Source organism: Benincasa hispida, chromosome 6 (genome assembly GCF_009727055.1).
Source record: "Benincasa hispida cultivar B227 chromosome 6, ASM972705v1, whole genome shotgun sequence".
NCBI classification, from domain to species: domain Eukaryota; kingdom Viridiplantae; phylum Streptophyta; class Magnoliopsida; order Cucurbitales; family Cucurbitaceae; genus Benincasa; species Benincasa hispida.
The window spans coordinates 33,339,108-33,390,210 of record NC_052354.1 but is presented as its reverse complement, the minus strand read 5'-3'; the positions used below and the strand labels follow the sequence as shown (position 1 = coordinate 33,390,210).

At 36.3% G+C, this 51,103-nt stretch overlaps 3 protein-coding genes, 1 long non-coding RNA gene and 1 other non-coding gene across 19 annotated transcripts; 3 read left to right on the top strand and 2 right to left on the bottom strand.

Annotated features, from left to right (window-relative positions):
* Nucleotides 1-6,920: 6,920 nt before the first annotated feature.
* LOC120080088 lies at nucleotides 6,921-12,502 on the top strand. Of its 5 annotated transcripts, none has more exons than XR_005482417.1 (4): nucleotides 6,921-7,400; nucleotides 7,503-7,612; nucleotides 7,702-7,871; nucleotides 12,107-12,502. It is a non-coding gene; the product is annotated as an uncharacterized LOC120080088 (long non-coding RNA). The 5 variants fall into 5 exon arrangements; XR_005482419.1 differs by lacking the exon at nucleotides 12,107-12,502 and adding an exon at nucleotides 11,186-11,212; XR_005482418.1 differs by lacking the exon at nucleotides 12,107-12,502 and adding an exon at nucleotides 8,450-8,509.
* A 10,403-nt stretch (nucleotides 12,503-22,905) lies between these two features.
* LOC120079704 (pentatricopeptide repeat-containing protein At4g30700-like) lies at nucleotides 22,906-32,755 on the top strand. 10 transcript variants are annotated; one of them, XM_039034024.1, is made up of 9 exons: nucleotides 22,906-26,665; nucleotides 27,082-27,743; nucleotides 28,793-29,019; nucleotides 29,203-29,259; nucleotides 29,346-29,397; nucleotides 29,507-29,732; nucleotides 30,610-30,852; nucleotides 30,972-31,183; nucleotides 32,094-32,755. In XM_039034024.1, exon 1 carries the CDS (start codon nucleotides 24,200-24,202, stop codon nucleotides 26,576-26,578), a length of 2,379 nt encoding a protein of 792 aa, XP_038889952.1. In that variant the 5' UTR covers nucleotides 22,906-24,199; the 3' UTR covers nucleotides 26,579-26,665; nucleotides 27,082-27,743; nucleotides 28,793-29,019; nucleotides 29,203-29,259; nucleotides 29,346-29,397; nucleotides 29,507-29,732; nucleotides 30,610-30,852; nucleotides 30,972-31,183; nucleotides 32,094-32,755. The 10 variants fall into 10 exon arrangements, 9 of the variants coding, with proteins under 9 accessions (XP_038889952.1, XP_038889955.1, XP_038889957.1 ...); XM_039034026.1 differs by having other exon boundaries at nucleotides 22,907-26,665; nucleotides 27,631-27,743; XM_039034030.1 differs by having other exon boundaries at nucleotides 22,908-24,006; nucleotides 24,212-27,743.
* LOC120079703 (cellulose synthase A catalytic subunit 7 [UDP-forming]) lies at nucleotides 27,638-32,452 on the bottom strand. Of its 2 annotated transcripts, none has more exons than XM_039034021.1 (13): nucleotides 32,312-32,452; nucleotides 32,023-32,218; nucleotides 31,744-31,931; nucleotides 31,557-31,656; nucleotides 31,347-31,467; nucleotides 30,984-31,250; nucleotides 30,527-30,872; nucleotides 30,157-30,420; nucleotides 29,857-30,069; nucleotides 29,571-29,766; nucleotides 29,280-29,476; nucleotides 28,763-29,116; nucleotides 27,638-28,498 (listed from the first exon to the last, which is right to left on the bottom strand). In XM_039034021.1, exons 1-13 carry the CDS (start codon nucleotides 32,384-32,386, stop codon nucleotides 27,917-27,919), a joined length of 3,099 nt encoding a protein of 1,032 aa, XP_038889949.1. In that variant the 5' UTR covers nucleotides 32,387-32,452; the 3' UTR covers nucleotides 27,638-27,916. The 2 variants fall into 2 exon arrangements, with proteins under 2 accessions (XP_038889949.1, XP_038889950.1); XM_039034022.1 differs by having other exon boundaries at nucleotides 31,750-31,931.
* An 8,028-nt stretch (nucleotides 32,756-40,783) lies between the features above and the next one.
* LOC120080398 (heat shock 70 kDa protein) lies at nucleotides 40,784-44,034 on the bottom strand. The gene is made up of 2 exons (XM_039035051.1): nucleotides 42,667-44,034; nucleotides 40,784-41,788 (listed from the first exon to the last, which is right to left on the bottom strand). The coding sequence occupies exons 1-2, from the start codon at nucleotides 43,810-43,812 to the stop codon at nucleotides 40,982-40,984; spliced, it is 1,953 nt and encodes a 650-aa protein (XP_038890979.1). The 5' UTR covers nucleotides 43,813-44,034; the 3' UTR covers nucleotides 40,784-40,981.
* A 1,588-nt stretch (nucleotides 44,035-45,622) lies between these two features.
* Nucleotides 45,623-45,706, top strand: TRNAM-CAU. The gene is given in 2 exon segments: nucleotides 45,623-45,660; nucleotides 45,671-45,706. It is a non-coding gene; the product is annotated as a tRNA-Met (tRNA).
* Nucleotides 45,707-51,103: the final 5,397 nt, after the last annotated feature.

Genomic DNA, 51,103 nt, shown 5'->3' with positions numbered 1-51,103 from the left:
TGTTAAGCAAGTTAACAGATTCTAGATCGAACAATGGTGACTGTTAGTCACAGTAACAAGGTGTTGTTTCGATCTAATGCTTGAAAATTTATCATTTTAGTGAAGGGATACTTGATCACCCTACGGTGACTTTTTGTCCTGTCTCACTGAAACATCATTGCAAAATTAGATGTCACTTAGGGTACACTAAAATTTTTTGCTAAAATGGATTGGTTGTATGAGTGATTTAATGCAAAGTAAATTAATAGTAAATAGTTTGTTCGTTTTCAGGAATTATTTTATTATGGCTACAGCTACATTAAACTTGATCGCTGTGGATAAATTAACGGGCAAAAATTACACTAGTTGGAAAAACATAATCAACACAATACTGATCATCAATGATCTTCATTTTGTCCTCATGGAGGATTGTTCTCCCATTCCAACTCCTAATGCTTCTTGAAACGTTCAGAAAGCTTTTGAGTGTTGGACACGAGCAAACGATAAGGTCCGAACATATATCTTGGCAAGTCTTAACGAAGTCTTGGCCAAAAAGCATGAGCTCATGCTCACAACCCGTGAGATCATGGAGTCCCTGAGGGGAATGTTCGGATAACCGTTTGCACAGCTCAGGCATGACGCTCTAAAACACATCTTCAATGCCTATATTAAGAAGGGGGATTTGTTCAAGAACATGTTCTCAACATGATGGTCCACTTCAATGTGGTAGGGATGAATGGGTCTAGCATCGATGAAGTCAGTCAGGTTAGCTTCATTTTGGAATCTTTGCCTTAAAGTTTCCTTCATTTCTGTAGCAATGCTGTTTTGAACAAGATTGACTACAACTTGACCACTCTGCTCAATGAGCTACAGACCTTCCAATCCTTAATGAAAAGCAAGGAACATAAGGGTGAAGCAAATGTTGCTTCATCTTCTAAGAAGTTCTATAGAGGTTCGACCTCTGGAACTAAGTCTGTACCTTATTCCTCCGGCACCAAAAAGTAGAAGAAGAAGAAAGGTGGGAAGGGGAAAGCTAACCCGGTAGTTTCTGCTCAAAGGGGCAGAAGACCAATCATGGCTGCAAAGGGAATCTATTTCCATTGCAACCAAGATGGGCATTGGAAGAGGAACTGCCTTAAATACTTGGCAGAAAAGAAGAAGGCCAAGCAAGGTAAATATGATTTACATGTTTTGGAAACTTGGTTAATGGATAATGATGATTTTGACTGGATTATAGATTCTGGGGCCATTAACCACGTTTGTTCTTCATTTCAAGGAATTAGTTCCTAACGGCAACTAAATGCTGGTGAGATGACGATGCAAGTTGGAATTGGGCACTTCGTCTCGACTATGGTAGTGGGAGGTCTCCGGTTGACTTTACAGAACACATTTCTTATTTTAGAAAATGTATATGTAGTTCTTGATTTAAAAAGGAACCTTGTTTCTGTAAAGTGTTTGATTGAACAATCTTATACTATCAACTTTCTTTTAAATAAAGTGTTTATTTCTAAGAATGATGTTGATATTTGTTCTGCAAAACTAGAAAACAATCTTTATGTGCTAAGATCGTTAGCAACAAACGCGCTCTATAACAAAAAAAAAAAATTAGGACTACAGTAACTCAACATAAGAGGCTTAAAATTTCTCCTAAAAAAATGTCCGTCTTTGGCATCTAAGACTAGGACACATAAATCTCAATAGGATTGAGAGATTGGTGAAGAATGGACTTCTAAGTGAGTTAGAAGAAAATTTTTTACCTGTGTGTGGGTCTTGCCTTGAAGGCAAAATGACTAAACCTCTTACTGGAAAGGGTCACAGGGCCAAAGAACCTATAGAGCTAATACATTCAGACTTTGTGGTCTGATGAATGTCAAAGAAAGAGAAGGTTATGAATATTTCATCACCTTTACTAATGATTATTCAAGATATGGGTACGTTTATTTAATGCTACATAAGTCTGAATCTTTTGAAAAGTTTAAAGAATTCAAGGCTGAAGTTGAAAATGCATTAAACAGAACGATCAAAACATTTCGATCTGATCAAGGTGGAAAGTTTATAGATTTAATATTCCAGAACTATTTGATAAAATATGGAATAGTATCCCAACTCTCAGCACCTAGTACACCTCAGCATAATGGTGTATCAGAAAGAAGAAATCGAACCCTATTAGACATGGTTCGATCAATGATGAGCTACACTTCCTTACCTGATTTGTTTTGGGGTTATACAGCAGAGACTACAACATACATCCTGAACTACGTTCCATCCAAGCGTGCTGCTAGAACACCTTTCGAATTATGAAATGGTTGTAAAACTAGTTTATGCCATTTCAGAATCTGGAGTTGCCCAGCACACATGCTTGAGGCTAAACCTAAGAAATTGGAACCACGTTCAAAATTGTGCCTATTTGTAGGCTACCCCAAAGGAACGAGAGGTGGTTACTTTTTCGATCCTAAAGAAAACAAAGTGTTTTTATTGAAAAATGCTACTTTTCTCGAAGAAGACCACATAAGGGAGCATGATGATGGGAAATTAGATGTCAATTTACTCGATAATTAAAGTCCCTTGGACGCAATATGTGATGCATGTTCTTAAGGTATGCGTTGATAGTCATGCGTTGTAATGAATAGGCACCAACAAATGTATGCGATGACCATGCGTCCTGTCACAAGTTTTCTTGCCTCATGCCAAGTATAACGCGAACGCAAGTTTCTCGGGTGATCCGAGGTCGAATTCAGGAACTTGTAGCAAAATGAATACGGTAATATGCATACGGCGGTTGAATAAAAGAATGTTGGAGGGGTTGTTAAACTAACACTACTCCTACTCCTAGCTAACAGACAATGCAATGAGAATATGCATGAGAGGTAGAGACAAGACAACTCTTGACATGAAATAAATGAATGGAAAAAATAGATAAAATGCGGAGATGTTTTCATTGCAATACTTAAGAGTGATCGCAAGGGCAACCTTAGTCAATGCAGGCCACGCGATCATGCAACACACATACATAGTAAACCACCTCTCGGTACGAATGCTATGACTTCTAATGCTAGAACGCATGCGATATATGCGATAAGTCTACAGGCCAAGCCTCTATCCCTATTTATGCGTTGACAAAATGACATTCACACAAATATGCGACCACATAATATCATTCCTATTCTTAGGGTGCATGCGATGCAGGTTAACAAACGAAGCTTATCTCTAAGTTCCTCGTTCTTGTCTATGCGTTCCAATCCGCTCTCTCAAGTCGTAGATTTGTGTCTTTAGACTACTCTCCCAAGTATGCCTAAATGATGAATGATGCGCTCATAGGACAAGGTAACCACATGAACTTAGTTGACGCAAGATTATTCCTATCTCTAGTGAACAATGCATGCATTGCTTAATGCGACCAACCACTTACCCTCCCAGGCAGTTGATTGTTACTGACTTTACTCATAGACAAGCATTGTGTTAGCCTATAGACAACTGTCGCTGCAGCTTCACACTAAGCAAATAAGGTTACTCACACACTCACACAACGCACACCTCTCGGTGGGTTGCTATATGCTTCATATCCCTAATCCACATGACTAAGTATGCGATACCCAAGCAATCTCACTAAGTTTTGCAATGAAAGTAAAGTTACTAAGCAAAGAAGATGGAGATGAAGTCGAAGGAAACACATAAATGCATTGAACACAAAATGTATTAATTCCTTAATCACAAAATGTATATAATACAATATAAGAAAAGGAAGGAAAATGAAATGACCCCGGAAGCAAAGACTTACTTCCAGCAGATGTGCGTTAAGGCTGTCGGTGGTGCCATGGATGGGTGATGGAGCTGACTCTCCCGAGATCTAGCTCTGATCGAAGGTTCCAATCGTCACTTGGAATGAATGAAGGAGATGAAGAACTCTCAAGCTTCTTCTCACGCATTTGTCTGGATCACAGGGAAAACCCTGGTCTGCAGGGGTAATCCCCGGACAGTTTGGAATTTTGCTCATCGGATTCTTTATATAGAGCTTGAATCGTCGACAACATTAATGGATTGCTCTAATTCTGACATTCGGCACGTTTAATCCTTTCAGAATCTCTGCTGCCAATGGTGTGGTAGATGAGATGTTAACATCATCCTTTGATTTGTGTTGATGCGTTCATTCCACCCACTTTGCGTTGATCCCATTATTATGCGTTATCGTGTAACCGCAATCATGTAGTGACCGCATTCGCTTAATACTGCAACTTCTACACGATGACCGCAATCGCTTAACGATCGCAACTCCTATGCAATGGACGCATACGATTGATTACCGCAACATCCATGTGTTGATTGAGCATGCTCGCCTTTGCGATGGATAGTTTCTTCGCATGCAGTCGTCTATGCAGTGATCTGGTTTCCGCATTTGCGTCCACTTTCTGTGTTAGCTACAAAAATAGACAATTGAATGCATAATAATGCAAAATAACGAGTTAGCTGAGATTCTCAATGTTGAACGCCACAAACTCAATTTCTCGTGAATTCCTAACATAATTGCCACATATTTCGCTTAATAGCCCTCATAATTCTAAGTAAAAGATCTAAGATGACATGCATTTCTGCATGTCATTAGAGCACAAGCCTCGAAGTAAGATTGTGGTGAATGAAATTTCCAAAGTAAATACTAAATCTTTAACAAGAGTTGTTGAAGAACCTAGCACCTTAATAAGAGTTGTTGAAGTAGGATCATCTAGTAGGTCAAATCTATCTCAAGTGTTGAGGGGTTGTGAACCTACCTGTTTGCTATATGGGTTTAACAAAAATCCTGGCTATAGTAGCTTATGGTGAAGTTGAGGATCCATTGTCTTACAAGAAAGCGATGGAGGATATTGAAAAAGATGAATGGATCAAAACAATGGATCTCAAAAGGGAGACTATGTATTTCAATTTCATATGGGATCTTGTAGATCAACTTGATAGGGTTAAACCTATAGGTTGTAAATGGATATACAAGAGGAAATGGGGTGTTGACGGGAAGGTGCAAACCTTCAAGGCTAAATTAGTGGTAAAGGGTTATACCCAGATTGAGGGAGTTCACTATGAGGAGACTTTCTCACCTGTTGCCATGCTTAAATCTATTAGAATACTCCTATCCATTGCCTCATATTATGACCATGAGATTTGACAAATGGACATCAAGACTACTTTTCTAAATGATAATCTTGAAGAGACCATTTGCATGGAGCAGCCCGAGGGATTCATAACCCAAGGTCAAGAGTAAAAGGTTTGCAAGCTTAATTGGTCAATTTATGGATTGAAGCAAGCTTCTCGATCATGGAACATAAGGTTTAATACTACGATGAAATCTTATGATTTTGATCAAAATGTTGATAAGCCTTGTGTATATATGAAGATCCTCAACAATTCAGTAATTTTTCTAGTATTATATGTAGATGATATCCTATTCATTGGGAATGATGTAGGTTTATTGACTGAAATTAAGAACAGGCTAGCGACCTAATTCCAAATGAAAGATTTGGGAGAGACTCAGTTTGTTCTAGGTATTCAGATCTTTAGAGATCGAAAGAATAACTAACTTTGTCTCAAGCGTCGTATATTGACAAAATGCTTGTCAAGTATTCAATGCATAACTCCAAGAGGGGTTTATTGCCTTTTAGGCACAAAGTTACATTGTCTAAGGAAAGTGTCTTAAGACATCTCAAGAGGTTGAGAAAATAAGACAGATCCCCTATGCATTGACTGTGGGCAGCCTGATGTATGCGATGTTATGTACTATACCTGATATATGCTATGCAGTAGGGATAGTCAGTAGATATTAATCTAATCCAGGATTTGATCACTGGACCACTGTTAAAAACATCCTCAAGCATCTACAGAGAACGAGGGACTACATGCCAGTGTATGGTTCAAAGGAGTTTATCCTTACGGGATACACAAACTTTGATTTTTAGATTAATAAGGATTCTAGGAAATCCACATCAGGATTAGTGTTCACTCTCAATGGAAGGCCAATAGTCTGGAGAAGCACCAAGCAGGGGTGCATCGTTGACTCTACCATGGAGGTTGAGTATGTAGCGGCTTGTGAAGCTGCTAAGGAAGCTGTTTGACTCAGGAAATTTTTAACTAATCTGGAAGTCGTTCTAGACATGTCAAAGGCCATCACACTTTATTGTGATAATAGTGGTGCTGTGGCTAATTCCCAAGAGCCTAGAAGTTACAAACACATGAAGCATATAGAGCGAAAGTATCATCTCATACGAGAAATTGTGCATCGAAGGGACATGATCGTCACGGAAATAGCTTCGGAGCACAATGTTGTTGATTCGTTTATAAAGGCCCTCATGGCTACGATGTTTGAGGGTCACCTACAGAGTATGGGTCTATGGGATAGGCCCCGTCTAGACTAAGGCAAGTGGGATATTTATATGGGTGGTTATGCCCTAGTTTATTATTTGTGTACTTTGTTTTTTTTTACTATATTGTATACCCCACTAGCTTTAGGTCAAGTGTGAGATTGTTGGGGTTGATGCCCTAAATCTCGTAGGGTTTAAATAATTTGTAAATATTTTGTACAAACTCATTGTTTTTAATAAAATATATGATATTTTTTTCCAATATTTTAGTTGTATTAACCACAAACTAATAAACTAAAATCCAAGGTTATCTTACAGCTTAAACATGTATGTTGTAACACCCCGAATTTTTATTATTAATGTAATTTCAGTAATTTTTATTAATTGAGGGCATTTTTGTAATTGTGGAAATTTAATTATTGACGTTAAAAATTATTCAATTTTGAAAATTAATGGCAGGAATTAATTTCAATTTAGGAAGGAAAGAAATTGAATAGAATAAAGTGGATAGGAAAGAATAAAATAAAATAAATATATATGTTTTATTTTATTTTATTTTATTTTATTTTCCTTTTATATTTTATTTTTCTTTCCTTTTTTCTCTTTTTTCTTTCTTCCCTTCCCTTCCCTCGCGCCGCCTGACACCCCTCCTCCACGAAAATTTCCTTATCCCTTTGTCCTTATCGTCCACTACTGGTTCGTACCCCAGCCCCGCCTTTAAAGCTGTCGCCTCGCCGATTCACAGTCGCGCTCCGCACCCACTCGCCCATCGAAACCACTCAGTCGTCCTTTCTCTCCAACAACACGTCGCCTCCCCCTCACCTCCCCTCCGCCGAGTCATCCAAGCCTCGTCCCCACACGCTGAAGCCCTTCAGCCACCGCAGATCTGTACCTGCCATCCGTACCTGGGTCGTGAGGCTGTCAAACCTGCCAGACCTAGAGTGCTGTGAGTCATCCAGCCGCGTTCCATTCCGTCTACCACTGATCAGCCGCTGTCTTTTCGCCCAGCCACTATCCTCCGCCGATCACTGCCATCCTTTGTCGTCGTTCGTCGGATTTTGGCTTGTGGTGATGTTTTGGGTAAGATACGAGTCTTTTAGAATTTTCTTTGAAGATTTTAGTTACTCAGTTCGTTTTGGCTAAAATTGTTAACACTCATTATGTTTGGGCCATAAATTCAAGCATTGGAAGAATTTTAAAGTCGAAGTGTGTTGTCAAGCATTGCGCAGGATTAAGTTGGGTTCGCAAACGGATTTAAGTTTGAAACTAATTTTGGACTAAGCAACATTTTGGTAAGTATATTAAGCCTTGGAAGGATTGAATTAAAATGTAGTAGCTGGAATTTGTTTGAGGTTCTAACCATTATTATTGAATTGCTTAGATTGATCATTTGTTTGAGAGATTGAAGGCAGTTTTGGAACAAACTACACTTTGGGCTTTAGATTCAAATTTTGGAGAAGTTTTGAATATAGAAGCGAACGACTTGAGTTTAATTCCGACAAGAATTTTGATGTTAGAACTTTGAGGTGATCTTAGTCAAACCACTATTGGGTAAGTTGTGCTAGTAATCTTGGAATGATTTAATGTTTAAAAAATTGGGCTTAAAGGTTAAGATCGATTTTTATCCATGTTCTAGGATCTCATTCAAAAGTTGTGGAAAGCTAGAAAGAAGTTTGTTTGCTTGAATTAAATTTTTTGGACTTTTTTTAGGTAAGTAATCTTACTACTAGAAATTGTCCACGGGCCAGGCACTAGATGTATGCTAGCATGATAGAAGGATATTATGACAGAACGATAACATGATAGACTGATAGTATAGTATAACCGATGTATGTTCTTGTTGAGGATCTGAAAGATTTATTTGTGCATGTAGATATTTGAATGCTAGCATGAGATGATATTTGATTCCATGAGGTTGTATTTGATTTGAGGATATTGAGGCGTATATGTATGTTGTAGAGCCATGATGTTGAGGTGTATATAAAACCATGTTAAGATACTTATGATGTTGAGATTGTGATAGTGTCCTCACTAATTAGTTAGATGCCCACTAGATGTTGTGTTTCCTTCGGGATTCATTAGAGGTAGTGTTATCCTTCAGGATTCACCAGAGGTTGTGTTTTCTACAGGATTCACCAGAGGTTGTGTCTCCTTTGGGATTCACTAGAGGTGGTGTTATCCTTCGGGATTCACCAGAGGTTAAGTTTCCTTTGGGATTCACTAGAGGTTGTGTTTCTTCGGGATTCATCAGAGGTTGTGTTTCTTCGGGATTCACTAGAGGTGATGGTTTCCTTCAGGATTCACCAGATGTTGTGTTTCCTTCGGGATTCACCAGAAGTTGTGGGTCCTATAGGACTTACTAGAGGTAGTGGGCATACTTAACTACAGTAGGATAAAAATCAGTTTTTCATGTATGTATGTGTCCCATGAGGACTAGAGAAGTTTATATGTTTCAACCAGAGGTAGGCATCTAGAGGACATAGGTGCCTAGCCTGACCTTAGTAGTGGGGTTACTTACTGAGTATTTTATACTCATCCTTTCTTATGTTGTTGTTTCAAGTAAAGGTAGATATGCACCAGCGATTGACAAGCAGAATCTGTGATCGGGCCACTAGGACCAGTTTTTATGCTTCCACTCATGATATTTAGATTTCTTTTCATGTTTTTCAACTTTTAGTTTTAATGTTTGAAACTTACTATTTTCCAGACCTATTTATTATCATTTATGATTTATGGGTACCCTATTGTTTGTTTTTAATATTTAAATTTAATGAAGGTCTTTTGAAATTACCTTATTTACTTAGTATTTATTTCACTATAAAAGGGTGTCGTTTTAAGTTCCATGCATGCATGTGTTTAGTAACGGCCTAGCTTGAGTCCTAGTGGGGTCGGGTCGTTACATATGTAAAGATATATGGGTAGATCATGTTTAAGTGATAATCTAAATGGTCTGTAGTAGATGGATAAGGTTGGGTATCTTATCTTAGTGACACTACGAGTATGACCCGCTTTGTAGGTATTACAATTACTATAAAGTGCTACAAATGATCTGATCCTGATAATTCATGTATAGACATATGAGCGGGGAGAATCTATACGAAGGAGTTTGTATAAGACCAGACCACGAAATGTTTAGTCTCACTATATAACGTCATTCATAAAAGAGACTTACATTTCACCAGGATGACCATAGATAACATGACCTAAATCATGAGTGAGTTGTGAACTCCTGCCTATGAGGGCGGTACTTTGATTTGTATGAGTGAGAGTGGTCAGATCGTTAACTCAATGAGCCTACCATTTTGAGAATTCGTCTGATTGGGGAGCTGGGAACACAGCTAAACAAGAAGGAATTCATTCCCCAAGGTCGAGGTAAATAGATAAATTATTCCTTTAAAGGCTGATTCCGAGGCTTAAGCAATGTGGCGTTACACCCTCTCCTGGCCTGAGAGGGGTTTAATCATAGTTGGACTATGATTTATTTTTCATTAGAGGGATCAGTGGTACTTAAAGAGTTAGATATAACTATAGGGGCAAAACAGTATTTTTGGCCCAGCTATTCTTACAAGCAATTTGTGAAGAGTTATCGTGTTGTTGATTGGTTATATCCAATGGATACAGAAATATATCTATAGTATGAAGAGTGCAGTTGTCGGTCTTTAATGGAGTACTCGACAGTTAAAAGATGGTGAATAATTTAATTAAAGAGTTTGATTAGTTATTCAGGTACCGTTGGAGCTTCAAACTACAAGTCTATGAGGTTCCATTAGTAGCTTAACAAGATTAAATGAGAATAAGTTTTTAGATTAATTTGAATTGTTCAAATTAATTAAGGGATTTAATTATAAATGATAGAATTAAAGTTATTTTAATTATATATATAATATAATTATTATAATGTATTCGATACATTGTAGCATTTATAAGAGGAAATAAATATTTGAATAAGATTCAAAGATAAATTATATGAATTAGGTTCATAATTGTTAAATTTAATATAAATCTAATTTATATTAAATGCCATATAAGAGAGAAAAGAAACTATAGGTTATATTATTTATGATATAATATTAAAACTATAGGTTAAATGTTATATTTGATATAACATATAGTTTAATATATATATATATAATCAAGGAGGGAGTTACAACTCCCTCCCCTCTTTTCTCTCCACCCACATAAGTGGGTGATGGATGAATATATTTGGCTTGAAAAAGGAGAGAGCATAGTATTTCTTTTTTAAACTAGAGAGAAAAGACAAAAACGTTCTGTGTGGGGATTGTCTTAGAGTGCAATCACATTTCTTCATTCTTCTCTCTCTTCTCAATCCCTTCCCTCATGTCCAAAATAGCCAGAGCCCACCATTCCTGGGTTCTCTACCTAAGAATACCAAGGTCGCCATTGTGGTAGTGCCTGTTTCCTGTTCGAGGGATTCTTGAAATTCTGTCTTCAAAGGTAAGGGTTTCTAAAACCCTAATTTTTGTTTATATTATCATGCTATAATTAATTTTAATAATTGCATAATCTGTTTGTTTATTCTGTAAAATTACTTTCTCTAAAAGAATGGTATTCGGGACAATCCTGCTTCTGCTGAAGGTTCCCTTCATTTCAGGATCCTTCATTTGGTATTAGATCTAGGTTGTTGGTTATGATCCCAAATTCCATTTTTTAATTAAATTTTACAGTACTGGTGTGTTTTTCTTTTCTGCATTCTATTCATGATTCATGTGATGAATGACTTTGTGATGAATGTAGTTTTGTTGATGGATGTTTTAGGATAGGATACTTAGTTTTTAAGGCTTTATTCTTTTACAAATTGGTTTGTAAAGGTCCCTGTTTTGGACATATTTTATGCAAAATGGTAGGCTTATTGAGTCGATGATTTGACCACTCTTGCCTATACAAATCAAAGGACCGCCTTCATAAGCAGGAGTTCACAACTCACGTAGGATTCAAGGACATTCTAATGAAATGTAAGTCTCTTTTATGAATGATGTTATATAATGAGACTAGTCATTTCATGATCCGGTCTTATATAAACTCCTTTGTATAGAATACCCCCGCTCAAATGTCTCTACATGAATGATCAGAGTCAGATCATTAGTAGCACTTTACAACAATTGTAACATCTACAAAGTAGGTCGTATTCATAGTGTCACCAGGATAACCAGGATAAGATATCCAGCCTTATCCATCTACTACAGACTATTTAGGTTATTAGTTAAACATGATCCACAACAGATTATAACTTTGGATGTTAGTTTATTGGTTTGTGTGTTAATGTTACTAAATGTCAAATAAAACATCCAATATTTTATTAAATAAATAAATTGTTTATACATTGCAATTACAAACTACAGGACCCATGAGATTTAGGGCATCAACCCTAACAAAAATCGTATTCATCATATTTTTTCAAGTTGTATATTTCTCCAGTTAATTTTTCGGTGCCAAGAAAAGTAACAATTGAGCTAGACATGCTGATACAAAACAAATTACTTATATTATTTATTTTGCAATGATACATTTAGTAATCCAATAAGTTTAACAAAAACTAATAATGAACCCAACATTATTTATTTTACAATGATACATTCAGTGATTTAGAATAAATTTTACCTCAGGGTGTATAGTTATTTCTTATCACTGAAGTGAGACACTTTCAATCAAATATTATCCCAAAATAACTTCTTATTCATATAATATTTTATTATCATTCATTTGATCAAATGTTTTATCTTAAGTGTAACCCTTCATTTTCAACCCTATAATCTCACCCCAACCAGTCTGCCTCAGGGAAGAACATGATTGGAACAATTGATTATAGCGATCTTATTCATTTCTGGAGTTTGATACGTCCCTTTCCCATGCACACACCTTCTTAAGAGGGATGCGCCCAAGGCGCCACGAGGCCGAGCATGGAAATGACGTTTCAAACCAATGAAGAAGACTGCAAGATGTGTTGACACACGTCCTTTTCCCACTTACTATAAACACTTTCTCCATTCACCTTGATATCGACCCATGCAAATATCTTCTTAAGGGAGGGTGCACCCAGGACACCACAAGATTGAACATGAATCTCACATTGTGAACTTTTAGAGAGAGCGTGGGTAAATGTTTTGTAAATGATGGGTTTATTAACTCAGTAAAATCCGACTAATCAATTTTTAGCCAATTCATGTTAATTTGCTCGATATAAACACTTATATTGAATATTTTAACAATATGTAATCTCATTCATTAAACTCTAACAAAATTGATCACTTATTACATGATTATAAAATATTTGCCCAATTCACCTTTCAGGTCGATTTCTAGGTAGAGGTGTTCCGTTTCCATCAGCTTAAAAACCTCAGCCTAAACAGAACGTTCCTTAGACAAAAGTCCCTTATGGGCAATTATTTTATAAATGTAATCTTTTAATTGAAGTTCATTTTAATCCTATTAAAATGAATCAAAAGATTAACCTATTTCTAATCTCATTAGAAACATGTTTAACATAAGTCTATGTGAATTAATTTTAAACCATATAAAATTAATTTTGGCCTATATTTGTATGCAACTCTTGACTATAGATTTTAATTCTAATTTCATTATTTTTATAACCGTTACAAAATAATGAAAAATAAAATCTATAAGTTTGCATTTGGTGGCATTGATTAAAATATAACGTTTATTTAATCTAAGTAATGTCATGCTCAATGCAAATTCCTTTTCCATTGTAAAATATAACTCTTATATTAAACAATCATTAAGCATTATCAATCATCATATCATCATACATTATAACAATTATAATATCGCATGATGCATGAACATGCTTAATTTATCATAAATCTAAATAATATAACATTTATATTAAGATGCATGAGCATGCTAATTTAATCATGTATCCAAAATTATAACATTTATATTTAAATATGATGCATGAACATGTTTATCCTAAGGTGGGATTTTAAATCTAAATGACATACATTACGCACCATTCAAAACTAATTTAAATCATACATCTTATGCATAATTAAATTAATCAGCAATTAATTAGACCGATTTTTAGCTCCCTAGAGAGAAATTAATTAATTAAATTAATATAACATTTTTAATATTACAATTATACTTAATTAATTAATTAAAATTAAGTTACAAGCAAATTAGGGCAACAAACTTCAATGTGCGTGCGCTGCTTCTTTCGTCAGGCCCTCGGAGTGTGCAATGTTGAGGGGTTAGCATCGCAACGCTACGAACATTGCACGCCGCCTCGCACAACGCTGCAAGGCAGAATGCGTCAGATTTGCAATTTTCCAGCTTTGAACATTTTCGAAAGCCTCCATTTCTCTCCAATCTCCTCAGCAACTGTTGGCCTTTTGATCGACATGGACTTAAAGACTCGAAGCATGTAATTAAATGTCCAAAAACACTGGGCCCTTACATTTTAACCCAAATAAAATGAAAAATCTATGTGCCAAATACCATAAACATTCAATATTGTAAACCGTCAAACATTCCAAATGCAGAACATCAAACCCACCTCTAAGCTAGATTTTGTTTAAAAACAAAACCAAAGAACGTAAATGCAAGAAAATTGGCTCTGATACCAATTAACTTCCACCACATACCTTGCATAACTACCAAGTCAATGCCCGTGTTCAAACTTGTGGAACCGCTAATATCACATCCTTTATTATGGTAAAGTGGATAGACCACGAGGATAATTTCCGTCTTCTTCAAAGGAAGTCATCATCCCCTTATCAAGAAAGGCACTGTCAATATCCGATCTAGAGCTCTTTGACGAACTTGCTCTATTTTTCATGTGCCCAGACTGTCTGCATGCCCAACAGCCTATCTTCTGCTTGAAGACTCTCATTTTTAAACCTCTGCTGGAATCACTCCGGAACTGCACTAGAACACCATCATCGCTTAACTTGTACTTGTGTAATCCAGATTGTATAACACATTCTTGACTTGCACTTGCCACAAGTCGAATTTGATCCTTCCATCAAATTTCTCCACATCAAACTTTACTAGACTCATAAAGTTTGCGACACATCTGCTTCACTCCTAGCAAATTAGCAAATAGTAAACAACTCATATTATTCACAATATTGTAGCCTGTTTCAGGAATTCTTTTCTAATGTGAAAGCTCAGACAATGCTGCAACTTCAGAGCATACTAAAAAAATCAAGAAACTCTAAATCTAAAGTCTAATACCACTTGTTAGAGAAAAAAACCTCTCACTTCTACTGTAGGAATAAGCAAAAAAATAACAAAGAGATTAAAAATAATAATAAAACCGAAAACACAAGAATTTATGTGGAAAACTCCCAACTCAAAGAAAACCATGATCCGCCAGAAAGAAATCCACTATGTAAAAAATTGTTACAATCACATAGAATAATTCTCTCCCTGATCCCAAGTACAAAAGCACTATTTCAAAGCTTTTGATTACTCACACATTTTTTCCACCCTCAAACTAGAGAATATATAAAGGGAATTTAACTAAACTTACCACACCAAAGCTTAAAGTGTTTCTAACTGGGACGACTTAAAACTAGAGGTATAGACATATTTAATAGGCTCGAAGCTCATCCCCATTCTTCAATTTAACCGATGTGGGACAAACTGCAGTTCTAATATTTTGTCAAAAACCCAACAAATTTCACCTTGGCAAGATATTTGAAGAATCCATAGCTTCTGCAACATTCATTAACTTCACCAACAATCATAATTCTCAACTAGAGAACTATAACTCACTCCACCATAAAAAATAGACCACTTGGAATACCATCTCCCAAGATTTTCCTTTTTCTTCACATGACAGTAAACTTTACTGATATTTATGGTGCAACTTCCACCTATTTGGCTCACCTGAAAATTCTTCAACCATCGACATAACTTCCATCACATACCTTGTATAACTGCTGAAAGTAGGGTTTTACCCTAGGGGTATTATTGTAATTGTCTCTTACCCTAGGGCTCTCTACTGTCTATTTATTCATCATGTTCTCTTGTATTCAGTGTATCAATTAAAATAATAAGAAAAAAAGTTTGTATCGTGGTTTTTCTCCATGTTCTAGGGTTTCCACGTAAACTGTGTTGGTCTCTTTCTTTTCTTATTTTTCATCATGGTATTAGAGCATGGCGACGAAATCCTAGCCGTCATTGACGAAAACCAACCACAGACATCCTTTATAGATGAAGCTTCAATCATGGACATGAAAACTGTTATCTAAGAGACTGTAAAAGATATTTCTTCAATCTGCCCTACCACAACTTCTTCCTGCCACCATCGCCGTCGTCCAGCCACCACAGGGAGCGTCGTCGACGTCGATCGGGGGTCCCTTCGAAGGAGAGAATCGTGAGATCGGGCCACAAAGACCCTCGTTCGCACCGACCATCCCACACGAATCTTCGGCCATTCCCTTTGCGTCCAGCCGCAATTGATTTGGGAGCCGATCCGAGGAGAACCGACCATGCCGCACGATTCTATCTCTGTTCAGCCATATTTCTCCTAGGTGCAGATTCGAGGAGAACCGACCTAACCGATCGAGTCTGTCCCTGTCCAACCACGTTTCTCTCAGGCGCAGATCCGAGTTGCTGACCAGACGCCACAACAGTTCTTCCAAGCATCGCTACCTCCAGTCCATTTTTCTCTGGCCGACGCACCCATTCTAGCGTACCCAGGTGGTTCCGCGCCCAACCAACTATCGGTCAAACAGATTTCAGTATACCCAGTTGGTTTTGCTCCCAACTAGCCGTCAGTCGAAGGCGCTTTTCTAGCCAGACCAAATCAGGATGGGTCGGCTCAGTACCTGGACGATGTTCGACGCAGATTAGCCTATCTTCAAATGCAGATTCCAGATTTGGAAACAGCCCTTGGTCTAAACCCTCAATCAGTCACCAAAGGGAATCCGGTAAATTCGTTCTCTATTTTGCCCAATACAAATTACTTAACTGGCTCAATGGGAAATATTATAGGATTTCTGATAGGAGAAAAACTGAATGGGGAGAATTATTTTTCCTGGTCCCAGTCAATCAGAATGGCCCTAGAAGGAAGGCACAAATTCAGGTATCTGACAAGAGAAATTCTGAAACCTATCCCAGGCGATCCTCAAGAAAGAATCTGGAAAGGAGAGGATTCTCTATTACGGTCTGTCCTCATCAATAGTATGGAGCCACAAATTGGCCGACCCTTACTGTATACAGCAACTGTTAGAGATATCTAAGTGGCAGCCAGGAATCTGTACTCGAAGCGACAGAACGCATCTTGGTTATACACGTTACACAAACAGGTCCATGAGTGCAAACAAGGGACCATGGATGTTACTTCCTACTTTAATAAATTATTAGTATATTGGCAAGAGATGAACCTTTGCCAAGAGATTGTATGGAACTGCGCACAAGATAGGACCCAATACTTGAAACTTGAAGAGGCAGATCAGGTGTATATGTTTTTGGCTGGATTGAACCTAAAATTTGACAGTGTTCAGAGTCGCATATTGGGTCAACAACCTACTTCTTCTCTCAGAGAAGTTTGTTCAGAGGTTCGACTGTAAGAGGATCGATCACATGCTATGAACAATCCTGTGGCTGTTTCCACTGATGCATCAGCCTTTGTTACAAAGGCGTCCAGTACCGACAGTGATAAAAAGCCCACACCTATTTCTAAGCATTGTAAGAAGTCGTGGCATATGAAGGACCAATGTTGAAAGCTGCACAGCAGGCTCCCAAACAGTAGAAGACGGCAATCACATGACAAATCAAACTCTAGGCGTGTACTCGTAAGTGACTCAGTTAATGAGAATACACAGCATCAAACCGATAATAAGACCAATTTGAGTGCTGTTGGGGTGAGTGCCATTGCGCAATCAGGTACATTTCCATCTTTTGGTCTTATTAGCATTAATGGCAAGAAACCCTGGATTGTAGATTTAGGGGCCACAAATCATCTCACCAATTCTTCAAAATTGTTTGTTTCATATTGTCCGAGTGCGGGGCACGAACGTATTAGAATTGTAGACGGGTCTTTTGCCCCAGTTGTAGGGAAAGGAAATACCTCTCCTTTTGATGGTTTAGTACTACGTGATACACTTCATGTGCCTAAAATCTCTTATGATCTTTTATCAGTCAGTAAAATTACAAGAGATCCGAACTGTAAGGCCATTTTCTCACCAGATTCTGTTGTGTTTTAGGATCAGAAGTTGGGGATGATGATTGGCACTGCCCGGCATGATAGAAGGCTCTACTTCCTTTCTGACGATGCTTTTTCTAGGAGGGATCATAGAACTAGTCTTTAAATTTTTCTACTTCTGAAAATGACTTTATGTTATGGCATTATTGTTTAGGACATCCAAATTTTCAGTATATGAAATATTTATTTCCGCCTTTATTTCGCAATATTAACATAGCGTCTCTAAATTGTGATGTATATATTTGTGCCAAACAAAGTCGTATTACTTTTCGTTCTCAACCTTATAAGTCGTCTAGTCCTTTTTCCCTCATTCATAGTGATGTCTGGGGACCCTCACCTACTACTACCTCAACTGGTAAACGTTGGTTCGTCACCTTCATAGACGACCACACACACCTCACTTGGGTGTTCTTACTTGCTGATAAGTCCGAGGTCTTTTCCATCTTTCAACAATTTTATAATATGGTTAAAACCCAGTTCCATGCCAAGATTGGGATTTTGAGGAGTGATAATGGACAAGAGTTCTTTAACACCTCTTTCCATGAATTTCTTGTATCTAAGAGAATTGTCCACTAGAGCTCGTGTGCTTATACTCCCCAACAAAATGGAGTAGCCGAGTGTAAAAATCGTCATCTGAAGGAAGTTGCCCAATCCTTAATGTTGTCTGCCACTCTTCTGTCCTACTTATGGGGAGATGCCATTCTTACAGCGGCCCACCTCATCAATCTCATGCCCTCTCGTGTTCTTGACTTTCATAATCCCTTAGACTTATTCAAAGAATCCTTTCCGACTACTCGCCTGATTTCTGATGTACCCCTCCATGTCTTCGACTGTGTCGCATTTGTTCACTCCCATGGCCCAAATCGCACAAAATTCACCCCTCGTGCTTAGAAATGTGTTTTTGTTGGGTACCCTCTCCACCAACGTGGGTATAAATGCTATCATCCGTCATCTCATAAGTATTTTGTCTCCATGGATATAACTTTCATTGAAGATCAACTCTTCTTCCCCGTTAGTCATCTTCAGGGGGAGAGCTTGAGTGAAGAGCCTAACTGATCCTCCTATGATATCCCCTTAGGGGAATCCGTCCTGATTCCTTTCCCTATTTCTGAAAAAGCCTGTCCTGTCCTCCCTACCAACCAGATTCCTTGGATAACCTACTATAGGAAGAATCTTAGAAAGGAAGGCAAGCCACCTGTTGAACAGTCGGCTCCGGTCCATGAATCAGACCCTGCATCTGGTCCAGGTACGTGTATTCCTGAAACTAATGATGTTGATATATGTATGGAGACTAACAAGTGTAGGGAAGATAAGTATGAAGGAGGTGGCAATACTGAAAATGTGACAGATGAGGAAACAACTAAGAATGATAGCAGTAAAAGGAAAGGTCCAGTTTGTGATAAGGAAGTGGAAGATACTACTGAAACCCTTGATATACAGGTGACCGATTATGCTAAGAAATCTAGAGAGTTGGAAAATCATGATGCCTCTCTCGATCTTCTAATAGCACTAAGGAAAGGTACTCATTCATGCACAAAGTACTCTATGCACAGCTACATGACATACAACAATCTGTCTCCCGAATTTAAAGCTCTCACTACCAGCTTGGATACTATCATGGTCTCAAGCAGTATTCGTGAAGCAATGGAGAACTATGAATGGAAAATGGCTGTTATGAAAGAAATGAGGGCTCTGGAGAAAAATGGTACATGGGAATAGGTGCCTTTACCTGAAGGGCACAAGACAGTTGGATACAAATGGGTGTTCACCGTAAAATACAAATCAGATGGGATGATTAATCGATATAAAGCCAAACTGGTTGTTAAAGGTTTCACCCAGACCTACAAAGTTGATTACTCTGAAACATTCTCTCCCGTGGCCAAACTCAACACTATTCGGCTTTTGTTGTCAATTGTTGTAAACAAAGATTGGCCACTTCACCAGTTAGATGTCAAAAATGCATTCCTAAATGGAGAACTTGAAGAAGAAGTCTATATGAGCCCTCCTCTTGGATTCGAGAGTCAGTTCAAGCACAGGGTTTGTAGACTGAGAAAGTCTTTGTATGGACTAAAACAGTCCCCAAGGGCTTGATTTGATAGGTTCACCACATTTGTTAAAGCACAGAGATACAAGCAAAGGCACTCATATCATACACTGTTTACGAAACGGTCTGACTCTGGGAAGATTATCGTCCTCATAGTGTATGTTGATGATATTGTTCTGTCTGGCAATGATGAGGGTGAAATTACAAGGCTTAAAATGAGAATGGCCAGAGAATTTGAGATTAAAGACCTTGGTAAGCTGAGATACTTCATTGGAATGGAAGTGGCTTGATTAAGAGAAGGTATTTCAGTATCGTAAAGGAAATATACATTGGACTTGCTCAAAGAAACAGGTATGTCTGGGTATAAACCTGCTGACACACCCGTGGAGTATAATGCAAAACTTGGTGTTATAAACAACAAAGTTCCTGTTAGCAAGGAAAGGTATTAGAGGTTGGTCGGAAAGTTGTTCTACTTGTCCCATACAAGACCAGATATTTCATATGCAGTAAGCGTGGTGAGCGAATTAATGCAATCTCCCTATGAGGAGCATATGACTGCAGTTGAGCGTATTCTTTGGTACTTGAAGGGGACTCCTAGTAAGGGTCTGATGTTCAAGAAGTCTGGAAAAAGAACTATAGAAGCATATACCGATTCTAATTAGGCAGGCTCTTGATAGAAAGTCAACCTCTGGGTATTGCACCTTTGTCTGGGGTAACCTTGTCACCTGGCGAAGTAAAAAACAGGAAGTAGTGGCTAGGAGTAACGTTGAAGATGAGTATAGGGCAATGAGCTTAGGGATATGTGAAGAAATCTAGTTGAATAAGGTGTTGTCTGATCTTTACTAAGACAGTGAGCTTCCAATGAAGTTGTTTTGTGATAATAAAGCAGTAATAAACATCGCAAACAACCTAGTCCAGCATGACAGAACCAAACATGTAGAGATCGACAGACACTTCATTAAAGAAAGACTAGATAATGGAAGCATTTGCATCCTTTATATTCCCTCAAGTCAACAAGTGGCAGATGTTCTCACCAAGGGGTTACCGAGACCAAATTTTGACTACTGTATTAACAAGTTGGGTCTTATTGATATTTATGCACCAACTTGAGGGGGAGTGTTGAAAGTAGGGTTTTACCCTAGGGGTATTATTGTAATTGTCTCTTATTCTAAGGCTCTCTACTGTCTATTTAATCATCCTGTTCTCTTGTATTCAGTGTATCAATTAAAAATAATAAGAAAAAGCTCTATATCGTGGTTTTTCTCCCTATTCTAGGGTTTCCACGTAAACTGTGTTGGTCTCTTTCTTTTCCTATTTTTCATCAATAACCACCAAGTCAATGCCCGTATTCAAAATTGTGGAACCGCTAACATCACATCCTCTATCATGGTAAAGTGGACATATCACGAGGATGATTTCCATCTTCTTCAGAGGAATTCATCGTCCCCCCTGTCGAGAAAGGCACCATCATCATCCGATCTAGAGCTCTTTGACAAACTTGCTCTATTTTTCATGTGCCCAGACTATTTACATGCCCAGCAACCTATCTTCTACTCGAAGACTCTCATTTTTAAACCTCTATTGGAATCACACTAGAACTGCACTAGAACACCATCATCGCTTATTTGCACTTGTGTAATCCAGATTGTATCAACACATCCTTGACTTGCACTTGCCACAAACCAAACTTGATCATTCCATCAAATTTCTCCACATCAAACTTTATTAGACTCATAAAGTTTGACACGCATCTACTTCATTCCTAGCAAATCGGCAAATAGTAACCAACTCACACTATTCACAATATCGTAGTCCGTCTCAAGAATTCTTTTCTGATGTGAAAGCTCAAACAATGCTACAACCATAGAGCATACTCAAAAAATCAAGAAATTCTAAATCTAAAGCTCTGATACCACTTGTTAGGGAAAAAACCTCTCACTTCTACCTCAAGAATAAGCAAAAAAATAAAAAATAACAAAATAACAAAATAACAAAATAAAATAAAATAAAATAAAATAAAACTGAAAACACAAGAACTTACATGGAAAACTCCACAATTCTCTCCTCGATCCCAATTACAAGAGCACTCTCTCAAAGCTTTTGACTACTCAAACATTTTCCCTACTCAAACTAGAGAATACATAAAGGAAATTTAAGTAGAGTTAGCACACCCAAGCTTAAAGTGTTTCTATCTGGAACGACTTGAAATTAGAGGCATAGACTCCTTTTATAAACTTGGAGCTCATCCCTATTCTTCAATTTAACTGACGTGGGACAAATTATACTTCTAATATTTTGTCAAAAATCCAATATGTCTCGGGGAAAAATCTATAATTTTACAAAGATCCGTTTTTTTTCGTTTGATTTCAAATATTGAACCTTTATTCATTTGGGCGCTCAAAAGAGCTATTTGCACAAAATTCCCTTTGTTCGTCGCCAAAAAGTTTCACTTCAATATCTTATTTAGGGGATGTTTGGGGCACTGAGTTGAAATAGGATATCTGGAGTTCATATGTCTGTGTTTGGGGTGTAGAGTTATTTGGTCTGAGTTCACATGTCTGTGTTTGGGGATGCAGAGTTGAGTTCATATGTCTGGGTTTCTAATGCAACTTTTTGAACTCTAAATAATATGCTTTTATGATTACTATTTTTGTTTTGAAACTTTTTATTCAATAATTCTACCCTTATTTGTTTGAATAAAATATGGATTGCAATTTTTTTCTTTTAATTTTTAAAACTTTTCTTTCCTTCTTTCTTTCTTTCTTTTTTGGGCTTGAACAACAATTCATTACATTTCTTGTAGAAATATAGTTAAATAAGATGATAAACTAAAGTGAAATCAAAACTTTTGATTCTAGCTAATTTTTCTTCATGAATTTCATTATCATCTTCTTCTTTTTCTTCTTCTTCCTATTGTTGCTCTATATTTTTACTATGTCATAATTTTTTTCTAATTAAATCTCTCCCTTCATCGTAACAACCAATGGAATATCACCAAATTTCTTCAACAGTTTCATTTTCATTTCCTTTAAATTTGGAGGATCATCAAAGAAAAAATATTTATTTTTCACAAATTTTTGTTGGAAAATGTTCCATGAATTTTTTTTTAAAAAAAATTGTGGTTTTTTTTTTTTTTTATATATGTTACATACTTTTCAGCTACATACATACTTTTCATCTAAATATTCTTAACATCGTTTGATATGTGAATTCATTACTTATAAATATTCTACACAGTAGTTGGAAGTGGTTGTCGAAGTTGATTATCGAAAATGATTTTTGCTGGAGTTTGTAGTCAGAGGTGGTTATCAGAGCCTGAAGTTTGTCACATGAAGGTGTATTGGAGTTGGTTGTCGAAGTTTCTCATTGGAGGTGGTTTTCGAATCCCGGAGTTGGTCGGGCGAAAGTGGTCATTGAAGTTGATCATCGAATATGATTTTTACTAGAGATTGTAGTCGGAGGTGACTGTTAGAGTCCAAAGTTATTTGCATGAAGGTTGTATTAGAGTTGGTTGTCGGAGTTTGTCATCGAAGATATTAGTCAAAGCCTCGAGTTGACCGTCGGAGTTGCTCGCTCAAAGAAGATCAAAGAAGATCATCGAATGTGATTTTCATCGAAGTTTGTAGTTGGAGGTGGTTGTCGAAGCCTACAAAGGTGGTTGTCGGAGTTGGTCATTGGAGTTTGTTATCTGAGCCAATTGATCATCGGAGTTGATAGTGCGAAGGTGGTCATCAGAGTTGGGTCACCGGAGGTGGTTGTCGGAGGCCAGAATTGGCTGTCACAGTTGGTCGCGGGAAGGTTGTCGGAGCTCGGTGTTGGTCGTTGGAGTTGTCATCGGAGGTGGTTTTCGAAGTTCGAATTTTCGTCGTCGGAATTTTCATCGGAGGTGGTTGTCGGAGCCTGGAGTTAGTCGCTGGAATTTTCATCGAAGGTGGTTATTGGAGTCCGGAGTTAGTTCTGGGAGTGTAACCGTGACCGATGGGTGGAGCCATTGAAAACATGGAAAGAAGAGAGAGTTGGATTGAGTTGGTAAAATATACCAACATTTAAAGTTTGTGGGCCAAACAATAAGTTGAGTTGGTATATATTATACCAACTCAACTTAACTTATGTTGGTGAGCTAAACACCCACTTAAATTTTTAGTTTATCATCCGGCCCTTCAAGAAACAAGCGTAATCAGGCATTCAACCGAACTGAACCGGTCGGTCAAACCGTTTTTAACTGAACCAGTTGCTTCACGAAACCCGTTTTCCTTCTTTGAATTGTTGTGCCAATCAAACTCACTGGGCAGAGGTGCGGCAGTGCTGGACCGTAGTGGCACGACGAAGCGGCGGAGCTGGACCAGTATCGGAGACCAGCAACAGTTCTGGTATGTCGAGGCGGCGGTCCCACGAACAAAAGTGCAGAGACCCACGTCGGAGGACGAGCAGATCTGAGTCGGCGGTGACTGGTAAACAGTAGGTTTCGCAACAGAAAAAAGTTATTTTTCTTTTACCATGTTCAATTCTGTATATTATTGAAGATAATTATCTGTTTACAAAGGGATTTAGAAGAGTGTATAATATACACAAAGGAGATTAGGAAAATACAATTTAGCCTTAAAAAGAAGAGATTCTAATTGGCTAGTTTATAGCATAACATACATGGTAATGCAGATGATATGCACAAACACTACCACCTCTGCCATTCATGGACGAAAATTCTTCCTCACGCTTCTTAACAAGGCCACTACACTTCCCCAACTCCTCCAAATCCACGCACAGTTAATCCTCCACGGTATCCACAATGATCTCTCTTCGATTACCAAGCTTACCCACAAGTTCTTCGATCTCGGGGCCGTTTACCATGTGCGCCAACTCTTTGCTAAGGTTTCCAAACCCGATCTATTCTTGTTCAATGTCCTTATTAGAGGCTTTTCCGACAATAGTTTGCCTAAATCTTCGATCTTTCTCTATACCCATTTGAGAAAAGGGACTAATCTTAGGCCAGACAATTTCACTTTTGCATTTGCGATTTCAGCTGCTTCGAGATTTGAGGATGAGAGGGTTGGTGTCTTGTTGCACGCGCACTCCATTGTTGATGGGGTGGCGTCGAATTTGTTTGTTGGGTCTGCAATCGTTGATTTGTACTTTAAATTTACTCGCGCTGAGTTGGCGCGTAAGGTGTTTGATGTAATGCCTGAGAGGGATACAGTTCTTTGGAACACAATGATATCTGGGTTTTCTAGGAATTCTTATTTTGAGGACTCGATACGTGTTTTTGTGGATATGCTCAATGCTGGGTTGTCATTTGATTCTACAACTTTGGCTGCGGTTCTTACAGCAGTGGCAGAGTTGCAGGAATATAGGCTAGGGATGGGTATCCAATGTTTGGCTTCAAAAAAAGGACTCCATTCTGATGTTTATGTGCTTACAGGATTGATATCATTGTATTCAAAATGCGGGAAGAGTGACAAAGGAAGGCTATTGTTTGATCAGATTGATCAACCAGATTTGATATCTTATAATGCAATGATTTCGGGTTATACTTTCAATCATGAAACTGAGTCGGCAGTAACACTCTTCAAAGAATTGCTTGCCTCCGGACAAGGTGTTAATTCAAGCACTTTGGTAGGCTTAGTTCCAGTCTTTTCGCCCTTCAATCATCTGCAACTTACTTGCTTGATTCAAAATTTAAGTATGAAAATTGGTATTATTTCGCAACCTTCGGTTTCAACTGCTCTTACCACTGTTTATTGTCGACTAAATGAAGTACAATTTGCAAGGAAGTTGTTTGATGAATCTCCGGAGAAAAGTTTGGCTTCCTGGAATGCCATGATATCAGGGTATACTCAAAATGGGTTGACAGAGAGAGCAATTTCTCTTTTCCAGGAAATGGTGCCTCAACTCAGTCCAAACCCTGTTACTGTCACCAGTATACTTTCAGCTTGTGCGCAACTTGGAGCTCTAAGTATTGGAAAATGGGTTCATGGCTTGATTAAGAGCGAAAGACTTGAATCGAACCTGTATGTTTCTACCGCATTAGTTGATATGTATGCAAAATGTGGTAGCATCGTGGAGGCTCGTCAATTATTTGACTTGATGGCAGAAAAGAATGTGGTAACCTGGAATGCCATGATAACCGGTTATGGTCTCCACGGACATGGCAAGGAAGCACTAAACCTCTTTAATGAGATGTTGCGATCTGGGATTCCACTGACAAGGGTTACTTTCCTTTCTATCTTGTATGCTTGCAGTCACTCTGGCTTGGTGAGAGAGGGAAATGAAATTTTCCATTCTATGGTTAACAATTATGGTTTTCAGCCCATGAGCGAGCACTATGCTTGCATGGTTGACATCCTTGGGAGAGCTGGACAGCTAACAAATGCCTTGGAGTTTATTGAAAGAATGCCTCTCGAGCCTGGCCCAGCTGTTTGGGGTGCATTGCTTGGCGCTTGTATGATTCACAAGAATACAGAGATAGCCCATGTTGCTTCTAAAAGACTTTTTCAATTGGACCCAGAAAATGTGGGGTACTATGTTCTACTTTCTAATATATATTCTACTGACAGGAATTTCCCCAAAGCTGCTTCAGTACGACAAGTTGTTAAGAAGAGAAAACTAGCAAAAACACCTGGTTGCACTCTAATTGAGATTGGCAATCAACAATATGTGTTCACATCTGGGGATCAATCCCATCCTCAGGCCACAGCCATTTTTGCCATGCTAGAGAAGTTAACAGGGAAAATGAGAGAGGCTGGATATCAGGCAGAAACTGTCACTACTGCTTTGCATGATGTAGAGGATGAAGAGAAGGAGTTAATGGTGAATGTCCACAGTGAAAAATTAGCAATTGCTTTTGGGCTTATTTCAACTGAGCCTGGAACTGAAATTAGGATTATCAAGAACCTCCGAGTTTGTCTAGATTGTCATACTGCAACTAAATTTATATCAAAGATCACTGAGAGAGTGATTGTGGTTAGGGATGCTAATAGATTCCATCATTTCAAAAATGGTATTTGTTCATGTGGAGACTACTGGTGAAAATAACATTCCCATTGCAGTCAAGATTCTTGGATTGGAGGAACCATAAAAGCCAGAAGCCATTGACATTTCATGTATGAGATTGAGGTAATTTATTAATTGTAGATATTATGATTATTTTCAAAGAAGATTTACTTAACTCAGGAGAATCATCAGATATTTATTGATATGCTGCGGGCTGTGACAATACAAGATTATACTGTTATACCTGCCAGATAGAAATGTAAGAGATAGCAACTTAACCCTTTATTGGATTTCCATCCATTAGTTTTTACATATTTGTTTACTATTATCTCAGGTTTTTTCCTTCATGAGTTATAGCACAGAGGTTTGCTCGACAGTTTTGTTCATATGACCTTGCATGCCTTTGTCTTCCATATTAATTATTGAACATTTAATTGAAAACTATACTTTATCCAGCAGATTCAGGCTTCAGCTGCATTCTACTTTCAAATCAGCAGTTCATAAACATTAATAATGTTGAATATTGACTTGTGCTGTAGGTACATATCTAGGTCATGCATGGCTTTACATTCTCTTTCTTCAGAAATTGTGTAAATCCATTTGCAAAGGAGAATAAATGGTCTTGGCTATGTTTCTGAGGGTTTTGGCATGGATTATTTACAACGTTTGCATGAAGTATTTATATTTATTCTCTTCCATATTTAACTTTTTGGATACTCAGGAGGTCCATTTGCCGCATTTAGGAATAAATTATATAAATGCGTATCCAAGAATGTTAATCCCTGAGGTTCTATATTATCTTTGGCTATGAGTCAGAAGTTGCCTATTTCTATGCATGTGTGTGAGAATATTTCTCCTTGATCTTTTGTTTCGTTTTTGCTTACGTGAAGCCATTGGTCATTTTTACTAGATCTTTCATATCAGTTGCTCTCAAATTTGATTTCTATACTGTTTAATATTCTGTTTATTCTAGAATCCATGAAGAGCTTAGTTTTGGATCAAAAGATGATATACAAATTTCTAAAATTTCTAATAGATTGAATCATGGAAACCTTGATTTCTATACTGTATGCTTTCTCAATGGACAGGGTGATGAAGGTACAAGTACAATATCGTAATTTTCTATATGAAGATTTGTTTTGTGTACAAACTGAATTAAACAAAGTACAGACACGTTATCTTCATTTGTCCACAAAACTAGGTACATTGTCATACTACACAAAAATTTCACTCTTACTTTTTTTCATTCTTGTGCTTCACATACTTTTAGTTCACATATTCTATGTGCACTGTCCATGCATATAAATCTCCTGGATATGCACATGAATCTTCTGGTGATGCACACATCAAATAACAAGAAAGAGAGGAAGTCTTTCAGCAATTTAGTCCACATTTCTTGGTATCAGGTCCCTTTGTTTTCATCACAAATGGATCAATTCGGACCCAAAGCAAGGAGAAGATTGAAGCCAACAGCACAGACCATATGACGACTATAGTCGGTGTGCGGTTTTGTCGGCCCATCAGACCCTTAAGGAATGGGTAAAGATGAACAATCACCCAGAAGGCGAAGAAAAGCTTCCCAAAGAGAGGTCCCCATGATTGATACCCATTGTTTATGGCATCTGAGATGCCTGCAACAACCCCCACAAGGTTGATGATCAAAATAGTTGTTGGAGGGATTAGCAGGGTTGTCCATTTGAAGGCATATAATTCTCCAAAGTCTTCGTCGTCTGTTGCCTTGGATGTAACTGTGAAGCTAGTATCAATTCCAGCCAATACCTTCAACAGACCTTGTATAACAGCAAATAGATGAGCTGAAATACCACCAATGACCCAGAACTGCTCATTTCTCCACCATTCCTCAATGCTAACTCCACTCCATTTAAGCTCAAGAATACCCGTAGCAAAAATGGAAAGAAACAAGGCAATGAAGAAGAGACTTGCAAAAGTGCTTATCTGTTTGTCCAAAAACCAAAGATAATTTCGTCAGGGCATGCAAAATACCTTGCCAGAAACTAGGGAGAAAATAAAAGCTTAATTAATTGTGTTCTGGACAGGGGCCAATAGCCAAATAAATTTATCAAATACTATAGTTAAATATCCAATTTAGAATTTACTATGACTTTTGAATTAGTTATGCCTTCCTCAGATTTCCTCTTCCCTTTATTTTCTGCTTAAACTATCTTTTCTAGGCTATAATGTAAATGTTACTATATTTACCGGTGGCATGATAAACTTATCCGTGAGTAGGCAGATTGCAGGGAGGGTACAATAGGCGAGAAGTGGTATTGAAGTGAAGGGGTAGACAGTTGTGTTGACATATGCAAATCTCTCGAGCCACTTTAGCTTCCCACCCTTATAGCCATACCAAACAGGGCAGTGGTTGCTGAAAAAGATTTCAATAGACCCGAGTGCCCACCGAAGCACCTGGTTCAGCCGATCAGACAAGTTGATGGGAGCTGTACCCTTAAATGCAGGTCTCTTTGGCATGCAGTATATGGATCTCCAGCCACGACAATGCATTTTGAAACCAGTTAGAATATCTTCTGTGATAGATCCGTAAATCCAGCCCAACTGCACACACAAACATGACATTAGTTCCAGTTCCAAGTCTACCCATCTCTAGACCATATCTGAAAATAACTTTTTGTTGGATTTAGGCATTAGCGTGTCAATAGAGAAAGGAGGAGGAAGGTTGCGTTCAGATGTTTTCTAAAGTAAGAATTGTTGACATTACCTCGGTACCCCATTCGGTTTTGTCTTCATAACCACAACTGATAACATGAATTGCTTCCTTAAGCAGGGCTGCTGGGCTAGAGGAGGGCGGAACACCACCTTCTTCCATCAAAGTAGAGGTAACAAAAATTGATGACTGTCCGAATTTCTTTTCGAAATTCATTTGTGACATCAGTAGCTCCTTGTCATCTGCCAGCACTACTCATATAGCAACAATATATTAAATAGGAGTTATCACAAAATGATGGCAATGTATCCACCGAGATGCTAACCAACAAAAATGTAGACTCACCTGCAACATCTCCATCTGCCCCAGAGTTCTTGAGCTTCTTGCGACGTCCAAAGCATGGACAACAATCACAGCTTACCATTTTTGGGCGCTTAGGACCTTTTGGGGGTTCATAACCGTATAAAGCTTGCCTCCTAAAGACACACCCAGTGCCGACATATACAGGTCCCTGAATTCCATCTAAACCTCGCATGTTAATCTGCATATCAAAGAAAATAGTTCATTTTTATGTTTTTTAGCTTTGTCACTTGAACAAGTATGCACAAAATTTTGGAGATGGGGTATTTACATCAAAGAAGACTGTGTTTCTGTTGGCATAACGATCATGCCGATCTATTCCATCAAATCTTTGTGGAAATTGTACATAACAGACTTTTTTTCCAACTTGAGGGTCCATAAGGAAACACATGGCCTCTCGTGCTGCTTTGCTATTGTTTATGTAGTGATCACAATCCAAGTTCAACATGAATGGAGCATTTGTAAGCACTGCAGAGACACGAATCTACAGTTGTACAGAATCAAGGGGTTAGATAAAAGAAAAGGAACAGACTAGGGTTGGGAAAGAGAGAAACTTGACCGAGCAAGTTACCAAGGCATTCATGGCACCAGCTTTCTTGTGATGCTGGAAACCTGGTCTTTTCTCACGAGACACATAAACTAGGCGGGGTAGTTCATTCCCTTCTGCATCAAGGCCTCCACTGTGACCTAGAAAGACTTGGATCATACCAGGATGATCTTTTGTGTTGTTGCCTGGCCACGGTGTTCCATCTTGCATTATCCATCCCTCTGTAGGAACTTTCGTGGCTTTTGCTACTTGAGCATTTATTCTGACCTTGAATTCTTCATACTCTCTCTGCATGCACCAAAAAATATTTCAAGATTGATATTGAGCACATATGGTAAAACTCCTATAGTACCTTTTTCTCTCAGTGTATATGTTAAAAATTAAAATTGCATACCTTCATTGCTCGACGCTCCTTCACAAATGTGGGTTGGACTTTATCCTTGAGATAATCAATCTTCTCGCAGAAGTACATTTCAGGTGCTCGTGGTTCTATGGAGAACTTCTTACAAAAAGGCACCCATTTCCTTGCAAATTCTGCAGTTTCAGACATTGCTTCAAAGGTAAGCATGGAAGCTCCATCGTCCGAGACATAGCATGAAATCTTATCAACTGGATAGTCCATGGCCAAGATAGATAAGATTGTGTTAGCTGTTACAAGAGGAGGTTCCTTCATCGGATCTACAGTACTGACAAAGATGTCTACTGGAGCAAGCAAATTAGGTTCGCCCTCTCGTTCATACCTACATTACAACATCCATATGATTTATCTCTGATGGTGAAATTCTAGTTGACACATACTAAGCTAACACTGTTTTTTTTTTTTCTCCTTCCCATTCTAGAATTGATATTACCTTAAGGATAGACGATCCAAGTAGGTTTCACGATCGATTGGGAACCATTTGGGGAACTGATCAAGGATCCATGAAAATGCAAACCAGATTTCACATATCACAGAAGTTAGCCATAAACCCAATGCGTCATGCACTGGATTTAGAATCCGGTATCGAAGGAAGAAGGCTAGAATAACAAGCCGGGCTACAATAACCATCCGGTACGGATTAATTTTGCTTGATGCTATTGGTACCTTCCTTGATAGTGGCTGTCTGGCTGCATCAATCCTACAACAGTTTGCTAGTCAATTAATACGAAACTTTCTCCAATGAAAATTTAAAACATCTGAATTAGAAAGGAATTGTCAAAATTTTCAAGCATACATAGCCATGTCAGGGTCATTGGCATCATCAGGTTCAGGCCCAAGATTGCCTTGCTGCAATTTCCAATCATCCATTCTATCTTTCCAACCTTCCTCTCTCTTTTCATCCCATCTTGTACTCCCTGGTTTTTTGGAAAGCATATCAACTACCATACGAAAATGAAACTTCATGTAGCTAATGCAAAAACAATGGCGTAGAGAAAATTTTTACCTGGTTCAGAAGCTGGATATGGATGTACACGTTTATGCAATGAAGAAGATAACATCTGCTCTCCATAACCTTGAGAAGATAAAGGGAGCTCACCATTTGGCTGCATATGTAGATTTTTGTTTATAAATCCAATATTATCTAGGATAAACATTTCCTAAATGAGGCTAGGAATCAAAGTTTTGCATACACTCACTGTCTGTGTTCTTCCATATTGTGCATTTTCATCATCATCTGGGCCTCTACCATAGCTCATCTTGCCATGAAGCATAGCTTCTGCCACATGACTATGGTTGTTCCTCTCATCATCAATGTTGAACTCATGTTCAATGTCATCTATGTCTTCTTCATCGTCATCTCCCTCGACCCTGGGACTCCCTTCACAATACCCAAAAAGATTGTGTAAGAAAAAAGAAAAGTTGAAACTAGTTATTTTGTTGCATAGTCAATCCTTTGTTATATGCTTCACCTTTCAGTCTCTTATATCTAGTTTTACACTGAGGACAATTTTGGCTTCCTTCTCTTCTTTCATACTCATAGCAAGGTCTGCAAACTGGAAAACCACATTCGTTGCAGGCAACAAATAGATCACCATCCACAGTAAGCCCCACTTCATCACCACAGATCTCACAAACTTGACCGTCCAAGTTCTTCAACGGCTTTGGCTACAGAAGAGAAAACAAAACAAAAACAACCATATCAGCCACAAACACGCATACCAAAACTATCTCCCACTGCACTTTCTGATTAAAGTTCACCTCCTCATGGCCATGAATGACAACAAGCTCATTACGATTGTGAGACCCAGCGACAAGTCCAGCGCTGGCTTCCATGGCTTGCAATTGACACGGGGAGAGACTAAGCGTTCAGTGAAGGATGAGAGTTTGAAGCAATGAATGTGCTTTATGAAGGAGAAAGGTAGAGAAGCAAAAGGGTGCCATGAGATATTCAATTGTCTTCTTCACCTAATGTGTCCATGTAATGGGTGGTGAGTTGGTTGCTGTGTCAAAGTCCCCAGTCTTGCCTTGAAGTTAAGCTTCCTCCCCTTCACTATTCAACCGCCTTGTTGAAGTCCCAACCATTGAGATATCATTGCTGTTCTATTGCTTCTTTCTTTAGAATAATTCTTCATTATTAACTATATATCATGATCTCCAAACCCAGTCAACTCAGTAAAACCTTTGCATAGTGATCATCCAATAGTCCCATTGATTCATTATAAGCTAAAGTAAAAGTTAATACAGATCATTACGTGGTTTCTGACTATAAGCATGTGGACATCGACACATCATTTTAATGAACTTAGCTTTTGTAGGATTGAGCAAATCATCCACTAAATTAAGAATCTTCAATGTAGATTAATAACTATAAACTCTTGATTATTTGTTTTTAGTTAAAGAGTATCTACTGATTAGTATGTACATAGATCCTTATTTTGTGATTTCAAGAGGACGATGTTTAGCTTGAGAAGAGAAGTTGGGAAAGCTGAGCAGGAATGGTTGAAAGATGGAGAGTATGCTTAGAATGCAAGAAGCTGATGATGCTTCAAATGCAAGAACCTGAAAACTTGTAAACCAAAAGAACTTCAAATTGTTAGGTAAGGAAGTTGTAGTCTCTCCATCTGTTCTTGACCGATTAACTAAAATTTTCCCATCTATAATTTACACACTTAAAAAAAATTCTTTATATTATATATAAATTGCTTTGCCAAGCATTTTCTACTTGCTCTCCCATCTTTTTCGTCAGAATAATATAAATTAAGTTGGCCCTTCTTATTTGTCTCCAAAATGTGTTCTGTAATTGACACACTTATTTCCTTTCTTGACACACTTTCTTAAGTTTGAAAATTTTTCTCAATTTTTTTCCCCTTTCAAGCTTTTGCTCGATATTGATTCATTTAGTTTTTTTTAATAATTAAAAAAAATTAGTCCCCCTAATTATTTATATTTTACTCATGCAATTTGGGATCCTCATTTTGATAAACCAGCCGCGTTAGAGCTTTTACTCGAGGTTGAGGTTGGTGCTCTTGGCTAGTGAATATCGCTCATTCTTGGGTTTATCGATGGGGGTATACAATTGGCTTACATACTAATGAAGATCTTTTCTTCTGAATCTATTTTTCTATTATGTCTTTTTACAGTATCTTTGATAGTGGATTGGTTACACCTATAACTGAAATGGAAGTCTAGCATTTCATTGTTTAAAAATGTCTGAATCTCGTCTCATTCATCCTTTATTAGAACTATTTAGAGTAAGTTTCATGGCTTGGTTTCAAGATGTAGAGTCCATGTTGAATCACCATTATTTAGCAGGCATAGATCTCTTTCTCGAGCGGAACATCAAGTATACGTATTTTTATTGATCAATCAAGTTTTAAATGTTGGAATAGCTCCTAAAGAGATGCCACTTTCTCGTGAAATTATCTTAAATTGGGTTCTTTTGGTACAACTTTATCTTAACAAATTTTTTTGGATAATAATATCCTTATGTTTTCACGAAATACCTGAACCATCATTCACACATTTAAAATATAACCACCATTAAAAACCTTATTAAACAATAAGACCTTTAATATTAATATTGTTGTTTTCAAAATTTATTAGAGAAATATTGTTGTTTTGAAACTTATTAGAGAAATATTGTTGTTTTGGAAGTTCGAGACTAGAGGTCGAATGTTGAGAACTCGACTAATGTGGAGGTCGAACGTTGAGAATTCGACGAACAAAGAAAAACTTGGAAATAATACATAAGCCGAAACTTCAACCCTCGACAAGGGAAATCTCGCGAATCTCACTTAGGTTGTCGAAGGTTGAAGTTTCGACACACATCCACCCTCGAGATTGCAGGTTTATTACTTTTCTTTTTCCCTCATAGAGGAAATAAAGTAATGAGATGGTATACTATATGTATCTGTGTACTCGAGCTGCTTCTAACAACTTATGCATTTTTTATCATTTCGAATTAGACGGAGGCTTGTGGGATTGATGTGAGGGGGTGGGGATGGCTATATTTCTGGGAGCGAACTCCAGGCGAATATGAAGCGCATGGATACAAGTTATGCCTTGGAATGAAAAACAATTTCGAATTAGCTTTGTCTACGAACAAAATTTTGTATATTAGGTTGTCCAAGGTTACACACATGTCGAAACTTCAAAGCGATTAAGGAGATAAGTGGGCTGAAGCAGATTAAGGAGAGAGCGAGATTCAAAGCGAGATAGTAGGAGAGAGCGAGATGCTGAACGAGATTTCAAGAGAGAGCGAGATTCAAAGTGAGATAGTAGGAGAGAGCAAGATGTTGAACGAGATTTCAAGAGAGAGCAAGATTTAGTTTATATTGACTAATCTGACTAACATTGAACTTGGTAAAATGAAATGGTTGCATAATTGAAAAATGAGATTATTCAGGAATACACATTGAATGCTAAGATTACGCATTGAGTTTCTGGTAGTAGATCCATAATTAAAAAAGTGTTTGCGATTGTTCCAGAAGAAAGGAAAGCTAGTAATCATTAATGGAAAAATAACAACAATAACAGAGAGAGCAAAATATTGAGAGAGAGCGAAATCTTAGGAGAGAGCGAGAGCGAGATCTTAGGAGAGAGCGAGAGCGAGAGTGAGAGAGCAAGTTCTTAGGAGAGAGCGAGATTAAGAGAGCGAAATCTTAGGAGAGAGCGAGAGTCTTCACTTTATTTGAACTTTCCATAGAAATATATATAAAAAAAAGAGAAAACAGAGCTAATAATCATACTATAATTGAATAATCATTAGACTATAATTGAATATATTAGATTATTATACTATAATTGAATAATCATTAGACACTAAATTGAATATATTAGATTATTATACTATAATTGAATAATCATTAGACAATAAATTGAATATATTAAATTATTATACTATAATTGAATATTCATTAGACAATAAATTGAATAAATTGAATATATTAGATTATTATACTAAAAAAAAGAAATATTAGAAATATATATAAAAAAAAGAGAAAAGAGCATGGAATGTCGAATGCTTGCCACTTGTTACATGAACAGTACTGCTCGGTATGATGACTTGTTTGAGATCACTAAGTATGAAACACTTTAGAGAAATTGTAACACACAAAGAGGTGTATTTAATTTCATATCGACATACTGGTATAATTGCAGCCGTGAACAACCTAGCAAATGGTTGGACGGGACCGAAATGTCACCATCATTTCTGCTTACGACATATCGTCAGCAACTTCAATAAAAAGTATAAATTTAATTCATTGAAAAATTATGTTTATCGTGTCGGTGTCAGATTCAAATTCAAAGTTCAACAAAGCAATTGAAGATATCAAAGGAAATAAATCGGAGCTGTCTAAGTTTTTTTGACAACATTAGTTTAGAGTAATTGACTCAAGCACATGATGGAGGATTCAGATATGGGTGGATGACGACAAATCTATCAGAGTGCATAAATGGAGTCCTCAAAGGAGCTCGAATGTTGCCTGTAAATACTCTTGCTCAGATAACCTCGATGCGACCTCATCTGCCGACGAGATAAAGGATTGAGGTTAAGTTTAAATATGGTTAGGAACACAATTTTGTGAGTTCACAGATGATGCAGACGAGGAAACCGTCATAAGATATACGCAACCATATATACTACAAATGATGGGTAGAAGTCTGTTTTCAGATAAATCAAGTCATTTTGTTCACTTGATGTTCCTGTCACGGTTAGCTAACCTCTATGATGCGGGGCGGTATTCTTGGGGTGGAGCATGCTTGGCATGGTTGTATAGAACAACTATGCAAAGCAACAAACGCTGAGGTTCGAGAGATAGCTGGACCTCTCATACTTTTGCAACTATGGGCTTGGGAGCGATTTTCAACAATGGCTCCACAGCTACATCATGTTAATGACGCTCAGTTAGTTAGACGAGCCTACGGTTCTCGATATGTTGTTTTAAATTCAATTTAATTTTTATATCACTGATCTAGTTTAATTTAAATTCTAAATTATCAATTTAAAATTTTAGGTGGAGAAACAAAATTTGTGTGACTAGGACAGCCACACATGTAATCAACCAGTATAGATACATGTTTGATCTGTTTCAACCTGAACATGTACATTACACTAAACCTAATTGATCATTTTATTCACATTTTTATTGTATTTGTCTTTAATATTCTCTGATATAATATTTTGTGTTTCAGTATTTGGGAGACAGGACCGTTAAAATACTTCGTCTATTGTTTCCGCTATTATTTGTGTTGCCTTCATATAGATTTTATGAGGTAGGAGCGTCTATATGTCTGGACACTGTGAGTGGATCAAGTATCATACTGCGGGACGATGGAGTCTCCATTGTGTTGATCGAAGCATTTGTGATTGGCTTTCTGCAGCGAATGGATGAGACATTGTGGCTTAACTCTTTCGAGCAGGATGTCCCAGTGTCTTTGTAATATACGAGACTCCGTACATACAATTCACTTTGAGGTACTGAGAGACTGGAGATTGGTCCGAAATAAGTTGCATATTTGGTTAGTGCAGATGGGCACTAGATAGCAAGCGGTTGTTATTGCACATTGGGGCGGTATTCTTATTTGAACAGGTTTGGACAGATGTACTCCGGAGGCAAAGTTACTTCATTAACTAAATAAATTCACAAGAGGGCGCTACGTTAACCCGTGTTGGAGAGCGTTGTGGAGTCATCTGTTGTAAATGTAATGAATAGTTGATCTATTATTTTTTAGAATGTTGAATGTGTTATTTTAAATATGGATACTAATATGGTTTGTATATTTCACATGAGTCGAACAAATAGACTCCAGTGAGGTTGACTGAAAATGATCCGACCAGGTTTCTTGCTATGATTATACGTATGACACACAAAGCTATTATTGGGAGGAAAATTCATCTACCTGTACTCGATTATGCATACCTCCATCCCCACTCCTAGGACGTAGAGGACCTTTTCGGTGAAGAGTGATGAGTTTGATGAGGTGCACATAATGTGGACAGAGTATTGCTCCTTAGTATAGTACGTCAACGTACTGAGTTCAACTAATATGTTTAATTGCCGTTGATGATGATTGATGCCAGTATTTTGGTTCAGCGACTATTATGTACTCAAATGTCGATGCCTTTCTTCTTCACTATCGTCATAGACCATGGTCGGTGGTTGTGACGAGAGCATTAATGGAATATTTATATTCTAATACGCCTGCAGACTTAGGTACCTAGAGAGCAACATCAATAGACTTGAGGTCAATCACTTCTAACGCTTTGAAGAGTCTCGCAGTACTTGACAACCAACGTCGAATCGACCCGACGTTCTGCCTCTTGCTCGGGACAGCATATGATTTTGTTGTAATATTCTTTTATATAATATGAGATTATTTAATTTACATTTTTTTCATTTTTTATGAGTATGATTATTTTTTTAATTATATCTTCTTTTTAGAGTTTACATAATAATAATAAAATATTTTTTATGAATTATTTTATTAAATGGAAAATTAAGGAAAAACTGATTAGAAAGAAGAAGGCGTTGGAATGTAGTAATAATTAAAAAGGAAAAAAAAAGGAAATTTGTTGTATTTTCGTCTCCTCTATCTAAGAATCCTCGCTATCCTAGTATCGCATCTACTTGTTCTTGACAGCCAAATCTCAGCTCTCGCTTCTCAAACTCTCACTCTCCCAAAAATCTTTGCTCTCTCTCATATCTCCGCTCTCACAATTTGATTGGGAAGTTAAGTGCGCAAAAAGAGGAGATTCATTTAGCTCGTTATTTAGTCAGACTTGCTGAGTGACAGAATCCGTAAAAATTATTCAACAAGTTTTGGAAGGAATTCTAGAGGGACCTTATGAAAATTAGAAAATACGATCTTTTGATAGAGGAAGGTCTCCAGATATGATATATAAATTAGGAAGGGGCAAGGTCGAGGGTTCAAAGTATCGACGTACAAGTGGAAGAAGGTCCGCCTATCTAGGTCGAATTTGAACGCCTCGACTTAATTTTTAAAAAAAAAACAACAATATTTTTACAAATAGTTTGAAAACAATAATATTTTCCTAAATAGTTTCTAAAAAGACAATATCCTTTTAATTTTCTCTTAAACAATAACCCACCCCACGACTAAAACCCACGGACCATAAGTAACTTCACATCCATGTACCACATTATTGGTGTTTTTTTGTATAAAATCTTTAGTTCTTTTCCCTTTTTCTAAAACAATCTTTAGTTCTATTCTAATATAATACCTTTGTAGAAAGTCAAATTCAAGTCATGATATATAATGAAACTATCTCAAGGTTGAGCTTAATTTGAAGAAAAATAAATCAAAAGAAATAAAATTTTAAATTCTGACTTTTTATTTACCCCTATTTTTTTCATTCAACAAACTCGTATTGTAGTGTATGTATGTGTATTAGTTGGCCAATACGTTCTCGTTCTTCTTGGTATTTATTTGTTCTATATGTGAAAATCAAAAGTTTTTCTTTTACTTTCAAATTGTATTAATTAACTGTTTCCTTATAACCTATTTAATTTTATAAATAGATTAATTCTTATTAATAGAACTTTTTTTTGTCCAATATGATGAGATAAGAGATAAAAGCTCAAACTTCGAGATTGATGATATAAGTTCATACTAATTGAATCATGATCATATTGACTTATAAATACCACATTACTTTGTTAAGCTTAACTTTAATATAAAATGACCATAGGAATTGATACACAAATCATATTTTTTATGTGAATCATTTTGGCTTTTGTTAGGTAAATCAAAAGAATTCCCATAACTAATAGAAAATACATACAAATCTAAACCTCAACCATTTTGAAGAAATCTAAAATTATATAAATTAAAAATTTGAAAATGAAATTTTCAATTTACTAGATCGCGTATTAAAAAAATACATAGGAAAAGAAACTACATTTTTTTATCTTAATTTTCAAGAATATGATATAATTTCTAAATCATAAGGTTCCATACATTGGAAAGAGAATATTAATTGGTATACATTTAGAAAAAAAATTAGAGTTTACATTAGACTAGTTGAAATAAAAAAATAGGATAAAATGCATTTTTAGTTCCTGAGATTCGAAGTAGATGTCTATTTTATCTTTGAAGTTTGAAAACAAACACTTTAGTTCATAAAATTTGAGAAATGATTTTAAATAATCCCTAAGAAAATGATATGGTTGTTAAATGGTTAGTTGGATAGTTTATTTGACATTTATTTTTATTAGTTTAACATTATTTCTTATAAATGAAACATTACAGATCTGGAGAAGAGTTTATAGTATGGTTAGATGAGAGATTAAGCCTGTTGGGTAAAGCCTAAACTCCAAAAATCTGTAGAAAATGGGTTGCTGCTGAGGTCCAAACTCGAAGTTTGCTGAGCTTTCCGACTGTGTTGTTAAGAATAACATTTCCTTTTCTGTCATAGAAAACCCCTTTCCATGTGTAGACATGAGAAGAGTTCGAACCCACTATTACATAATCACTTTAGATTAACTGGTTGGAGTTGTTTAGCAACAAATCAAACTTGCAATAAGTAATAACCACCTTCTGTTTTATAGGTTGGTTTCTTCTCTCTCTTCTCTTCTATTTATACTGAAATGTAATACAAGTATACTAAAGGACTTCTTGTAATAGAAGAGTGTGTGAGTGAAGCTCTTGAAAGCAAGAAAATTAGAAGAAACAAAGCCAAGTCCCCAATAATAATGGATGCTACCTTTCATATAAAGAACATTAAAATATTTAAAAAAACAAAATTGGACAATTTAATAAAATATTATCAAAATACACCTAAATATTTTTCTCTCAAATGCCACCAATGGTAGTTTGGAACACCAGAATCTCTCGTAAATGGTTCATGGAAAAGGCACGCCAACAATGGCCGGAAAAGGGTTGAAGAAGACATGGGAGAAGAGAGAAAAACGAGAAAGTCCACATTATTTATAAAAATAGTATTAAATTAATTAAAAAAATTCCAAATCAAAGCCATCCCATTCCGATTTAACGGTAGAATTATTCTTTTTAAAGCTGTTTGAAAATCAAATAAGGGATTTCCTAAAATCCTAAATATTTAAATACCATATTACTAATTTATGTTTCAAAAAGCAGCCATATCTTCTAGTATCTCACCATCATTATCACTTTCGTTTTTAATGAAGATTGATGCTTGAATTTCACAATGTTTGTTAATGAAGGCAGAAACAGTCCTTCACATCCATCTTTAGAGAAAAAGCATATTCAAATTTTTATTGCAAGGTCTCTCAAACATACATTACAAACTTCACAATTTTCACCCAAAAGAAAAAGAAAAATCATTCTATTCCTCGTAATTTAAGAAGGAAAAAGGAAGGAAAAAAAAAAAAACAAAGGGTTATATCACATTCTACATAAAAACTTCACAAACTCCAATCAGTGTCCTCAGTCGACCTCCTCAATCTTCGGCCCAGCCCCGCCGGACTGCCCAGAGGCCCCACCGGGCATATCATCGCCCATAGGAGCACCACCACCAGCACCGCCCTGATACATCTTAGCAATGATGGGATTACAGACACCCTCAAGCTCCTTCAGCTTATCTTCAAGTTCATCAACCTCAGCCAACTGATTCCTATCCAACCATTCAATTGTTTCCTCCACAGATCTCTCAATCTTCTGTTTATCCTCTGGATTCAATTTCCCAGCAAATTTCTCGTCCCTCACCGTATTCCTCATATTATATGCATAATTCTCCAATGCATTCTTAGCTTCAACCTTCTTCTTCACCTCCTCGTCCTCTGCTTTGTACTTCTCTGCCTCTTTCACCAGCCTCTCTATCTCGTCTTTGCTCATTCTTCCCTTGTCATTCGTGATTGTGATCTTGTTCTTTACTCCTGCAGTTTTGTCCTCTGCCGATACGTTTAGGATGCCATTGGCGTCGATGTCGAACACCACGTTGATTTGTGGCACGCCTCTTGGTGCTGGAGGAATGCCAGTGAGCTCGAATTTTCCGAGTAAGTTGTTGTCTTTGGTTCTTGCTCGCTCTCCTTCGTATACTTGGATTAAAACTCCTGGTTGGTTGTCTGAATATGTTGAGAAGATTTGTTCTTTCTTTGTTGGGATTGTGGTGTTCCTTGGAATTAGGACGGTCATCACACCGCCGGCTGTCTCTAGCCCGAGACTCAACGGCGTGACATCGAGTAGCAGCAGATCTTGAACTTTCTCGTCTCCTTCCCCACTTAGGATTGCAGCCTGTACAGAACCATTTAAAGTTGTCAATATTAAGTTGTTCCGCAACAAATTCATATAAAGTTATGAACTTCAAACTTTGATTTTTCAGTCAAATGAAGAATTCAGACCATATTAAATTCTCCTTATTCCATTCTTCAATCTCAATTTGATTATAATATGCAAAGACTAAATCAAAATAAAAATTAAATCTAACGAGTCGTGGATTGAAGGATAAGTTTCTTGAACTCAAATAACTCATATCACATAAAAAAAAAACTTGATCTAATTCGAGTTATTTGGATCATTAACTTAAAATTCTTGAAAATAAATAAAATGAATATGTAAAATCTTTATATCTTTATTTCTTTAAAAGTAAATAAAATGTTAATATATAAAATTCTTACTTTATTATTTGGAATTTTTTGTAAGATAAAAAAAAGTCAAACTACTTATACAAATAACGCTGATAGAAATCATTTCTATTGGCATCTATTTTTCAACCTCTATCAACTTATCCCTTATTTTCCTATTTTTGAAATTTTTTTTATTATTTTCAAATATTAAATTAAAATTAACAACTTGATTTTAATTTAAATATATATTATAAAAGTTCAAGTTCTGTTTTCATAATGTTAAAAAGAATTATGTTTAGGAGTTCTTTGAATAAATTATATATAAAAAGAAACAATAAATTAAAATAAATATGCCAATTGCATAATTAGATCACAATTAGAAAAAACAGCAACTCCGGCAATATGAGTTGTTGGAGTTATTCTAGTTATTTTATATGTTTAAGTACGGAGCTGATCAAATTTTTTTCTTTTGAGATGATTGGATTGGAATTTTGTGAACACCCTAATTGAATCGAGTTCATGTATAAATGAAATGTTCTTGGTTACCTGAACAGCAGCACCATAAGCAACAGCCTCGTCTGGGTTGATACTTTTGCAAAGCTCCTTTCCATTGAAGTAATCTTGTAGAAGCTGCTGAACTTTGGGGATTCTTGTAGACCCACCAACCAAAACCACCTCATGAACTTGGCTTTTATCAATTTTAGCATCACGAATACATTTCTCCACAGGCTCCATACACTTCATGAACATATCCATACACAATTCCTCAAATCTAGCCCTAGTGATCGTCGCATAGAAATCGATACCTTCGTACAGCGAATCGACTTCAATCGTCGTTTGTGTCGTCGAGGACAGCGCTCGTTTCGCTCGCTCGCACGCCGTCCTCAACCTTCTCAATGCCCGAGCATTCCCGCTTATATCCTTCTTGTTCTTCCGCTTGAACTCTGTAACAAAGTGATTCACAAGTCTATTATCGAAATCTTCGCCGCCGAGATGTGTATCGCCGGCGGTGGCTTTGACCTCGAAAATCCCCTCTTCTATTGTCAAAAGTGACACATCGAAAGTTCCGCCGCCGAGGTCGAAGATCAGAACATTCTGTTCGCCTCTACGAGAAGCTTTTTTGTCTAAACCATACGCAATCGCCGCCGCTGTTGGTTCATTAATGATACGCATCACGTTGAGTCCAGCAATCGCACCAGCATCTTTCGTCGCTTGTCTTTGTGAATCGTTGAAATAAGCAGGTACCGTAATTACAGCGTTCTTGATAGTTTGCCCTAGAAATGCTTCCGCGATTTCCTTCATCTTAATCAAAACCATAGACGAAATCTCCTCCGGAGCAAACTGTTTCACTTCACCTTTGTAATTAACAACAATCATCGGTTTGTCTCCCGGTCCGGCAATCACTTTGAATGGCCAGAGCTTCATATCACTCTGAACAGACGGATCGGAGAGTCGTCGGCCGATCAACCGCTTAGCGTCGAAGACGGTATTCTGAGGATTCATAGCGACTTGATTCTTCGCCGCATCGCCGATCAAACGCTCAGTGTCGGTGAAAGCAACATAAGAAGGAGTGGTTCGGTTACCTTGATCATTTGGGATAATTTCAACGCGATCGTTGAGCCAAACGCCGACGCAGCTGTAGGTGGTGCCGAGGTCGATACCAATGGCTTTGCCTTCAGTTTTCGCCGCCATAGCCGGAAAAGCTTGAATTTCAGAAAGCAGAGAGTTCTGTGTAAGTAAGAAGAACAGAGATTTTTCGGAAAGTCTTTTACGGATTGAATGATATTTTGAATTATGGAGTGAATGAGTTGAAGATTGAGATTTATAGGGTTTGAAGAGAATGATCGAGAAAATGAAAGAAGATGAAGAAGAGAATGAAGTTATGAAGATCGGAAGAGTGCAAGAGAGTTCCGGAGTGTTCCAGTTACGGTCCAGATGGCGGGAGAAAGAAACAACTTATGAAACTAGGGCTCAATTTCATGTAATTTACATTTGTGCCATTAGATACTTTTTTTTTTTCTTTTCTAGCCGTATAATTTTGTTTGAGATTATTGTAACTTTTAAAATAATTGATAATAATTAGGAAGCGTATTAATCTTCAATAAATTTCAGTCTTTTACTTGAATAAGTTGGTTGTATTTGTTTGAAAGATAAAACTAAATTGTCCTTTTGGAGATACAATAATTAAAATGGATTAGTATTATTTTTTCATACTTTATAGCTATTAAATAATTATTTAAAATAGATATATAAAAGGGATATTTTTAAATATAAAAAATATTTAAATTTTATAGCAAAAAGTTGTAAAAGTACAAAGCACTCTTAAAACTTTTTGCTAAAATGTAATTAGTTTTAAGATTTTTTATTTATAAAAATTTCCCTATATAAAATGAATTTAATTTAATTGATAAATTTAAAAATTAAATTTTATAAATATTGCATCTACTTTAGAAAAATTAAAAACTAGTAAATAACTGATTTTAAGAAGGACGTGAAATGTTCGTATGACTTAGAAGTGATTTTAATAGGTTTAATCATAATATATTTTACCAAACAAAAAACAATTAGTTTTTGTTATAATCACTTTTCTCTTTCTTCCAAAATCAATCCCAAACACAACCTAAGTTAGGATAAATTGTAAAAACTACCTCGAAGTATGATGATAGTCGTAATTACACTCTCAAACTTTCAAGTACAAAAATTTAGCTTTCAAACTTCTATAAGTATTAAATTGGACACTCAAACTTACAATAGTTGTAGAAACTAGACCTACAAATGATATAAATTGAACCCTCAAATTTATACAACTTATAATTTCCAGAGGGTCCAATTTTAATATTTGTATAAGTTTGAAGGATTAATTTTTACCATCGAAAGTTTGAAGGTATAATTATAATTACTAACACCATAGTTTAGAGGTGGTTTTACAATTTGTCTAATTAAATTAAAATAGTGAACAATAAAAAAACACTCCTTTCTAATTAAGTACATGTTTGAGAGTAATTATGTTTCAATGAGAAGTTTACTTTGAATACAAATTTAATTATCCAAAATCAATTCAATATTTAGTTTTATATTTTTAAATATATTTTTTTATCAATAAGATTGATTTAGAATGATTTTAGATTTTTCGAGTAATTTAAAAAATAATAATAATAATTTTAACAATTTTAAAATCACGCATGAATGACCGTATATTAAGGAGGGGTTGGGGGTATTATTGGAAATTCAAAGTTCAAGTATTGAAAACGGTGGGTTAGCGCCAGAAAGACAGAAGAAAAAAAGGGTGACAACTCAATTGTGTACTCCCTTCATCTCTATCCTCCACACTATTCTTGATTCTTCTTCTTTATACCTTCTTCCAATTTTTTCTTTTTCTTTTTCTTTTTATTTTTTTTAGTTTCAAAAAATAAAACGAAATATTCGAGAGATCCAATAATAATAGTTTCCCGCTAAAGATAAACATTAGAAATTAACAGACTTAAATCTGTAAGTCATCAAAGGGGTGGTGGCGCAGTTGGCTAGCGCGTAGGTCTCATAGCTTAGAGTTATCTTGAGGTCGAGAGTTCGAGCCTCTCTCACCCCAACATTTTTTAGGCCAATTATTGATGGCTCATCCAACCTCCTCGCATTACATTTTTTAAATCAATTTATATATAGTGCTTTTTACTCAAAAAGTTTAAAATGTCGACAAGTATTGAGTTTTAATTTTATTAAAATATCGATTTTGATGAATATTTTTAAAAAAAGTGATACAAACAAAAAAATTGAAAAATAAATTTAAATTAATAAATAAATAATTTATGATTTTTAAAATAAGTTAAGGCGACTATTATTTATATATATTTATATTAGTGATATTTTGTTACTTATTCTTACATGTTTCATGGATTTTTCTACGATGTAATGGAAATATCGATTCATTCCTCATATCGTTGTTGTACCCACAAAAATGTTGAAATATCGACATGTCGATGGAAATTTAATATTATGCTTACACTTTACATTTTGTGAAAAATAAAATTTTAAAATAATAATTACACTACAAGAAAAAGAGAATCTCCCGACGCCAAATATGAGCCTCGGGAGAGAGAGGGTCGGCATAAAGGGTCCTTCCCAACGGTGTACAATAGGCGTCGAGAGTTAGATAGGTATCATCAGAAGTTTGTTTTGAAATGCATATCTGAGGCTATTTTCTCCCAACGACTTATTTTATTCGTCGGGAGTTCATATTAACTCCCAATGGGTTAGTGTATCCGTTGGTAATAGTCTCCATTTCCTTCAACCCGATTTAGGGTTCATTCCCATCCCCCCCCCCCCCCCCCCCCAAAAAAAAAAAAAAAAAAAAAAAAAAACTCATTTTGTAGATCTATGCTGTCGTCAGCTCTCTATGGTCCCCGCTCTGTTCTGCTGCTCTCTCCTCTATTTTGTCTCTGTTGCCCCAAACCTCTGTTCTTCTCCACTTCAGTCGTCATCATCTCTGACCGTCTGGTATCGAAGTCATTGCTGTCGTAATCTTCGATAGCTTTCTAATCCTTTTGCCGATTTGGTTTTTGTTTAAAACATTATCTTGTTTCTTGTTTAGAATTTGTTTCCTTGTGAATTTTTTACCATTCATAACTATAGTTATCTTGTTTCTTGTCATAAAATTTAGTCTAATTATCTTGTTTCTTGTGAACTTTTTGTCTAATTATCTTGTTTCTTATATTGAAATTTAGTTGCTAATTTTAATTTAATTAGTATTTCATTTAGTCATTTGGAATCTAACTAGTCATTCATTTATAGCCACTTGTGAGAATTGCAAGAAACTTTTAGATGTTCGTATGTTCTTAATTAATTAAAGAGTGTTTTTTCAACTTTAGGAGAGTTGTTTTTTTTCTTTTATGATCATTTTACCCAACTTTAAAACTATTGCATCACATATTCATCTTTATTAGTCGTGTTACTTCAATTTACTTTTGTGTATTTAAATGATACCATATAGTGTATGTGTTTACTATAATACCCTTTTTTTTACTTGAAGACTTTTTTGATCTGTTTACTATCAAACTTGGTTCATTTTGAGTCAAAATGAAATACCTTCGTTTTGATTTGAAGGTTTAAATGTTTCTCTCCCATTTAGTGTTTAAAAAACACGCGCACACTAAAGAGAGTTAGCAAATTGTTTATGCGACATAATTCATTTTTGGGGTAGTTTTTCATTTATACCTTTCTATTGCATGTTTCTATTACTTATGAGTTCAACCTCCTAAATATTACAATATAAAGTTATCAATTACTTCGAGCAACCTTAGAACTATTATCAACTCTAGATTCTAAAACAATTGACTATAAATTGTCTACTTATAAGCCATAACCATAACTCTTTGACTAAAGAATACAGGTAATAACTTGTGTTGGATTTACAAGTTAGCCACAAAAAATTTATTTTTAAGGATGAATAAAAGAATGGATCAAACTTAGAAATAAATTATCGATTGAGTATAGAGAAGGAGTATCACAGTTTTTAGAGGTGGCAAAGTTTCATGTTAATGATTCCGGGCGAACAAGATGCCCATGCAAGAATTATATGAATTCAATGTAGGAGTCATTAGAAGATGTGAAGCAACATCAATTAACATATAGAATATCCCCCTCATACTGTCAATGAGTATATCATGGAGAGCCAGTCAACTTATCTAGAGGTTTTGAAAGTCATACAACTCATTCATAGGATAATGATGAAGAAACTAATATAAAGTATAATGTTGTTGAAGAAAATAAAATGTTGAATCTTATAACGATCTACAAGTTCCAATTGAAAATGAAAACACAAATGAAGAAGGGATCGATCATGAAATGCCGTCTAATCGTCAAGAAAGAGATACCACAAACTTATTTGAGGATTTAATGACTCAAGCACGTGATGAACTATACTCTGGTTGTTCATGATTTTCCTCCTTGAACTTTTTAGTGAAGTTGATGCATATCAAAGTTCTCAATAACTAGAGTAACAAATCGTTTGACATGTTGCTAGAATTGTTAAAAGCAACATTTCGAGTTGGTAGCGCTATACCTACGTCCTTTTATGAAGCTAAGTGAAAATTGCATGACTTAGGCCTAGATTATGAGTCTATTCATGCATGCAAATATGATTGTGTATTGTATTGGAAAGAATTTGGAGATATGCAACAATGCCTTTTGTGGGGGTATAAAGTTAATGATGGAAAGGGTAAAAAAAAACTCCCACATAAGGTATTACATCATTTACCATTGATACTGAGATTAAAACAATTGTTTGGATCGAAAGACAGTGCTTCTGACATGAGATGACATAGAGATAAGCAAGTTGAAATGGAGGATATGTTACGACATCTAGCTGATGTAGAGGGGTTATAACATTTTGATCGTAAATTTCCTCATTTCGCTTTAGATCCCCAAAATGTTCATTTAGGATTAGCTTCAAATGAGTTTAATCCGTTTGGAAATATGAGTATTTCTTATAGTATGTGACTTGTGATGATGATCCCTTATAATTTACCACCTTGGAAATGCATGAAGGAGACAAACTTCTTCATGTCTTTGCTCATACCCGGTCTAAAATCTCCTGGAAAGGAAATTAATGTTTACTTGCAGCCATTGATTGAAGAATTGAAAGAGTTATGAACTATTGGTGTGTGAACTTATGATTGTGTTACCGATGAGTTCTTTCAACTATATGAGATCTTATTGTGGACTATTAATGACTTTCCTACGTACGATGATTTATCTGGGTAGAGTACAAAAGGTTATCAGGCATGTCCCATATGCAAGGAAGATAAATCATCTTTCGGGGTAAGAGAGAAAATATCATTTATGGGACATCACCGTTATCTTCCAAAGGATCATAGTTGGTGTAGAAGTAGGCAACATGATGGAAAGGTCAAACGTAGACTTCCTCCAATGAATGGAGAAGCTCTTACAACAAATATATATGTTGAACTTACCTGTGCTTAGTAAACATCCATCGAAGCACGATAAGAAAATAAAATGAATTATAAATTGGATTAAGAAAAGTATTTTTTTTACCAACTTCTATATTGGTCTGGACTATTGTTACGAAATAAATTGGATGTAATGCATATTGAAAAAAATAGATGCGACAACTTGGCAAGCACATTATTAAATGTTGAAGGAAAAACGAAGGATACAATAAACACTTGATTACACCTACAAGATTTGAAGATAAGAAATGACTTACACTTGATACAGGTCGGTAACAGATTTGTAAAGCCATATACAGCGTACACATTAACTAACAGTGAAAGGATTGCATTTTGTAAGTTTTTTAAATCAGTGAAATGTCCTGATGGATTCATGTCTAATATATCACGATGTATGAATAACAAAGATGGAAAAATATCAGGGCTGAAAACACATGGCTGTCTAGTGTTGCTACATAGACTTCTCCCTATGAGTGTTACTACATAGACTTCTCCCTATTGGTATTTGAGCATACCAAAGAATGTGTCCACTGTTATTGTTAAATTGCGTGCATTCTTTTGCGATTTATATGCAAAAACAATACGTGTAAGTGATTTGAACCAACTACAAGCAGACATCATAGTCATACTTTGTAAGTTGGAGAAAATATTCCACCCACCTTCTTCGATGTAATGGTATACCTTGCTGTTCACCTACCATATGAAACCAAAGTGGTCAGTCCAATTAGTTACAATTAGATGTATCCTATTGAAAGAAGTTTACAAACATTAAAATAATTTGTACGGAATAAAGCACATCTTGAGGGTTCTATAGTGGAAGCATATGTTATGAATGAATCATGGAACTTTTGTTCATGATATCTAAGCAGGATTGAAATGAGATTCAACAGAGATTAACAAAATGATGATAACATTCCCGATTATGAGATATTTCGTGAATTTAAATTATTTGGGCATAAGATACGACCATTAGGGACGTCAACTTTACTGACTCTATCAGTAGAGAAAAAACGTATTGCACATTGCTACGTTCTCAATAATTGTAAAGAAATAATAGGTTATTACAAGTACGTTTCAAACTTTATAATTTGATAACTTCTAAGATAAATTATTTATGATTGTCTTGATACAACTTTCTAATGATCAATTCTAGACAACATTTGATGTTAATTCGTCGTGAAGCTCAAGGCGCCCCTGACTTATATATACGACATCAACACAAATTTTCCAATTGGTTCAGAGCTCATGTATACATAGTATTAGAAGTTGAGAAGTGATTCATTATTATAGTAATTTTTTAAGTACAATGAATTATCAGGTTCTACAATTGTGTGAGAGAGAAGATCTATCTGATGATTTCTTTTCACTTGTAATGGGACCTTTGTCTGAGGTGTGCTTTTACAGTGGATACATTGTTAATGGAGTATAATTTCACACTATAAAGCGTGATAGTCGTCGAGCTACACAAAATAGTGGAATTTTGGTGGTCGGGGGAGATCAGTTGTGATGAAAGTGTTGATAACAATTACTACGGTGTTTTAGACGGAGTATTGGATTTCCAATATGCGAACAGAAGACATGTTTTATGTTCAAGTGTAGATAGTTTGATACAGATAACAACAAAAGTGATAGGACACAAGTGGATTTAGGATACAAATCAATCAACACATCTCACTTTTGGTATGTTGATGAACCTTTCATTTTTTCTATCCAAGCACATAAGTTTTTTACCTCAACGACACAAAATATGGTAATAATTGGAAAGTTGTTCAAGTAGTCCAAAATAAGTGGATATAGGACGTACCAAAAGTGGAGGATGTTGAAAATGAACAACTGAATTTACAAAAAAAATTGTTTGTGGCACTACTACAAAATCTACATTACTTGACACTTGTAGTTTTTAATTACTTGATGTTTCTATAGAAAAAACGTCAAGCAATATGATTTTGGACAAAAAAATGTCAAGTAAAAGGGTTAAAAAAGCGGAGATTGATGGAATATTTCAAATATTTTCACGCGAA

Coding starts and splice junctions, on each gene's coding strand:
- LOC120079704 (XM_039034027.1), top strand. CDS start 24,200: ATGGTAATGCAGATGATATGCACAAACACTACCACCTCTGCCATTCAT.
- LOC120079703 (XM_039034021.1), bottom strand. CDS start 32,386: ATGGAAGCCAGCGCTGGACTTGTCGCTGGGTCTCACAATCGTAATGAG. Junction 30,873..30,983: donor TTGGATCGTCTATCCTTAAG/GTAATATCAATT, acceptor GTTGTAATGTAG/GTATGAACGAGAGGGCGAAC. Junction 30,070..30,156: donor CTGGTGCCATGAATGCCTTG/GTAACTTGCTCG, acceptor GTACAACTGTAG/ATTCGTGTCTCTGCAGTGCT.
- LOC120080398 (XM_039035051.1), bottom strand. CDS start 43,812: ATGGCGGCGAAAACTGAAGGCAAAGCCATTGGTATCGACCTCGGCACC. Junction 41,789..42,666: donor CTTATGGTGCTGCTGTTCAG/GTAACCAAGAAC, acceptor GGTTCTGTACAG/GCTGCAATCCTAAGTGGGGA.